Raw genomic sequence first — 72089 nt, 5'->3', positions numbered from 1 at the left:
ATAGACATATCTGCATAAACATTATTTGGAAGAACATACAATAAATGTTAACAATGACTATCTCTGGTTGGTAGGACAATGGATTAAAAAATTTTTTCATATTTCTTTTATTTACTCCTACTTTTCCATATTTTCATATATTTTTAATATTAATGTTATTACTCTTATAATCAGAAAAAAGATTATTTGGAAAAAGAAATAAAGCAAAGGAGAAGACATCAACCAACTAATCAACCAAATAATACCATTTTCATAAATCATGAAATGTAAATGATATTTATTTCCTAAAATAATAAGAAATGCTTTGATTCTTCAATTTTTACCACATAATTTTCTGATAAAAATAAATGTTTATTGAAGAAAATTTGGAAAATATAATAAAGGGTAAAAAACTTCCTAAAAATAAACATTTTGGTGTGTTTATTTTTTACATAAAATTGGAAGCATTTTACAGTTTGTGTCTTTTTTCCTAATATTTAGACAAGACAATCTATCATATCTATATTCTTTGAAAATATTATTAATGAATACCTAACAGTGAGAAGCTACCGTAATTTATTTATTTTTATGTTATTAGAAATATAGCTTATTTTTATTTTGCTCTTATAAATAACACTTTGAAAACACAAATTTGCATACAAATCATCTCTGCCATGGAATGGTTTTCTAGGAGTGCGTTTTGAGGGCATGGACATTTTTCAGTGACTCCTGACACATGCTACTAAATTGCTTTCCAGAGAGCCTCTTCTACTTGTCCCAGGCATCTCAATTCACCTCATACTTAGGGTTTTATAATTTTTGAAAATAACAACAATTGTCTAGAATGTTTTAATTTCTGTTTGAAAACTAGTTACATTACGTTATTTTTGTATGTTTATTTCCCATGTAAATGACATTTTGATGGCAAGTGCTACTATCATAGCACTATACTGATGACAGCTATCCAATAAATAAATTGTGGGCCAGAATTTTTATTGGAAGGTTTAAAAAAATTTTTTTAGTAATAGCATTTTTTTTTACAGGTGTTATTTATTTTTGAAATATATTTTTATTGAAGTATAGTCAGTTTACAATGTTGGGTCACTTTCTGGTCATATAGGAACATACATATATTCATCTTCATATTCTTTTTAGCTGTAAGTTACTGTAAGATATTGACTATAGTTCCCTAGCAATAGCTTTTTAAAGAAGAACTTTATCTATGACTCTTTTTTCTGTATATATTATATTTTTTCCCAAAAAAGTAATGGCCTTCTATTAATCCACAAGATGAAAGTATTCTGATCTTACCAGTACATTTTAATTTCAGTTGTTAAAGTAGTATAGAGTTTTTAGTGTTCATATTAAGCCTAGATCATAAACATCCTAATAAATCATTAAGGAAAAAATAGAACTGTATTCAATTTATAGCTCATGGTATTTGCCATTGACATATATGTTTGCAAATTAACATTCAAAAGGACTTTTTATTTCTGTGGAACATTTTTCATGCAGTTAGTATGTGGTAGCATCAGGTAAGTGCAATTATCTGTTTACTTTAAAAAAAAAAACCTGTAACTTTTAATGTTTAGGCTTAGATGCTTTAATAGTGACTTAGAAATATCAAGGGGAACAAGCTTTTGAAAGAAACACACATAACTAAACCTTACTCACCAAACCCTAACTGCTACCAATCACCACTTAATACAACCCTGATATCATCTCCAGTCTTAGTTATAATGTTCCTTTCCACATTTCTGGGAATCTTAGAATCACATAGTTGTTTGGTCAGCTTTTTATCTCTGCTTCACATGGGCTACTATTCCTAATTAAAACTCTTTCATGTAATGGAATCAATGGCTTTGGTTGTCTTTTTTAGCAAGCCCCGATCAGTTAGGAATAGGGCAACTTACACTGGCTATTTCATTTTCTCATTTGACAAAAGCAAAAACCAGGAGAGAGAGGCACATGGAGCTCACCATACACGGCAACCATAGAATTTTCCAACACCCTCATCAGGACTTTTTCAAGTAACTTCCTAGTTAGTGGCATCATCCAAGGGTCACTGAACCCAGTCACTCTGATTCATTCCCCATAGCACTGCCCAGCAATTTCTAATTTTACAAATAAGTGGAAAGAGAATGCATCAGAAATAGCTTTTAGGAAGAAACTTTTTATTCATATAGAGAACATTTTAAGACATATTCAAACATTTTCATGAACAAGGATGTAATGGGTTCCATCACAATGGTCACATGAAGATCATTCCAGTACACTAAGGTGTATGTTAAATGAATGTTAAATAATTTCCCAGAAGAGATGTCCATCCATATAAGGAAATCTAGATTTCAATACCAGTTTAGGACAACAAAAACGACTTAAGATTTTTTGTGTGTATTGAAAATTATAAATTACTTGCTTCTGACTCTCCATATATACTGTATCGGAAAAGTTGGTTGGTACTGACAGGTAATTCATAGCAAGTTCCTAAACATAGCCTTGGGCCTCTTTGACATGCCTTGAGCAGAAACTACTATGAGTCATTTAAAAAGTCTTGCACCTAAAAGGGAAAAAAGGTTTAATTGCACCTAGCTTTCCTTGGTAAGAATGGGCACAGCACAGGAACTACTGGTTACCTCCTGGCAAGAACAACTGAGAAATTGGCTGGGGGTTGGGTGTGTGTGTTCTTTTTTTAAATGTTTGGGCATTCACCCAGTCCTGTGGCTATGACATTCCTGGGCAGAGCATGCTGGGAGTGGAAATAGTGAAGGTTATTCAAACCACTGAATTCTGCACTCTACAATATGGAAACTGGCAGAATTACCTCAAGTGTAAGTTCTCCACCCTCTCCCTCACCACCTCCACCCCACACCTAAAACATTAGGCTCAGAATATAAATTACTTTAGGTCTCTGTTCTAGTAGGCACTCAAAAGAGAAGCTTAAAAAACCTAACTGTTCTGCTTATGAGGGTTGTATAATGTTTATAATTATCAACTTATAAATTTTTACAAACTACAAATATATAAACACAGAAACAAGCATCCTCTATTAGAAGTGGCGAGAATGAGGAGGATACAGTTAGGGAATTTTGTTCATAAAATGGCTTGCTCCATCATGAAAAATTACATCTAGGATTAAAGATAAGTTGGGGTTTTTCTACTGCCAATATCCAAACGAGCAATTGGCAACACTTTGAGACTTGGGGGAGGCTTTCTAATCAGAAGTGTGAGGTCATGGATCTCTCACCTTAAAGTAGGGCAAGAAGAGTGGTCTCACCTAGGATGTGAACCCCAGTGGGTTAGGAGTGGCTGCCCGCAGTGGGGAGGATTCTAAGGCTGTGTTGGTGATCAGTGAGAAATGCTATTTTTAGCTGTTAGCTCAGTCTACCTCAAGTGTGGGCGTACAGGATGGTGGCACACTTACCTTGAATTTGCCAGTCCTGGCTCAAACTGAGACATTAATTGGCACACCCAGATTTGAGTCAGTCTGTCAGTAGCTATGACCCCATGGGCAAGTTATTTAATCTCTTTAAGTCTCAGCTTCCCCATTTGTAAAATTGGAATAATAAAAATGCTTAATCTTATAGGGTTCTTTTTTTTAAGGATTAATGGATTAATGTTAGAAAATACTTAAAAGCAGAATCTGGCACTCTGGAAACAAAAACGACTATTACTATTATTATTATACATAAATGTTCTTAAATTAAGTCTGTGTTTAATTTTTTTTTTTAAGTACTGGGCCCTGAAAGCATAACAAATAAGACAAAAGTGAAGCTGTTGTAGAGGTTTGGCCAAGGCCCAGGCCCCACCTACTCTGTGCCAGCTAACCCCACACCCAGAGAGGCATCTTCAAAGACTCCTAGGATCACAGAGCACAGTTTGAAAATCCCTGAAGAAGGTTATTTAGAAGTGAAAACAATGCTTCTCTTTTGAGGTTTGCTCTGCATTTGTTAGCCAGTTAGGCTTAAATAAGAAAGGTCATAGTTAGGGCAAAATGGCCAAATTTAAGGCAGAGAGAAAGACACGAGGCAGAAACTGTTCCTGGAACTAAGGTATTCAAAATCAAGTAGTAAATGTACCTGGTTACTATTAAAATTTTTTAATTGATTTTTTTGGCAAATAAAATAGGATTAAAATTCATTTTAAGTTAGTTTGAGGATAAATTGGATCTTTAGCTTTGTATTTATATCTAAAACATGGCTGGTGGGGAGGGTATAGCTTGAGTGGTAGAGTGCATGCTTAGCATGCACAAGGTCCTGGGTTCAATCCCCAGTACCTCCTCTAAAAATAAATAAGCCTAATTACTTCCCCACTGCCAAAATAAAAAAATAATAATGAATAAATTTTTTAAAAACAACAAAAAACATGGCTAATTTGGCTAGATCTAGTTAAACGAATTTAGCTAGATAAAAATGAAGCCCCAGAGTCAGCCAAAGAAGGTTAGCAAGGGGCAAAAAGTAGGAACTCTAAAGAGTGAAGGTGGAGAGAGTGTGGAATCCCTGTCAAGCACAAATGTGAACAGGGAAAGAAATGTTCAAACAAGACGCTCACTATTATAATTCATATTATAAATAAGTTAATTAGATTATTTATTAAAAATGAATATTGTTTCTAGCAATTATCCTCTAAAGTATATTTTCTCTTTAAGGATGGAATGGATTTTAAAATAAAAATGCCTTGAAGTGTTTGAATAGCTTGCACTATTTAGTCACTGTAGAAAACACAGCATATATAGTAATTTGGATCAGTGCTTACTGAAGAAGGAACAAAGCATCTCTAATAAGAGCTAAAGAAATATACATGATCTGAATGATGGTAATTATCTAATACACCAAATGGACTGGACGTATTAAAGGAAATCATTAATTATCCACCAAGTTTACCTGCTCAAACAAGTGAAGTTCATATGAAATTCTGTAGTTTATTCTGAAACCTTTCTAAATCACACCTACAGATCATGAAAACTTTTGCTTGAGGAATCCTCTTTTCAATGTATTTTGCCTCATAAGACTTACATAAGTCCCTTCTCCAATGTCCATAAATGAGAGAGCTGCATAGATGAGTTATAACTTTACTTTTTTAGAAGCTTTGGAAAGCTTTCAACTCTAAAATTAAAATATTAAAGGCCTTAAATATATACCAGATTCTAATACTAATCCCACAATGAAAATATTTTGAACACACTTAAATTATTACAATGAGACTCAATTACACAGTACATTAATCTTTAGTTTCAATTGCTTACAGTTTCTCTTTAATGGCTTAATGAAGGTTTGCTTTCTGTGTGTACACGTGGCTAAAAAATAAACCTGACAGTGTTTTCCAGGATGTTCAAAATGCCAGATTTTGCCTATGCAGTTGCCTCAATCATCTCTTAATGATGAATTATGTTAATAAAGGTGGGAATATAAGAAAAAAATTCTATTAAAAAGCAGAACATTAATGGCAGTATGATATACTGGAAACATTCTCAAATCTAATTTTTCAAGTCACTTCACTTCCACTATATATGCAGAAGATGGACTTTCACAGTGGCAAACCAGCTAATGCAAATTTATTCACTTTTTTGCTTGCAAAAAATATTACATCTGTATCATTTAAGCTTAGTTTCCAAAATAAAAAAAAAAAAAAAAAGACTATTCTGAGGTCTAGATTAGTCACAATACTATAAAGAGATTGCTCACATAACACATAAAACTATAACCAACCGGCGTGATGCAATAAATGTGTGAAGAGTAACGACATCCCTCTCTTTTCTTCTCATATCCATAAGTGGCTGAAAATGGCAATGAAATTCATCACCTACACAGGCAAAATGTCCTGGGATTCTCAGCTCGCAAATTCTCGGATTTTGTGCTGAGACAAGATGAAGGATATGCTGGTAACATTCAAATAGCATGCAATCAATGTTACAAAATGCGTTCGGGGTAACTATTCTTATGGAATTTCCCGACATATTTTGAAAGCTCAAATATCAAGACTTATTATGCCAATGAGCAGTCCATAATTTTTAGGACTTAAACTGGCTACCTAATGAAGACAGTATGTTCGTTCTTCTCTCTTAGAGACATAAATGCACTAGGACTGTACTCAAGAATCTTTGCAAACAAAGTATGGAAATAACAAAGCAGGCATAATTGTAAATCTATCCTGCTGCTTAAGGAGAGGAATGGTTTGAGCCTGAGGGACCTGAAATTTTATAAGAATTTAATAAAGATGAAATATTTCACTTCTTTTACAGTATGATCTAAAATGCAATTAAAGGAAAAAATAACTCACATCTTCCTTGTAATACATTTTCTAAAGGGAGGTGAATCATTAAATTTATACATGTTAAAATTATACTGCATTAAGAAATCAATTAATTATGAAATTCTTGAAAGCCTAGGATTAAGCAAATTTAAATTTTTATATCAAGCTGCAAACTTAATCTAATCTTGGAGAAGCAAATTTAATCTTATGTTAAGTATTATATAGCAGTGCCAGCAAATTAATATTCTACTTTAAAAAAAGTATTTCTAGGTGATTTCTATGTTTTGGGCATCAGTTTTTCATATTAAATATTTGATTCTCAGACTTAAAATGAAGAGTGAAACATTAAACTGGAAAAGGGTGAACAGTATGGATTTCTGATATTATACTTGCAGGAATGAAAACATAGAATACTCTTTTCTAGAAATAGAAAAAATTTAAGGCCCTAAGTACTCCTCAAATACAGTGTACCCCCCTTTCCAATTCCCACAGTTCCGTGGACCATTATGTGGGAGGATGCGAATCTGTGTGACACTTGAGAGATGGAATAAGCAGATTTCAACTCAACTCAGTTTAGCAGAAGGATTTCAAGTGAATACAGCTGCCATATGAGCTGGAGATGAACACTGATGGGATGAGTTCAAGCAGAAATTGGATAAACACATGTAGTTGTCCTTCAGTTTCCTTTAGTTCGAAGATTTTATTAATCTGTACAGTGAACAGAGATACAGACATGCTGACAGGACACAGTAAAGCCAGCTAGACACCACTTCATCCAGTAGTGGTGGCACGCATTAGATAGCTGATAAAAATCAAGACTGATTTTTGTGAAGGTAACTTTGCTATGCAATATCAGCTCACAGTGAGGCTCCATACACTAAAATGTAAATCCAAAGACCCTTGAGGTCGTCCATGAGGAATTAAAGAACAAGGACTCCAATTAGGATGTGATCATAAATCGTTTGTGCGTCAAACAATGCGTGGTGCCATTACAACAAATATTTGTAAGCTCTGGAGAGGTCAGGGATGATATTCACCAAGGGTTAAGTCACTGTGATCATTTGGGACTGACTAAGGACACCAAGGGAAAGAACACCGGGAGAGTGCCCAGTAAAGAACTGAAAGAAAACCGATGTTTACAGGGTCAAGTAAGAGGAGGGTTGTGTGAAGGAAGTGAGTCACTAACAGTATCAAATGCTAGAGGTGAGGATTTGGCAACTAGTCATTAGTGACCTTAAAAGGGTAGTTTCATTCAAATATTGAAGTGGCAATTCTAGGGGGCAATGGGTTGAAGAATGAATGGGGTGTGCAGAGGAACCTTGCTGTATTCTCAAGTGACTGTCTTCTCAGAGTTCCATCACACGTCCTTTCTGAATATATATGACACTCCTGATGGAACAGTACCACCTTAGAGACAAAAGCAACAAAACTTTTTCTAAGTCCCTTAGAATCAGACCATCTGCTTTGATTAGTTTTAACCTTAATTATAAGGAACAACTCTTGGAAGTATTTTAGATCAATGTTGAAATTGTGTTTTAATAGAAACTTTGTGAAGAATCGTGCTCAGTATTTTGTTCATTTGACATGTACTTGAGTCCACTACTGTGAGAGACTGAGCAACCCAAAGACCACAAGATTGTCGTCAGTGGGGCTTACAATGAGGAATCAAGTGTGTTTGAAACAATGACGTAGGCTTCTGATTCAGTTTGGGGAATTTTCTTCAGGGGCTTGACAGAAAGTCTCTTTCAGGTCAGAGACCTGAAATTTACCTCAAATTACTCACAAGTTTAGCATTTTCAAGCTGTGTCCAAGATGACCGACAGGTCTCATTTACTGACACCTTTTATAAATGTTGATATTAATGAAAGACTCCCAGATAGTTTACATTCTAAAGGTTGTGGAAAGAAAATGTCATAGCGTTCAATTAAGGTTGAGGTCTGATATAAAATATTTTTATCATAGGATAGATAGGAGGAAGTGGCAAAGAAGGGTCTAAAATTAGAAAGGCACATCTTTTTCATCAGCAAGTTGAAGTCTTCCCTTAAAGTTCTGAATGTATTTCTGAATTGGTTGTATTCTTTATTTCCCTCATTTAGGAACTGGGGAACGGGGGAGGGAACACTGTGTACTGGAATACGGTATTTAGTTGAATTCCTCCTGTTAAGTTCTTATTGTTAAATCACAGCCAAGATGGTATCCTTCTCAGCTAAAATGGCGCCACCAAAGTGTCATATCTTGTTGCTACTCAAGATTTGTCGTCCTGGAAAGGAAGTACTTCATTGTTGGTAAGAAGGCACATCATACTTCAATGTATGTATTGGAAAAACGAAAGTCGTGCGCACGCATAAATTGGGGGTGGGCGGTGGGAGGGACAGAGTGAGAACTTACAGATCTGGAGTTCACCAGCTACAGCCTGCTGCTTCATTTTTTGAGCTTTACCATAACACAGCCACACTGTTTACATTTTGTGTATGGCTGTTTTAGTGTTCAAACAGCAAACCTGACTAATTGTGATGGAGACCTTACGTGGCCCACAAAGCCAAAATCATTTACTATTTGTCCTATTCAGAAAAAGTTTGCTGACTTTTATTATAATTAGAATCCTGACTGAAAAGCAAATTGTAAAAAACATGTAAAATACATATGTATGTGGAGCATGAATGAGATGATTGGAATTTTGAACGCTGACTATATATTTGATATTGAGATTTTTAGTGAGATGTAAATGCACTATGTTAAAAAATGCACATCAAAATTGAGCAAAGATCTTAGGCTATCATTTCCCTTCAGAATAACTGGGGATAGGGGTTACATTACAGAAAGATGTTGACTTCATCCTTTGAGGTGTTTTTCTTTCCCTATTCAAAAAATATGTGAATGAACATTAGCTCATGTTCCTGCAAGTCTACTGAACTGCTTTACTGGCTAGGTAGGCCCCTCTAGGTCAATGTCCCTTCATTACCTAGGCCCCCCAAACAGGAGGTAGACGCTATTAAGGTGTCAGCTTCCGTGAGTACACAAGAGTCTAAGAAGGGCTCCTCTAACCCTAAGACCTGCCTGATACAGCTGACAGAGAACTGAGAGGCATCTAGGAGGCAATACGTTTTCAAGGTGAAAGTATTCCTTCTCCTTTTATTACATTGAAGAGGGACAATGTAAAGTGCTGTGTATGCATTATTCTAACTTAATCTGTGCCATTTTATATATTTTAAAATATTTTTAGCCATCCTACCCCTCTACCTCTCTTGCTTTTTAAAACTGCTGAAATGGAAGGACTTTTCTGATAAAGCTCCCTGATTGTCTAACTCTGCATCTTTTCCCATCCCAAATGGATTGTAGTCGAGTAAGAAAGAATAGAACATACAGCATGATCCCACCATCCATCACAGACTGGTATTCAACATACCAGTTTATCACATGTATGACCAAAGAGGAAAAAGAGGCTGTGGACTGAAACAGGAGCTCACATTTTGAGTGTGGGGTAAGTCACGGTGGTAACAAAGAAGGAAACAGACTAGGGTGCCAGAGTCAGCAACCTTCAGAAGGCACAATCAGAGTGTAAGTTTAGGATGATTAATGGCTAGTCAACCTGAAGTCCAATGTAGGATTCTAACAAAAATCTTTAAACCTATGAAATAAAATCTTACAAGGAGGCAAATTTAAGACTACTAATCAAAGAAAAACTATACCTACATATAAAAAACTCTAGTTGCTTACTTACTACAATAGTTCATAAAATAATTTCTTCGTATTTCCTTTGCCGCAGATGAGAAGTGTAAGGCTCTGGCTTAGTACTCTTGGAGGCTGATCCAATTATAATTGCTGTTCTTTGGAAGGAGCTAATTATTTTAATGGTTTAGGTAACAATTACTTGAAAAATTAGTGTGCTAAAACCTGCTCTGGAGAATTACCCATGTCTCTATGTAAACGCCACCATCTCAGTTTAGGAATCCAGGTGCTCACAAAATCCAAGTGTGTAACACGAGAACACGGGCTGTACTTAATCTCGTCACTTAAGTATTCTGAGCTACAGAGATGATATAGGTAAAAAAAAAAAAATTAAACACAGAAGCCCACTTGCACTGGGATCTCTATGGTAGTAATTGCCAACGGTTGGGTTTGATCACGTCCTCCTGGTTGGTGGGGGAAAGGGTCCCAAAGGCTCAGTGTTACCCCAATTTTACCCTAAGCACTGCACAACACAAATTACTTCTAAACAAAATTAGCTTGATAGCTACATGCCATTAGATACTAGCAAAGTCTTAAAAATGTTGATGTTTTAAAATAATCGTTTATTCAAGTAATTTTGAGCTCAGGCTATGTGCCAGTTTCATCTGAGTATACTTTGTAGTCTCTACTTTCCAAGTTTTCCCAAATGTTAAATATATTTTTTGTTGCAGGGAAAACACTGACATGAAAGTTGAGGAGCCCTGGAATCTAAAAGTGACTGTAGTCATTGTACTACCCTCTCTGGGAATCAGTTCTGTATTAGTTCTCTCTTAAAACCATTAAAAAAAAAAAATTCTACAATTATCTTGAGACCATTTTATGTATCACCCTCTCACTAACTGCTGGGACACAAGCCAAGAAGTAAGACTGTCTTTGGCCTGTCTTTCACTAAGACTCTAAAACACACCTAATTATGCTTGGAAGATGAGTGTTTTCTTAATGCCAAACTGATTCTGCTGGAAGACAGTTCAGAAAGTTGTATCAATAGCGTGTAAAAGTGCCATGCAACTGTGGGGCTTGTTTATTATTTTTTATTCATTTTAACTGAATAGATTTCCTTTAGCCCATTTCAAAATTTCATTTAGTTCAAAATTCAGATAGTTGTGATACAGACCTTTAGATGCAAAGGACATTTAATTTTCTTATCTAACTATAGATCCAGTAATTTCCTACACCAGCTTCCAAACATTGGTCTATGATTTGTAGTGAAAAAGAGCTCAGTTAGCCATTTTTCCATAAAGCTAAACATGATTCCTAAACTTCAACTTCATGAGATAATTTGAAATATTTCAACCAACTTGAAATATAAATTTTTAGTCAACACTGCCTTAGCCAAAATGCTTACTGGGTAATCTTTCCACTTTATTTAGGGTGTCTCCAGTGGTGAGGTGATTTGGTTTCTTCCTTTAGCAACCTCATTTCATCTTCAGACATTTATTAAAAACTGCCTTTTAGTCTTGAGTTGAGTAGTCCCAATCGTAATCCCTTGGAATCATAGAGAATGCATCTATATAAATCACCTAACTCTGCCACATGACAGTTCTTTTACAAGCCTAAAAACACTAGGAATTATATGCAATTTGAGCATCTGTTCCTTTAAGTCACGCTTTTCCAAACTAAGTGAAAACTCTCATTTCTTTAATAATAAAGTCTGGCAACCTGGTCATTCCATGATTTCTTTTGTTCTATTGCTAATACCACCGCCACAAAACCCTTCAAAGTATGTTTTTTCTTTCTGTATTACTGAAGTTTCAAAACCTGGAGCTTTACATTTACTTGTAATCTGTGAACCCTCTGGTATGCAGCCAATAGGGAAGTCGTTCACCTTTGCTCTTCAGCCCATTGCCAAAATTATGCACATTTCAGGGGAGTATTTCAATGTTTTCTACAACCTGTAGAGAATTCCAAAAGCGGTAAAGATGAAAGACAAGTGATGTGCTGATTACAATTCACTGCTATTAAAGCGGCTCTCCAAGCATGACTAGGAAGTAGTCCTTTATGCTCTTCATATCGAAAGATACAAACCAAAAAAACCCTTCATGTTCTACAATTCAAACTTGTAAACCTTAAGTACAAAGGTATCTGAATTATGTAAGCCAAAGTTTACAAAGGCATCCCCCTACCCCCATTAGTCAGAGTCAACAAAAGTCACAAAGCCAGGAGTTCAGTGCTCACAAGTTTATATTTTTAGGTTTGATAAAGAATCTTGTGTATTTTCTAAATACACAGACAAAACAGTTTTGGAAGGTTACATACATGTCTTAGGACACTTATACTAGGTAGGTAAATTACATTAAAAAATTGGTCTTCGTAAAAGATCTTCCCAAAGAGCTTTTACAAACAGCAGGCAGAAGATAGTGTTCTTTCATGTTTACAGTGTTTAAAATGCTGATTCTCCCATTTCATCATGGCCTCAACCATCCCTCTCCTCAACCCCAAATTTTGTTCTCAATAGCTGGCATACTCCAAATTTTAAGTACCCAACATCAAAAAATTCAGGGCTAGAAAACATCTGTTAAAGTGTGCTTATCCCTAAAGCATTTTAAACTAGAACAGGTTCAACTTCACTTGAAAGTAGGGATACAGCAGGAAAAAACTTTCCATTTTAAACCCTAAAGTGACTACAAAAGAACACCAGTTAGTTCTAAGCATGTATATTATGTACCATAGTTAAGTTTAAGGATCTGGGTGACTGAACGGCACAAAAACTGGGGTTCACATCTAATTCTTCAGTTAAAAACCATCCTTTTAAAAATGAAAATGCCACAGCCAATTAATAGCATGTGCGACACTGAGGTTGGTATCTTGTTAATAGTCATGTGATACAACTGCTGTATTTAGGAGGAAAGAGTAGTAAGGATATTTGGGGGAGGAAGAATTAAGACACTCAAATTCCTAACAGATGTTTTATAGGGAAAAGATGTCTCCATAGACAGACCCCTTTAAAGAGCTGACATCCGACAAAGTTGTTTAATGGGGCAATAGAGCCCCCTAAAAAAAAGAGCACGGGCTTCAGGATCAGACCTAGTCAAAACCCAGCTCTACCGCTCAGTAACTGTGTTACGTTCGCAAATTCAATTAGGCAAATTTCCTGGAGCCTTTCCTTGTCTGTAAGATGGAGACTATAGCACCTCCCTTACAGGGGATTTGATAATATAAAGCGCAATGGCATGTGCAGGTACCAAAAAAAAAAAAAAAAAAATGACAGCTTTTTGGAATTATTCAGAATGTTTTCATCCTATGTTGACAACATCCTAAAAGTATAATAAAGCTTATCGGTTTTAAATTTCATGATTTTTAAAACCCATCTCCCATAACATTTTCCCCTGTTAATTATGCAGCTCCAGTCATCTTCAGGCCCTTTACAACGTATCATGTTAATATAAATTTCAACGTCCCAATCTTTTCATTCCCTATTTTCTCCCACTTCCCCCACCCCTTTCCTCATGGTTCCCATCTATCATTAAACAACTAAGATGTATCATGGCCCAGACAGTGTTCTAAGCACTTTACAGGAATTAACTCATCTCATTCTTCTCCATCAGGATGGCTCTACCAAACCAGCTGGTTTCCCCCCCAAATTTCAAAGCTAATCATTACTGTTCAGTTTCCCCTTCCTATAATGTTTCTTTTCTTTTTTGGCTTTTAATTGCCAGAGTGGTAAAATTTAGGAAAACATCTAGTGAATATGAAAAAATGAGGGCCAATAACAATGAAAAGGCAGGGACCACGTGGAAGTAACTGTCTCTGAGAAGCCCAAGAATTAATACATGATCTTGATTTACATGAGAGGGTCTGCTACTACAGAATGAATAGGAAATAAACAGTTTATACTCTTCCCCTTCATTAAATAAAAGCTCTAAAATAGTTTTCATTTAAAATATAAGTTACAAGAAATTCAGCAAATGTGTAACACATAATTCTGCCAGGGCTCCAGACAAAATTATGAGTATTCCATTGTTACCTCTCTGAGACCAATCATAAGTTCTTAGTATCTATCAACTTCCTGAAATTTGTACTGTAAGTCAGAAAAAGAATATACTAAAAAAATAGAAACATCCAGTAGTATACCATAGTACTAAAAACTATTTTTAAAAAAGATCTAGAAGGGAAAAGGTAGTCCCCTCAAGATCATGAAACAAAATAAGTTAGGCAGTCAGCAAGTAGAAAAATCTGTCAATTCTGTTTCTGGTAAAATGTTTAAAGAAGAAATTTTTATATAGGCTGAGGCTAATATATTCAAGAGTATAAACATTTTTCCTTTGGATTACCTTTCTAAAAACAAACTCTTAAAAGTATATTTCAGTTGACTAAAAATATAGCCAAATCTGTCACAACACAACATAAAAGGTAATGGACAATAATTATAGAATATTTTAAATTAACAGTAACAAGCCATCTACATCAAACCTTGTTTCCAACTAAAACCAAAACAAAAGCACAACAATCCCGTAGTGTACCAAGTATATATTTCAATTTACTATATGCAATCTAACAAAAATTTGGTCATAATTTACCAGATATACATAAAGATTTTAGTAGTAAAGAAAATTCAGAGTAAGTTCTTACCTTAAGGAAAAGTAAAAGTACATTAAGAATGTAAAGCCAAGTCCAGTTTCTATGCAATAAGTGAACTGTAGTCTAATAAAGCAGATTTAGGTGATTTTCAGATATATATCTTTTCTCTTTAATATATATTTATATATAGACAGATCTACCAATTGTAAACTATGGTTTATTTTAAAGGAGAGGGATAAATGGGATGAAAGAAATCTTTATACTATACTTACATATTCACAAAGCAGAACATTTTACGTTTAAAATACTTTTCCATTCATAGTATCTCTGCCCAACTAACGTCTACTTTGGACCCCACCAGAATTACATTTTACTCATTTGTCTAAAACATTGAGAATAAGATGTACTCTTTAGCCTTAAAAATCAAACCAAAACTATTCATGTCAGTTTTTCAATTTTGTAGAAACTACAATAAAGTTTAGATGACAAATGATGCATCTAACCATGTAACTATACTTTATCTTTGATTTAACCACGCAGAAGCATCAGTCTAACATTAAACCATTATTTTACTGAAATCAGAGACAATGAGAAAGCTCATCTCTTAAATAACGTATCAACTTTTCAACCTTGATCAGATGGAGCACCAAAAGGATGTCTGTCTGTCAGAGTGTACTTTTGCAGTTTTTTCCACACGATTAGCGTAATTTAGTTACCTGATATAAAATAGGAAAATATACTCACAATTTCTATTTAAAAGAAAGCTGAAAATATGATATCCCTCAATCTTATATAATATACAACATGTTCCTGATAAATGTCGTGAGTGTTGTGTGAAATGTTGCTTGAGTTAATCAGCTAATTCATCATCAGGCTAAGTAAATCTGGCAATTTCAACTCAATACATCACCCCTTGTACCCCAAAGAATTTAGCTAACGGAATAAACTGTAAAGCCTCTCAATATTTTGTCAGATTTCTGCAGATAGTTGAATCATGGCAACTACTAGAAAGACTACATATCTATCAAGGTGTAGTGACTTCAACGAATTGAAAAAAATAAATTAACTTAATTATCTATCATAATTTCAAAACACTGAATATCCAGATAAGTATGAAACAAAGGAGAATGCACTTTTTGTGTTAATTTTAATGATAAAAAGGGCACAGGAGTAAAAACCTGATATTTCACTTATATTGCATAACAAGCTAACCAAACTGGACATGGAGGATACATTATAAAACAAATCATTTTACTTATTGTTTCTATGACTTTTCTTTCAATTAGATTTGTCTTTTCAAATAGGACTGAGGTATAGTACACTGGCAAAAAATAAAAAAGAAGCAAACAAGAGTAGTGCCAAAGTAACAGATACCCAAAACCAAATGCCTTGTCAGAAAATGTCATATAGTAACCATTTATCAGATTAGAGCAGCAGGAGAAAGTTACTTCTAAATCATAATCATTTTAGTGGTATTTATCAACCTCGCCACGGTACTTTGCAACATCATTCTTCATTTGTAAAATAGTAAATAAAATTCATGTCAAAGGAAAGGGGAATGGAGGAAGTCAGTTAGTTCATTCCAATAAATTACCTCTCCAGTTCTTATAAACATGCCCATCAGCACAAAATTGAGAAATAATACCTAAGACTAGAATAGACCTGGTTTAAGTTATGAAGCAAATTAAAATGGAAAATACAGAAAAGTAGAACCAATGGGGTTGAAAGGGCCCCCTCACTGAAAATCTGTATTAAAAAAAATAAAATTAATACAAATAAAAATAGAAACAAAACTCTACTAGTACAAACTAGCCTGAGTGGTTTGATGGACAGAGTAATTAGGTCAGCTGTCACTGTACTCTAATAAATGGATTTTCTTCATTCATGTTGAAGTGGCACATGAATGTAAGCTTTTTAAGAACAGGTACTATATTTTCATAGGACCCAAATAGTTACTGCATACCCTATAAATAAAAAATATTTTTTACTTTGATAACTGACTGAAGATGTGTGGACTCCATGTAATCCAACCACAAGGTTGTCTGCTGTACAGTCCTGTGCAAATATAAAAAAAAAAAATTTTGCTCTAAGGCTTTGACCCTACAGTTTTCACAGCAACGTAACTACCATCCAGCATGTACCATATTTTGCAAGCCTTCAAGTTCAACAATTCAAATTGTTGATTCATATTATGTCCAAATGCAGCATCCTTGAGGGGTATAGTCGGTCCATTAATCATCTAGAGACATACAAACATCTCCTGATTCATCCCATCGAGATGCATCGTTCTGATCTTCTCCATCATCAACCAGCTCTTCATCAGCTTCTCCTCCGTTCTCCTCAAATTCTTCATCCCGAGGGAAATCTGTATCCTGTCCCTGATCTACACTTTCTTGCCCTCCTTGTTGTGATTTATCTGTACACTCCGTACAAACACCATAGCGTCGAGATCCATGTCTTATTCCAACACTGGCTGCTAACATGAAGATCTTCTTACACACCATACATTTGTATTTTTTATCCTTCTTATGCACCTAATTGAAGGGGGGAAAAATCCAATGTAAAGATAGTACAGACAATATAATGCATTTGAACCACTCAAACCTCCCACTTGGTATTGGCTCACATTGTTTAAAGCAATTTATTTTTTTATTACATCTACCTTCCTTAAATTTGCAAGTAGTAGTGTTTAAAATACCTCAAATTTCACTGACATAAACATAGTTTATCTCAAAGATCAGTCACATGTAAAGTTACTTACCAGGGCATGTCTTTTTACGTGTTCTCTGCGAGTAAACAGCTTTCCACAAGTATCACAGCTAAACGATCTGATTCCCGTATGAATGAGCAAATGCCTTTTTAGTGTTCGTCTGTATTTGGCTACATAGCTACAATGAGGGCATTTTAACTTGTTCATGATTAGAGATGATTCACCTTTGAGAATTTAAAAAAAAACAAAACAGCACTTATTATATACTGAACAGAAAATCGCTATCAGGAGCTTGCCTCTTCCTCAGAACAGGGATTATTATAGGGCTACTAACATCTGAGTTTTTAAAACCCAGATGGAACCTTTTAAAATTGATAAAAAGTATTAAGAATTCTGTAAATGTGTGACTAATACTTGCCATTTTCCCAAGTTTCTTGTTTTGGCCAAGATTCAGGCAATAATCCATACTTGAAATCGTTAGAAGCACCTGGTATCAATCCATACTTGAAATCATTTGAAGTACCTGGTAGCAATCCATACTTGAAATCACTTGAAGGGCCAGGCATGAGGCCATACTTGAAATCATGTGAAGGACCTAATACAACTGAAAATGATTTTGATATAAGGATGGTAATAAAGATCTGTCTCTTATTAGAATTAAAAAAAACCCAGAAACTAAATTTTTATTTTATGAACATTATGATAGAACAGCTTAATATAAAATATTCAAATAAAAACTCTACAGTTTGATCTAAAACTGAGATGGCCTCACATTTTATTATCCTAATTATAATATCCTGGTTGGCAGGCATCTTAAATAGAAAACTAATTTCAAATACAATTCAACTATAGGAAAAAAATTCAATAAAATAAATCTGAACACTATTTAATGGTATGTGGAGGTCATATGAAACTACTCTTTTAATAGTTGCCGTTTCTAACTATTCTGTCACTTTTATCTATTCTAACACTGTTATCCTGAAGCCTAGCTCTGGAATGGAGTAGTCTCCTATTGTCAATCACATATTCTTGTTTTCAGACTATGCAGTACAGAAAAATGGGATAAGGATGCAGACTACAGGGTAAATTACAGGGTAATAAATACAGGGTAATTACAGTAAAGTGTTTCAGACACAGTGGGGCAAGCTAACAATGAATTTGGGGATTTGTCAAACCCTCTCTAACTTCATCCTTATATAAATGAAAATCTGGGAGGTAGAGTCAGTGTCCCTTAGGGAATTTGTGCCTGGGAATCTTCAGACTAGCTAAAATAGGAATCATCTCCTCTGCATTTAATTCCATCTTAAACATGTATGTAATTCCTTGGATCCAGAAATCCTCAGGCAATGTTAACACATGCAGAATCCCCCATAACTACTGCTACTCTATCCCATCAGCTGTTGGGGAGAGCGTACTACAATTCAGTGGTAGAGTGCAAGCTCAGCATGCACGAGGTCCTGGGTTCAAACCCCAGTACCTCTGTTTAAATGAGTAAGTAAAATCCAACAAAAAATTAAAAAAAAAACAAAACAAAAACCATCAACTGTTGTCTCTGGATTATTTTCAGTAGCCGTCAGCTTATCCCACAGCTTGCAGTGTGTCGCCTTCCTAGAGTTTATTCTCAACACAGCAATCTGACTCTTCTAAAACTTTAAATCAGAGCCAGGCCCTACTCCACTCAAAAGCCTGCGAGAACCAAGCATCTTATAGTAAAAGCCGAAGACTTCCAATACGCTCCAAAGCCTCACACAATCCAGCCCTTGCTTCCAAACCACTCCCCCTTGGCCACTATTTCCAACCAAGAGGAAAGCAATGTTTTTGAAGTCAAAATCATAACACAGAGCGAACTCAGTTGTAAATACTAATTAATGGATTAGAATGTCCCCTAAAGAGAAACGACTCTAAATTAAGGGTTTGCTTCTTTGAAAATGAGATTATATGGCCTATTCTCCACTGAAAATGCCTATGTGCACAAATTTTAAATTTTACATATGAATTCACACAACCCAACTAAACCTATTCTTGAACCAGATTTCTAAACCATGAAAGCAAGTGCAATAAAGTACTCCTGGCACTATCAGTGATTTTCTGTACAAGAGACAAGTCTTCAAAATTCAACTCAAAACCTTTTTTGTAAATTCTTTTCTACAGTTAGGAGAAATCACCTTAACAAAGTTTCTTCAGAATTATGGCTAAATTTTGGTCAATGCATACTTGTAGCCCAAAGCCCCTGAAACCTTTCTGGAAAGAGTACCCACAGTTGTCCCCGTCCCCATCAATTTTTAAAAAGATTTTCAAAGCTACAGAAGTTGAATCAATGAACATCCATATCCCTTTATCTATCTCCCACAAACGTTAATTTTGCCATAGGCACTTTCTATATATTCCCTTCCACGTATAGTACACCTTTCACGTACTATTTGAAAACTTGCATGCTTCATCACTTCATCCTAAATGCAGCATGCTATCTTTTAGAACTTTCTCATACATAAACCATAGTGCCTTCATCACATCCAATAACTGTGAGACTATCATTTAACAATACTACATATTCACATTTCCAAGGATTCCTAAAATGCCTCTTCACCTTTTTTGGATCGATGATATAATCAAGATTGACACAATGCTAAATGCTTTTAGTTGGTCTCACTGGTCTTCTTCAACCTCATGGTTGCTCTGCTTGTCTTTCCTAGCATTTTAGAACCTGGACTCGCTGGATTTGTATACATTTGTCTGGATTTCTCTACCTCACGATGAATTCAAGTTAAACATTCTGGCAAGTATACTACATAGGTGATGTGAGCCAACTAGTCTATCATATCAGGAGGCACGTTGTTTCAGTTCTTTTATTACTAGTGCTAAGGTTAATCACTTGGTTATCATAATGTTCATCAGATCTCTTTATTGTAAAGATATCTTATCCCCTTTGTAAGTAAAAGTAAGCTGCGGTATGATACTGAGACCATGTCGGTATGCTACTACAACCGCCTTTCCCCCAACCATGGGATGCGTCCACCAACAGCGGCTTGCTATCCAATGATGATTACTTCCCATGGAGGTTGCAAAATAGACATTTTTCCAATTCTATCATTTTTCTGTATTTATTAGGTTGGCATTTTTCTATAAAGAAAGCTTTCTCCCTTTTCAATTTACTTATACTCATGTTATTCTTTGGAATACTCATGGATTCTTTCACCTTCATATGCAGGACACCTCCCCCAAAGCAGCTGTTGTTAAGTATTACTACTTCGAACATTTTTCTATAGCTTTCAACAACCATACTGTTATTTTACATCAAAGCTAATTAAAGTGGTCAACCATTCTGATAATTACCATTCTCATTTAATCTACACACTAGCAGGAAGCCACAAGCTCTATTAACTTAATTACTTTTTGATATGTGAAAGTTTTAACAACTCTAAATAAATGACTCCCTCAAACAAACAAGAAATTATCTGTCCATTTGTATTTACCAGGATTCTAAATTCTATAATCAACATAGCTGCCAAATATTTAAAGTGTTTATACATAATACTTTCCTTTAAGGAAAAGAAACTGTAGTAAGTCCTTAATAAACACATACACATTTTCCAATCTTCAAATCCTCTTAAAGGTACTCCTGCTATAAAATTCTACTGTACCTACCAGCATCACCACCATCTTGACCGGAGCCTGCTTCAGCCAATAAATTTGCATTCACATTCCTATCACAATCTGGCCCTGAGAGTAGAGCACCATCCAGATCTGAAAAGGAGATATAGAATAGTCTGTTATTTACAACGACACCACAGCAGTCGCCCAAAACATCACTCTTTCTCAGAACTGTTTCGTATGCAGACTAAATAGAATATCTGCAAGTACTAAATATCTACTATGTGCTTAACGCTACAAGACACAAAAGCATATAAGACATGGTTTTCAATCACAGGAGCAAGTGCACATTCAACATAAGTACAGTGTACTAGATAGGAATGAACTTAAGAGCCAAGGTGAATTAGGTACCCTGGCTCCACCTGTATGAGCATGTGTCGGTTTCCTCATATGCATCCACCTGTATCATAGATTTGATACAGAAATTTAATTAGGTGATGCAAGCCAAATGTTATAATAATGGTGTCTGGTACCCAAAAGATAGTTGCTAATGCTAATATTAAGCACTAATGTATAAAACATTATTGTTTCTGTATTGTTCAGAAGTGGAAAAGACCAATTAATACTGAACTGGTAAAGGAAGACTTCAGAGAAGAGGTAATTCCTAAGAGTTAATCTTGAAATATGGAAAGGCAGCATAAAAGGGCATACTGATGAGATGAGTACTGTTAGTTCCAATCTGTTAATTTCCCTTGAATCTGTTCCATTTCTTCCTTTTCTCTGCCACTGTCTTAATTCAGGCAGCCTTCATTATTCTAGATTAGTTAGTAAATTACTGAAATGGTCTCTTTGCTACCAAAATAACAGTTCTCCCACTTCACTTCCCACAACACTGCCAGAGGTCTCCCCAAAACACAGAACTTCATGTTGCTACTTTACTTCAACAGTTCACCAATTTTTTTGGATATTCTTCAAACTCCTTAATTTAGAATACAAGGTCCTAATATTCAGGTTCCTACTTAGGAATCTAGCATCATCCCACAGGTACTATCTACTCTCTCAGATGAATTAAGCCTCAGAAGACATTTTTCAAATGCCATTTATAACGGACAACCTCTCCTCTACCTTCAATTCAAGACTCGTCTTTGGTATCACCATCCTGTACTGCCAAGAATTCACGGTGACGACTAAAGCATGCATTACTTTCATTTCATTCAATAAATACTGAGCACCTTGGAGGTCACCTGATGATCTTAAGAGTGATACTGGTGGATCAGCTGGCAGGTAAAGATTGAGAATGGCCTGTGTTTTGAATAGAAGATGAATTAGAGATATAATACAGTTTGAGAAATTTGGCTGCAAAGGGGACGAGTGAGAAATAGGTCACGAGTTTTGGGTTTATGGTGAAATAAACACTTAAATGCTGAATGGAAGAAGTCACTATGAAAAGATACTGAAGAATACTGCAAAGAGAAGAAATGATCACTTTCAAGATTCCTAGGGAGTCTGGGATCCCAAAGCATAAGACAATCAGTATATTTAGAGAGAAGTTTGAAGACAGGAACTTAAAGATATTCTAAATGCTCACTGGCTTTTATCTTCTCTGTAATATAAAACAGTAGAATGTGAGGTTACTGCCTAGAGTAAAGGGGTTGAAAGTCCAGAGAATGAACAAGTAGTTCACGTGGAAAGCAAGAACAGTAAATTAGACACAGACTCCTTTCCTGTCCTTGAGAGTAAGAAAACTGCTTAGATTTTTTTTCCCCAGTATTTATCATAGTGCACGACAAATAAAAGGCTTTTCAACAAATGTCATTATATGTTGGCTCGGGTAGCCTGCCCTTTGCAACTTGTGTTACTAACTTAGTTTTAACTTAGAATAATTTCTCAGCTTTCTGGTATATAATACCAAAACATCCACAAACTGAAAATAACTAACTGAAATGTACTGACTTTTCTTTCCTATGAAAAATTAAATGTATTTTAATAATAAAAAATTTTAAATCATTATCAAAACAATTTTACTTTTCCCAGTATCTTTTGTAAAAAATCATTATTCTAAAGTGTACATTACGTTCAGAGGGCACGTCTTAAAATTCTGCCAGGTAGGTTTGTAAATACAGGATGTTTCTATTTATGTAACATTCTATAGTCATTTGTTGAAGGCTTCCTCAGCTAGTTCTTAAAATAGACATTTCCTGTCTCCTACCTTACCTCTAAAGTATGAGAATTTAATTTGTGATCTTTAATCTAGATGGACACTAAGTAGAGAACACCTCAACCTAAAAGCTTAATAGATGGCAAATGTCTTCTGTGTACAGTAACAAAATCATTCCCATGCTACAGATATAAACTCTTTTGAAAGGTACCAACTACTTGGTTCTTGACACCAAAAACAAATCTCAAAATAGGTGAGTTCTTCCAGGTTGACAATAAACTTTCATGAAAGCATGCTTAACTCAAGAATCAATACATCATTCCACCGCTGTACCTTATCTGAATCCAGGCAAACTGCCTAACAGCGTATGTTTAATCAATTATGTTGATGTGAGTAATACAGAAGCCAGGCAACTAACCATTCACAATACCAGAATGAATTCTGCTTCACTAGGAACTCTTGGTCATCATCTTTTTATCAAAAAAATACAGGATTAAATAACAAACTCTAATATACTTTGCTTTTGTGATATTCATGACTTTCCTATGGAAATCTTTCTCTTAGTTTTTTAATAGCAGATGTATGTACGCTATGTAATAACATTCAAATGATCAGAGTTAAACCATAAGCCACATACAATTTCTTCAGTTTATGAATGTCTTTTCTCCAGTTAACAGGTAATAGTAGATCCCCTCCTCAAAAGAACACAAAAACAGAAAACCAGATTTTATACATAAACCAATAAGACCTGTATATGCTATCTCATTTAAATTTCACTACATATTTACATAGTATAGTAGAAATACTCTTATCCTCAACCTTGTAAGGAAACGAAAGCCCAGTGCAGCAAAGTGCTGCATTGTTTAACTGTATTACACTGCCTCCTGATAACGTAAGTACCAAACCTGACATAAGGCAGGTAGGCAAAAAAAAAAAAAAAAGGTACAATTTGCAATGCTGGAAATGAGAATACTGAAGCAAAGTAAACCCATCTTAAACTTACTTTCTTGGTGATACTCGACATATTTTGCTAAATAAAGAAAGAAAAAAACCTACCTATACTCTGTATGAAACTACCATTCATTTTACTAATTTAATAAAAACATCTCCCAAATCTTAAGTGTACCTAGTTATTAGCTGTCACTGTTCTTTACAGTAATACATTTGTCTATTTTCAAAGCAACTTCCTCCTTAGAATTCACTTTTTAATAATTCTGATTAACCATGTATTGTAAAACCATGCATTTTAAAAATGGGTACTTTTTTTTTAAACATGATTATCAAGCAATGGAAACAGAATGAGATTTAAAAGATTATAAATTTCAGTCTCTATCTCTTCCCAAATTTATAACAATTATAACTTTATTTTCTTCACAAAGGAGAGCAGCAATATTTACCCACTTCACAAAGTTACTATGAAAAGTAACATTAATAAATAAAAAATACTGCATAAATTGTAAAGTGTGATACAAATCACACTGTTGTTAAATAAGGTTCATCTTGGTGCCTGTGGTTACAGGTTTCTCCTGGACGACAGTGGACTAGCATTAGCATCCCTTCCAAATCATCTGGTTAGTGGTACAGCACCTGCCTATAAATGCTAAATAAACAAAACTATGTTGGGTAGGAGGTCTTCCTGACTGTTTGCTTTTTGGTTCTCAAAATTTCAAACATGAGGCAGGTGCAGGCTAATTCACATTTTCTTAAAACATAAATATTCTTGAAAAGGCTGAAATTATGAGAGAAGACATCAGAAATCAAAGGTATAGAAATAAACTATTCTACAAAAACTCTTAAGAGACTCAGTAAGGTCTACTCAACTTTTTGTTTTCATTTCAATATATCCTAGCATCAAAGTTCTCTTCTCTGAAGACAGTTACAGAGAACTAAGTTTTTAATTTTTGTCATAAACAAGTAAAGATTACTTTTCATTCATTGCAATCAGGTTTTTCCCCCTTTCAGTGGAGCGGAAATTCAGTTACAAATGTATTATGCACCACTGACAGTTCTACAGCAACTTAGAGACTCAAAAGAGCAGTTTCCCTTCACCCCCAAACTCCATGACTCAAATGAGAGCCCGTCTTAGACTAGGCTCTGTTTCTTCTTTGCTCTGCTCAAGCAAAGCTGTTATTTCTCCCATGACTGGGCCTTAACAGGTGTCCTCAGGACACTCCCCACTCCAATCCTGAACATTCCCCAAGTATTTTTATGTTAAAGGCAAATATAAACAGATTGAATCTCTAATTTAAAACCTCACACTACCTCAGGGTCTATAAAATAAAATTCACAATTACCATGCCAAACAGAGAATCACAATCGGGCCCCACCTAACCTATAGACACAAACTCATCTCCCTACTACTCTTTTATGCACTTACTCCAATTTCTTACCACCTTGCAGTCAGTGAATGCCCTTCTCCCTCTCCTGGCAAACTCCTACACAATACAAGATCCACTCTAGGAAGCTTTCTCCAACTTAACATTACGTGACAAGAAGACAACATTAGTTTGAGCTGTGGTTTAAAAACATTTACGAAGAATCTGGGGAAGTCAAAGTTCCTATAAGAGAGCCACAAACCCAAAGCATTGAATAATTCACCATGACTTTTCAGATGTTAGGTATAGAAATTTAAATTCCCTTCAAAGCATTTATTTCACTAACAATTTTCACTATTTTCTCAATAAATAAAAATGAAAGTATAACCAATAGTGTAGGTTCATTGAAATGTTAGAAGTTTTAAATGGGCCTCATTTTTTAAAAGACTGGATCTACTAGTTTATTAATTGCCAAGGCTTTAATGTCAGTCCTAAACATGGAACCTGCCTCTATATTTACTAGCTGAATGACCTTGAGAAAGGCCTTAACCTTGGTAAAATACAGACCCACTACATTCTTTACTGATCTGAATTTACCTGGAGAGTTCTAGTCAATTCTGTGCACCAAAATTTCAGGGCGAAACACACTGTCTTTGACTATCAAGACATAATAGGGTTTGGAATTCACAAGGTGGGAGGTACAGCACTTAGCCTAGAAGAAGGGGACTTCTTGGGAATTTTTTAAACTTAGTATCTGAAGGGTTATCAGGCAGATTAGAGGTTAGGTTCAGATTATACTACTCAAAATGGCACAATTAGGAAGTTAAAGAGAAGCAAATTTTAGTTCAATATAAAGTAACTTCCTAATAGTCATATTCATCCCACACTGGAACAGGCTGCTTAAAAAAAGCATTCTAACTACTGAAGCGAAAGACCAAGCTGAGGCTGTAAGACCACCTACCCAGGATGTGGGAGAAAGTACACCGCTCTGGAAAACTGATTTTAAATACTCTTAACATTTTTTAAGGGGGCTAAGATGACCATAACAGTTATGTTTTTATGTTTGTCATTTTTCATAATAATCCCGTAAGTAGCGTATTTTAAAGAAAAGAAAACTGAGGGCAAGTGTTTAGCTTAATTTGATTATGGTAACACAGTGGGTAAGTGGCAGAACTCATGTTCAAATCCTGACTCAATTTCGGCTCTTTCCTCTTTATCAGTGGATCTTAACCTTGGCTTACAGCACAATCACCTGTAGAGTTTATAAAAATTTCAACAAACAGGCCACATCCCAGACCAATTCAACCAGAATCCCTAGCGGAGAGATCCAAGCATCATGATGGAATGTAAAGTCCCCAAGTAATGCCAACATGCAGCCATAATTAAGACCCACTGCTCTATTCCAAGGGTTGGCAATAAAGCTTTATTGGAAGATATCCATGTTCATTTCTTTACATACTGTCTGTGACTGCTTTCATGCTATAATGACAGAGTTAAGTAACTGACCTTATGACCAGCAAATCCAAAATATTTACTGCTTGGCTCTTTCAGTAAAAATATACTAGCCTTTGGCTCTGTATCATATTATGTCCTAGCTCTTATAAGACCCATTTTGTCTCACTGATGAAACTGGATTCAGAGGCACAAAAAAGTTATAAAAAGTTGGAATGCAGCACATCAATAATACAACCAAAGTTGTGACTTAAGCAAAGTTCAGATACCAAAGTGATATCAAAGACGTAATAGAGGTATATATTAAGATATGAGCTAAATTAAAAGCGTATTAGACTACCAAAAATTAATTTATGATACAGCTAGTGCAACCTCAGCTAGAGGTGCTTGCTAAGATAACCACTAGTACTGCTACTTTTGAAAGGATGCACTGTGGTTCAAATCACTGCTTTTCTTCTCTTTGAATGACTCCAATTTTAGAACAGGGTTGACTCTGATTAGTTTTGTCAAACTACTACCCCCTCCAGAAACTCCTTGTTTTTCAATTTGTTTGTGTATCTGTATGTATTTTTAAAAAATACTGCAGGGTTTGCACCGTACTATTAATTAATCCATGCAGCAGAAAGACAATGTAACTTGAGAACTGCTTCAAGGTCTTCTATATTAAAAATTAAGCCAAAATATAAAGTGCTCCTAAAAAAGTCTACTTACCCTTTATACTTTAAAGAAACTACCTCTGGGGTTTTATTGCTAAAGGCTTAATAAGTAGGAGGGAAAAGATCAGCCAATAGTATCCGTTATACGTGCATACTAATTTTCACATGATTAAAATTTCTACCAATGAAAACTAAACCCAAGCCGGAGGAACCATTTCATAGGATTATTGTAATAATAATCACATTTTGCCCTTTGGGAACTAAAAACAATGATTCTTTTTTAACAGAAAGTACTCCATCCCCAGATGATCACAATGATATAAACCAGACACTGAACAGTTAAGAGCTTTGAGGCAAAAGAAGCACTAAGTCATGTATGACAGTGGTGGACAGGTCTGGGGTCTGCATAGGAAAACCTCAAACCCACTGGGGCTGCTTCTTCAAATAAAAGTAAACACAGACAATTAAAGAAAATTTTTGAATCTGTTTTCATTCTTCAACAATGGTCCCCTACAACTCTGCTTTTCTAAAGACCCACACTACAAGTGATGTGCTAAGGTTCTTGTATACATTTCTTTGGGAACATACTGAAGAGAGAGGTCTCAGGCCTCTTTTTTGAGAACAGAAAAGGAGTTTATTAGGATATGCTGCTATAGACCACCTGTGTGAGCCCAGAGGCCTCTCTCTTAACTAATGCAAATGAGAAAATGAGGTAATAATAGGACAAACTTAAAATATTCCAGCTTCTGAAAGATTTATAGGAAGAACAGAATAGTAGCTCTAAACAAATCAGAACTCCACTATCATTTGCAAAATCAAATGGTTACACCCCCTCCTCCAAAAAAGTGAAGAATGCTAACTAGATCTCAAAAATGTTCTGAAATGACAAACTGATCACATACTTCAAAGACTATCTTTTCCAGAACTGGGTGCAAAAAGAGAGCACAGAGGCTAAAGATCATGAAAGTCAAAGAACTATACATAGAGTCCACATGCCATAAAACAGGCAAAATGCCTGATTTAACACAACCTTTGGGAAATCCACATATACATGCCTAGAGAAAAAAACTAAGATATACCAAAATTATGTACTTGTTTGAGTGATATCCCCTCTTCTGTAATAAACACTTTAATTTAGTATTACTTATGTGTATTACTTTTTTAAAAAAATTGTTTAATGGAGGTACTAGTGCATGCCACTGAACTAGTACCCTCCCCCGTATTACTTCTTTACTTAAAAAATACTTTAAAAATATACTTCCAGATTATATGCAACCAGAATTAGAATGAAAACTGAGATACCTTTGTATACACAATATTTACCTGGTTCTTCCTTGATGAATGACAAATCTTCTTCTGGGTAGGTAACAGGCGGCTGCATCACTGAGCAATCTTCTAAATTTGTTTCATTATTAGGTGGTATATTATAAATAAATCTCTTTGTAGCTTGAGTTTTCCTCCTTGTTTTGCCAGTCTCTTGAATTCCCTGGGAGCCCATATTATTCCAAATAAACACTTTTGTTTGACCTTGAGTTTCATTTTCAGCCAATTCAGGTGAACCATCCTGGACCCAACTACTGTCATTCATTTGATAGTTTTCCATTTGGCCCTCATCGACGTTACAACCATCATTTTCAATTTTTACATTACTCGCCAAATTGGTAAGATTCCGTGTTGCCCAAAAACTGGCAGTTTTTTGATCCCGTGATGAAGACAGGCCATCTCTGTTAACTGGTTTTCTATTATTATAGTCCACGACTACAGACTCTGGAGCTTCTGATTTAATGCTGATATTTAAGGCATCTTTAATGAAATTTCGGCAAGTTTGAACAACTTCACTCATTTGAAGATAGCTGGCCACTGTCATCACTTCAATGGCATTTTGGCTTGTGAGCACCAGGTTACCAGAATACAAGAAGTCCAAGATGACTGAAAAACCTTGAACTGCAGCAATGTCTAAATGGGTAGTATTGTTTTGGTTAGGGCTTTCTTTGTTTGAAAAGCAATATAAAGTCTTAAAGAAACGGCTGCCTGCAACCAGGATGTTCTTATGAGCCTTAAAGATTTTTCCGCTCACCACAATGCTGACGTCACAAAGAATACCTTTCTTTCTCTGTTCATTTAGTTGTCGAAGAAGTTGATAGCAGTACGAGTTCTCATTCGGCCTGCTATTAAAGTCACAGTATCCCTCCTCTGATGGCATTTCTGGCTCCTGTAATTGGATGGAAAATATTAATATTACATTTTATTTAAAGCCTCCAAACCAAATATTATCAATATAACTTTTTAAAAAGCATTAATCAAGTACACTAGTTTGTTAGTAATGGTTATGTATTGAGATGGAAGTGTTCACAATTCCAAATACTGAGAGGGAAGGAGTGAACAGCTTGCTGCAAGCCATTGCTACCATAAGAAAAAAAAATCAAACCCATCCTGAGGATCAGCAGAATTTCATTTAAAGAATAATATATATCATGTATCATGTTATTCTTTTCAAATAGCTATGGGCATGGACTAAGGTTTAAAATTTTAAAAGAGCAATTCTTTTCTCATGTAAATAAGCTTTCATTTACAGCAATCAAATTAATTTGTCAAATTCTTTTACTAATAGGAATTCAGCCACTTTCTCACTGACCTTAAAATATTCAAGTTAGAATATGCTGGGCATCTCATTATGTTTAACACTATTAAAGACAAAAAAGAAATCTCAGGAAACACTGAGTCAAATAGTTACAAAGTTGTCTTTACCTTTAGATTAGATTTTCAAAATAGCTTATCTCTTTAAGGTCATAAATATTCTCCATCAGGTAAATTTTCTGAACTCAAAATTCTTAATGTTTATCATTTTCCTTCTTATCAATCGTACAAGTATTCATTATAGTTCAGTTTAGCATCACTAAAGTTATGGTATTTCCTATAAGGGCCATATGATGATAAATCAGCAAGAAAAAGGAGCGTGATCTCAGTTTTGGAACACTGTCTATACTAGTCATTAACTGTGCCTTTGGGCAAGTCACCATCCCTGGGCCTACAAAGCAGCACTCCGAATGTTTCTAATTAGGAACTTCAGGACTTCCCTCACCCAGTGACTAGGCGGGTAAGCTCCCTAGACTAGGCAGAGGTGTCTATCCTCTCAGCACCTGAATAGCACATGGTGTACTGTCCAATCACTTTGTAATCATTTTTTCCAACAGACAAACTGCTCAAACATTTCTGAAAATGCTGACCTTACTTTAAGTGTTAAAAATCCACATTTTCTTCGGCACAAAATATTAATTCAAATACAAGTCATTTCTATAAAATAATGAAACATACATAAGTACAGATCTTTAAGTGTATGAGCCTGGGAAAAACATGGAGAAGATACATACTGGATTGTAAAACATGCTGGGAGAACCGGTATGCTTGAAGGGGAGAAGGGAGGAGGAAGAATCAGGGGAAAAAGGGTTTAGGGAACAGAGGTGTTGTTAGGACTGCAAAGAGTTCTCCTGGAAATAATATTCTACATGGTGGCGAGACTCCTTAACAGTCTCAAGTCTCCATTTAACCCCATCATGGTTATGGCTAAAGTACAAAAACACTAGGTTTCATTCTGAGTCCTAAACACAGGGGGTCATGCATATAATAATCCCAATTCTCTGAAAGTACACCAGGTCACATGATCCATCTAAGAATTTCTGTGCTGCTTCCAGGTATGAGAAGTCAACCGAAGGAACCACAATACCAGAATTTCAGGACACTTCAGTATTTCAGAGGAACAATGAAACATTATAGGTAACCCTCAAATCTGGAATATACAATCACTATAGAATGAAGCACAAAAAGCAGAGAATTTCTTTTGCATTTCCAACTGACCCTCGGCTTGGCAGCCTATTACTTCCCATTGTCTCAAGTGCATACTTACACTTTATACTTGTATGATAATCCCATCCCCACATTCTTGCTCTGTCATACTGAATTGTCTCATGTTCTAAATCAGTTACTTTCTCCTCCTACCAAAACACCCAATCCTAAGCAAAAACTGCTAACAGCCACAGTTGGGGGAAAGTAATCAAAACAATTCATGGCTAAGTCCCAAATTTTTGCTTTTGGGGGCTGGAGGAAAGAAAGTGAGGTAAAGACATCAAACTATTTAGCAAAGGGGAATGAAAATGTTTAGGACTTATACGAATATATAAATAACTAAACCAATACTAAAAACAACTATAATAATTACTGCTATACTCTAAATTTTCTATAAAAGCATCATACAGTTTACTTGAGCTCCCTTTTATGAAACTGCTTGAGTAAGACTTTTCACTAATTTGCTTACGCTCTTCTCTATTCACTACAGAAAATTTCCAAACTGCATCTTTCTTTGATGCAAGCCTGAAACTAAGTTTTGCTATGCATGCCATACCTGCCGAGCAGTGCTCTTTTGGTCCAAAGTTCTAACAGATATTATAGTAACAGTAGGAATACTTGGAAGAATCAAAAATTTTAAGCACTGATCGAAGTTTGGCAGCACATCATGAAGTGTTTATGGAAGCAGTGAATTAGCATTTACAAGTCAAGAACTGCCTGAAGTTTATACACCAAGTAGTTCAAAACACTTTAAGGAGGTGGCTGTGTCTAACTGTAGCAGTCATTTTAGGCTATGGTCACTGTGTTCTGAATTTTCTGAGCCAGTCCCAATTTCTGCAATTCTCTGCCATTATCAGATCAAATGTCCTAATTTTTAAAAAGAACTTAAACAAAAGCCTACCCACCAAAACATTTGCCCATTCTATTTCTGACATAAACTATATAAATCAAACACTATTCAACCACTAGTTTTTCTTATTACTACTGTGTAAGAACAGCAATGGTCCCTGCTTTTACAAGCACCACTAGTAATTTCTCCTTCACTACTGATCACAGCACTATGCCATGTTGTTGTAACACCTATTAAATACGCCCTTCACAATAAAGGGTTTACAAGTTGAGGGAGTATATGTACTCTCCAAGGGGAGTATTATTTGAGGATTTGGGTAAAACAGAGCTAAATAAGCACTAAAATTGCCATTATTTGCTGATCCAAATAAATGGTCCCTAAGAACTCATTCAAGTCATCAGTCTCTCTAGTTCCTTCTTTAACAGTCTATGCCCATCCTTAGTATATTGATAAAAATGAGCTATCACAGGTAAATAAAAAATATACTGATGAAAAAATCAAACATTTTGTTATACCAGAGATTCTATAAACATTAACAAGTTTTCATTTTTTTATTTGTGAAGATGCTCATAATTACAATTTTAGATCTAGAAGAGATCTTAATTAACCCCCCCAAATCAAGAAAATATAGATGTGTACATTTAGTTAAAACCCTCATACCTTATTATCTTCAACTTTATTCCCAGAGAGGCCAAAAATTAGTAAATATTTTGCTCAGAGAAAAAAACTGATAAAAGCTTGAAAAATTCTGACTTTATTCACATTGAATGAGCACTAAGGGAATGCCTAGTTTAGACAGGTTCTACACTGGAGAGCCAAAATGAATTAGTTCCCAACTTAAAGTTATCACTGATGGGCAAGATTCTCAAGGTTTAACAAGGGTGTTATGAGAATAGAGGAAGTGTATCTAATCCCATTTTGAGGGGTGAGGGGGCGATGCTTTTTGGAAGAAAACCCTGAGCAGAGCCTTAAGAGATGCAAGGATGGGATAGGAGGATGAGCATTCTAAGCAAATGAGAAAACATGAGAAAAAGAACCAGGATGGTCTACAGCATCCTCACAATTCTAATTTATAAAAGAACTTCAAGGTGATTCCCCCCCAAACCCAAGATTTGCAAATATGCACTTATGAATATTTTTGGAGGTAAGTGTCTACAACTTGCATCAGATTATTAAGATGTTTGAATCTGGTACAAGATAAAGAACCACTGCCTATTGGTGCCTACAGAGCTTTAGAAGTAGAGTGATCTGATTGGATTAGTAGATCAAGAGGACTGTGGCAGCAGAAGTGGAGGATAAGTACCAGGGGATGAAGACTGAAGACACTGGGGACCAGGGAAAGCTACTGTTAACAGTGTAACACACATACTAGCAGGAAACAAGGATCCCAACCAAGTAAGACAGATGCTATTAATGGGGGAAGGGTAGTGAGACAGAGCCTAGAAAAAAATTTGGAAGAAAAAAAGATTTGGAAATCAGACCTTGAGTGATTAACTAGATTTCAAGGTAGGGAGGGAGAATCACAGGGTCTTCATAGCATTCTAGCTGAAGAAGCTAGATAATGCCACCAACCTGCAGAGAACTGCCCTACCCAGGAGGAGAGTGGGAGATAACTCCAGTTGCAGTGAGTTCATCTGTAGTCAATCCATAAATGATAAGAAAAAGCTATTTGGCTAAAAATCAAGTAATTAGTATTTACTTCCCTATCCAGAATTACAGTCCTCTTTTGATAAATGGATTGAGAAAAAAAGACATTTCCAACAAACATGAAAGTGTAAACTGAAAGCATTAAAAACAAAAATCTTTACTACTTTTGTTGCAGCAACCCACTGGAACAGTACCTTGAAAAAATAAAAACCTAATGTCCACCTACAACTCCTAATTTTAAGAAACCAAATTCAATTTCTAGCATGAGGACAAAGGACGGCACAGCAAATGTATGTCAAATAGATGCCTTCTGGTGGTAATGACAAATTATAATAGTCAATAGACAAAGAAAGGAAGGTCTCATTTGCAACCTTCTATCGCTTCTCTGATCTGCTTGAGTGATGGCTTCTCTTGCAGTTTCAGAAATTCTAAATCTATAGGTCTGGGGTAGAAGTCTTCAGGTGATTATAACATCCAGCCAATTTTAGATGCCAAAAATATGCTTTATTACCAGCTTTCCTCAAAACCTACCTACATCCACACTACATAGGTACTTCTATACATATTTCATCATGGAGAGTTCACCTGTGCTTAAAAACTGCTAAATTACCCATTTGTTAAACAGAATAAAATACAATCATTTCAGCATGACAGGAGATGGTCCATATCCTGGATTCTATCTGCCTATTCAAACCTGATTTTTCATGCTGCTCAACAACCAAATCATCCACTTCTTAGACACATCAAAGCATCAATTTCCATTATGCTTCAAACTGCAATGCCTGGAATGCCTTCTCCCCTTTTCAACAACTATTCATTTAATATAATTAAGTTCAGGAGCCAATTCTACAAGCTTTTCCCAACTTTCACAAATTGATGACTTCTTTCCTTTAGTGTCTAACTGTAACCCGAACATACTTCTAACATGGTAGCTATCAGTTTGCCATGCCTGTCTCCCCTTATTAGAATACAGGTTCCTTGAGGGCAGAGAAATATCTGTCTCCAGTGCCTTGAATCTACCCAATACATATAAGTAAATTTAACGGGAAAGAGGTCAATCCTAGATACGCTAAGTTATAGTTGAAATCATAAGGGAAATGAACCAGTTTTTTTTACCAAATCAAATACAATGAATTAATGTTAGAACCTATATAAATATTAAACAAATTAGTTATTTAATGGGCATAGGCTCTGTGCTCATTTGTACTATCTATTTCTCTTTCCTAGTGAAAGGTTTTTCAGGCTTTCTTACAAAGTAATCATTAAAAACAAAACAAACATTTGAGCCTTATTTCTGCCAAATGCAAAGAAGGCCGGTAGATCTGTCCCACCTTTGCTTTCGTTACTCACCAACATATTCCAATTAGTAATTTCAATCAGACCACTGATCGTAATTAAGTATTTACTTTATGGAAAGGTTAACTAAATTTGTAACAGTAACACATTTTTGAGTGCATGTTTTAGGCTTACTAAACTGGAAGAGTTGACAGAATGTGACTTAGGCTATGAAAATTTCACAACTAGGTAGAAAGTGATCTGAACCAAGATACAGTGGTAATCACTGTTACTAAAGCAATTATAAAGTCCTCAAGCCAAATGATCAAATCCTGAATGAGCTAATCATCATCGAACTTGACTCTGAAGATACAGTTGTTACTCAAAGTAGAAACTGTATACTGTCCTTTACATCCTTATATTCACATCCTTATAAACACAGGGATCTTTCTGAAACAGAAGGCTGTGAATGATTCTGAAAGCATATTTACAGATTGTCCCATGAGCAATCCTTAACAATCAACATCCAAGTAACAGAGTATCAAAATTTTTAAGAACGTGCCACAATCTTTTGGTCACCACTATGGAATTAGTGGAAAATGACTTTTCTCTCTTACAGAGGCACAAGAAAAAGTAAAGTAGCCCTTACTGATAGATTTGGCCAAACTGCTCTCAAAAAAACAGGCCTCCTTAAAATTAACAAAAAGGGCACAGGGGATAAAGGGCATGAACTACCCACCAGACACAAACTCTTGCCTGAGGAGCTCCAAAACTCTGATTTCACTATTTTTAAGACAGGAGAAAGCTAATGCAAAACATTCTTTATGAAAGTGAGGAAAACGGCAGTATGGTAGGTCTCCAAATGTTCAAAGAACTGAATGGCCAAAGTCTCTAGAAGTATGAAGAGGGAGAAATGGTTTGCCCTCTAGACTCAAGAGTGACTTCATGAGATAAAGTGGCTTCCAAACTGACTAAACTGGTAACACTGGGACGCGAGGTACCAGGCCACAAAAAAAAATCTTGTTATAATTATCGGCACTGGAAATAAGTCATGATGATAATTAATAACAATTATCATTTACTAAATGATTTTGTGCTGGCATAAATACTTTGCCTACAGGGGGAAACTAGAAGTTAACTCCTCTGCCTGCCAAGAAAAAGGATTAGGACTCAGGTCCCCCTACTTAAACTCAAGAAAGCTCATATAGACTGTGTTATACTGCCTCCTACAGGTAATCAAAGGCTACAGGGCAATGAAAAAAATGATTAACTGCCCATAGGAGGAAAGGTCAGTTCTTGAACCTGTCACTCATATTAACAAGACAAAGAGATTCTGTAGGTGGTACCTGGGGTCAGTCTCAAGGTAATACCCTAAACTAAGGTTATTTAGAATGAAAGTAAGAGAAATAATTAGGATCAATTCAGAGTAGAAACATCCAAAATCCAATCAAGGGAGCCAATAAATAGCCTTAGACTAACATAACTTACTAAGTCATATTATTCTCAATCGAATGAGAGAATGTCCTAAGAGAAAGAAGATGGTTTGCAAGAAGGGAGCTTCAGGGGGGCAAAGCGTAAGGGAGAGATTACCCTCAAGTGCAGAAAAGGTTTTACCTAGGAATGAATTCCCTAGTCCAGATATATGCCTAGGGGAGAAGATACACCATACTAAGTCTATCATAAGGTTATCCAACTAGTTCCCCTTCCTCTAATTTCAGGTTCACTAAGCAGCTAATTATAATTTGCACTCCCATTCAGATTTGCCTACATGGAGAGACTGCACTGAGACGAGCAACTGGTCCACGGCGTATGAAGAAAATCCATTCTGACTTTCTTCTTAAAATTTTTAAAATAACCAACTTACCAATATTTAGAAAAGCACATTTTCATCTCACAAGCCTTCCACCTCTATCACCTAAGTAACTTCGAGAATACATAACCCTTTAAAGCCTCTAGACTCCTCTTCGGCAAAATGGGAACAAATTCATTACTTGCCAGTGTGAGGGAAATGTGCGTTTGGCATACAGAAGACAAGTCTGACACTCCAATGCCCAAGCTCACAAAGCTAGTAATTGCAGAAAGCTGAGATCTGAACCTAGATTTACTCTAAAACCCATCTTTTTTTCCATTGCAACACTCCTTATAGACGCTAGTCTCATTTATCACCGAGAACTGTTAAGATTTGGGACAATTTACTCAACCTTCCTGGGCCTTTTATCTTTAAGTGACCTTCCTTCTAGGGCTTAGGCAACTAAAAGTTGTGCAAAAACTGTTGCCATTGCCCCCTGAGAAAAATAACCCTATGGTTTAAAGTTAAAGCCTCAACTTCTGAGACACGTCTGTGCCATCGGGTTATTAGATAGTACCTATTTAGCTGCAGTCGAAGTGTTCTAAACAGCAAGATCACTCCAATAAACACACAAAAGGACTAATATCTGAAAGGTGACTTTCTAAAATCAATGACTAGCTACCAGTACAAAAGCATGAATTCCACCCACCACCACAGGTTGTCTAAAAGTCTTAGAAGGGCCTATCAACATCTGCTTGGCTTGAAAAGGGATTACCAAAATGGTAAGGCTACTATCTTTAGACTAGAAATATTAAAATAAGAGCTAAGAAGAACTAAAGTACAGCTTGCTTGTTTTATAACTAAGAACTTGTGATTTCGAGGAGTTTGGTAAATATATTATCTAACAGTCCGAATCAAACTACTTGATACAAACAACTTTACATTAAACATTTCTAATGTGCTAAATTTAAAGTAAACTACTTGTATAAGGAACTTTTTGAAAGGGTGGGACTACAGAAAATTTCAGCACAGAAATCTGAGTAGAAGGAAACATGTAAAAATCACCATAATTTACCCAAAGAATGCCTTTGGTAAGAAAAGTTAGTTTAACGGAGATGAATTTAATAAAATTATTCATGAAAAAGGAGTGATATCCAAATAGCTTCCTCTGTAATTACATCCTGCTCTCATATTTCACATTATTCTGGCCTAATACAAAGAAATTTCTCGTTTGGATGTTCTCCTAAAAGGGGTAGCGTCAAGGGTTAAGGAAATTGTTTAATTCATTCTTCAAAGAGTTACCAGATTTGACTTCCACCAGCAACACTACAAACAAGCAGCTTTTCTAAAATCACAGCTAATAACATTTTGACCACAAAGTCAACCTTAAAGGGTTTTAAACCTTCAACCTCGCTTTCTTAAACTTTCCTTTTGATTCAACCTGATGGGCAAAGAAATCTGAGTCAGGAAAAAAAAAAAAAACAAAACAAAACTCAGCGCTACGATTAGAAAATTGTCATTCCATCCATCTCCCCTCAACCCCCACAGACAACTTTTTGAAAACTTGTTCTCAGGCTTTCTAAACCCCCACACATAAGCTTCCTACACCTCTTCCCCAACAGGAAAGATGCCTGCACCCAGGAAAGTGGTTTTAACTGATAAACCTTTCCCTAAAAGATCTCAAAAAGTAGAAGCAGTATCTACTCTACCTGGGCGTTGGCTTCGTGGAGTTTGTGCTCGGTAGAGACGTGGTGCCTCAGAAGGAGGGTTTTCTTGTAGTTGCGAGTCCCTCGCGAAAGCTCGTCGTGCCCTACTTGAGGCAGGTCCCCGCTTCCCCCATCCTCGGGGGTCTTTTGGCACCAGCCGCAAGACATTAGGCCAGTATCCTTGGAATACCGCAGCCAGGGAAAATCTTTGAGCCAAGAGGTCTGGAAGGAGCACTGTAGCTTCTGCATTAGGGACTTGGGCCGCGCGAGCGGGAATTGCTGGACAGTCTCTCCTTCGCCAACTCCCACTCCGCTGCCCTCCGCTTCGTCCCCGCCATCGCCGCCAGACCGCCTACTGCTGCTGCAGCTGCCACCTTCCGCCCCGCTGCCGTCGCCCAGGCTCGCCCCCTCTTCTTCGTCCTCGGTGCTGTCGCTCAGGGACGCGCCGTCCGGCATCAACTCCTTCCCCTCCAGCGCGTCCAGCTCCAGCTCCACGGCCGCGGGCCCTCGGCCATTGAAATGCCTTAGGGGCCACGCCGAGGTCTCGGGGCGGCCGCGGCTCCTGCCATTGTTGCCGAGCCCCCCGCCGCCGCCGCCGCCGCGGAAGGCCAGAGTCCGACGGTTCCTTTCCGCTAGCAGAGGGCCCCCCGCGCCACCGCCGCCCAGCGAGGTGGGGCCGCCCGCGTCCTGGGGGAGCAGCAACTCCTTGGCTTCCTCGGCGGCGGTGGCCGCCCCGGCGGAGGCCTCCAGGTCTTGGGGCTCCAGGCCCTCCAATTCCACTTCCTCGTCGGCCCCCCGCCCATTGAGCTGCTGCGGCGCTGGCGGCTGGGGCTGTCTCGGCTGGGGCTGCTGGGGCCAAGCCGAGGCCTCCCCGCCAACGTTATTGTTCGCGGAGCCGCCGCCGCCGCCGGCGCTGGCGGTGACCAACCCGCCTCCTCGGAACGCCAGCGTCCTGCGGTTCATTTCACTGAACGACATGGCGCGCGCCGCCGCCGCCGCCCGGTGCCCCGGCTCGCGCCCGGCCTCGGGCCGCGTCCCGCGCGCTCCCCGCCGCGTCGCCCCCGCCCCCACCCCGGGCGTTCCGGTCTCGCGGGGCTCGGCCTCGCCCTCCCGCCCGGCCGCCGGGCTCGCGCTCGCTCCCGGGGCTGCCTCACGCGTCCGCCGCCGCCACCCGCCGGGCCGCCGCCTCCGGCCGCCTCCTCGTCCTCCACCCCCGCCCCGCTGCGCTCCGGGCAGCGTCCCGCGCGGAGAAGGGGGCGGGCGGCGGAGAGGTGAGCAGCGAGCCGGGGCGCGTGGGGCCTTCGAAGTTGAGAGGCGGAGTGCGGGGGGACCCTCCGCTGCTCCCTCTTTGAAGCCGCGCGCACACACCGACCCTCCAAACAGATATCCTTCCTCCGGCGCGCCGAGGAGTCCCGACGCCGCCGCCGGCTTCCGAGGCGCTGAGGGCGAGAGGCACGTTAAACTGCCGGGCTCCGCCACATAACGAACCGACAATAAAGCCGGCGGAGCGTTTCCGTCCGACCAGGCCCTGGCGGAGGTCGAATGGCAAATGAACAACGGACCGTGCGCCCACAATGCACCGGGGTAGCAGTAACCGCTGGAGGGGGAAAGGGTGGGGGCCGGGCTGGGGGAGGGGGGCTGGGCTTGGGGCTAGGGTGGGGTGGGGTGGGGGCGCTGGGGGACCGGGAAAGGGGCCGGGCCGCGCCTCCGGCCTGGGGGCGGGGGTGCGGCCGCGGGGAAGGAAGTCGGCCGAGGGGCGGGGGACAAAAGGCCGGGCGGCGGGCTGGGGGTCTCGGGGAGGGAAGGGCGTGTGCGGCCGGGGCCGGGCTCCGCGGAGGACAAACAGCTGGCGAGTGTCAGGGTCTGGCCACCTCCCCGCTTCCCGCACGCACCTACCCGCGCCCGGGACGCACATTTTCCTGCTCTGGCCAGGAGTTCACCTGGGACTTTGGAAATAACTGTGCGGTGGGAGCTGCGCTCCAGCCTTGTCATTTGCTGGGGGTGGGCGGCGGTGCCCAAGGAAGTGAACTTATTTTGTTCCTTCACAAAGACTGGACCAGGCGGTGCCTTTCACGCGAGGAGGTTACAGCCACGGACATCTCGTCCGATGCATTGTGTGTGCGAGGCTGCACCTCAGGCCCAGGGCAATAATCATTTCACAGAAAATGCACCGCCCCGAGTGTCTTATTGCTGTGATGAAATGGAAATTTAAATAAAAGGTCGAACACGTGCGTTCACTGGGAAGTATTGACATGGGTGTTACATCACCAGCAGCCAATCAGATAACCCCAGTCGTGTTTATACTTCTACAACCACCTTGTGAGTATTACAGTATGTCATAACGTTATAAATATTAGGCAGGGTTTTCCCCAGGAGTGGGGAGGAGTCTGCTTATACAGACGCTGCGTGCGACTCCGACGATCGTGTGTATAAAGACAAGAACTGATCTTTAGGACTTGTTTTTTAACTGTTCACACTGTATCTAGGATTTAGAATGATTAGAACAGATTGAGCCAGAAATGAAACTCTTATAATAATCGTACTCAAGTATTTCAGAAAAAGATTTCCCAACTTAGAGCCCTTACTTTAAAAAAAAAATTTAGTATGCCACAATGAGCAGATTTTAAAGTATTTACACTCATTTTACTATTTTGAAATGTGAAATCTTAAACTTTTTTAAACCTATTTCAGGTTAAAAAAAGGATATTCTCAAACTATGGGGGAGCTTTTTACTCTTAAGAAATACATTAAAACTTTAATCACAAACTAATATAAAATATGTTCAAGATAGTTATTGAGTGGGAAAAATGATATTTTATTTTTTACATTAATATATATTAGCATGTACATAGGAAAAAATGAAACAGAAACTCCAGTTATAGGTTATCTAGTGTTAGAGGTTTTAACTTACATTATATATTAATGAAAAGTTATATATGTTTAATAAAGAGCATGTTACAATTTTCAGGCTCTCTAGTCATGATTCTGTTCAGAAATTTCTACTTTTAATGTAAATAATATTTGAAGCTTTGAATATATCATATGGAATATGGTATTTTTCCAAGATCAACTTTAAAAAAACAGATTTTCCCAACCATATTATAAAATATCATTTGTCTTGATATATTTAAACTGACTGAACACATGCATGCATTTCCAGACTCATATTATTGATTGTATAGATTTATTCAAAGCAATTTTCACTGTAATTTTATTATCTGTCTAAATGAGCAGTGTTGTATATCAAGCAAAAAATATTAGTTCCACCTTAGAGATGAAATGCAATTTTTAACATAAAGAATGATGGTACCAACCTACTACAAAAAGATTTTGGCTTTGGGTTATTTTTCCAGTAATAATCATATTGCCACCTATCCATATTGTCACCCGGCCACCGGTGATCAACAGCGTGAAATTCCAATAGAGGTCCTCAGATTGGTACAGTTTGTGAGGTTTTTAAACATTTTGTCTTGCTTTTAGTTGTTGAAAAGTGTAGGACAGGAGAATATTAGAATTTGTACCTTGGAAGAGTGGGAGGATTCTGCCTGCTTGGCTGTATGTATTATGTGCTTCCATGTGATATATGAAAGAATGTTTTAATAATACTGTTCTTTGTCCTTAATGCATTTTTCAAAATTCCAAACACTTTGCAAATAAATATATTATTAATTCAGTGTTAACTGCCACTGCCATCTGCATGAAAAGAGGAAAGAGTTCCTGAAGTTAATTGCTTATCTGGGATTAAGGTGATGGGAAGTAAAATGTACTAAAGAATTTTTCTTTCAACTTTAAAGGTTGTTTCCATTCCCAAACTGTTAAATTCATATCTTTGCTTCTTTTCATCTTTATATGCCTTGTACGTAATAGGCATCATGTAAGTTTATGCTAGTATTATTTTGCTGATATTTTGCTGATTCTGGCGGTACCAGAAGCTGTTAATTGTGTCAGAACTGTAATTTTCTCAGACATATATCTTACTTTATATTTTGTAAAATCCACATCGTCTTCTGTCTGGAATTATGTTTCAGCATGGACTAATTAGGAATGAACGACACTCGATTCAAGTGGTACAAATAAATGGCTTAAATTCTGGGGCCACTGACTTACCAGCCAAACAGCGCGAGTGTGTGTGTGTGTGTGTATTCATATTTTTTATCATTTTATATTTATAAATATATATTCAGTTGTCTTATCCTAAACCCCGAAGGAAGATTGAGTCAGAAACAGGGTTCAAGAGGCTAGTAATCACAAATGTCTCAGAATACCCTGTGCAAGGGAACTATGAGTAACAGAAGGGGATCTCCTGTTCTGTAAATGGAGTTTTTAAGAATTCCCCCACCCCTTCCAGTCTCCTACTGGCAGGCAGGGATCTGTTCTCCCCTCCAGCCCCTATATTTACTGTTGGGGTTCTACCATATTTAAGGGGATTCCCCCTTATGCTTACCAGGGGAACCCCTCAAGTGTGGGGCATCCCCAACCAATCTGTCCCCTAATTTCACTTTAGGCTCTGCAAAGCTGCTGCAGGTTACCTTGATGCCGCTTCCACTGTAACTCTGTGATGAGGCCAAGCTCCTATATACCTGGTTCAGCTGATCTCTGATGGTCAAACTTGACAGTCCTTTATTGCCGTGGTAGAGGCACTTAGCCTCTTCAGGATCTAGGGTCAATGGCCTGTGATTCTGTCTGGGCATTGACATGTGTCATCCACCAGAATAAAGTACCTGAGAATAGAGACTGTGTATTATTCACTCTTATTCTCCCCTACCCCAGCCCCAACCCTAACCCCAGGCTTGGCACAAAGTAGGCAATCAGTAAATGTTTGTTGAATAATTATCTTCCCTCGAAATCTGTTTTGGTAGGCCACTTTTTCTCTTGTTTATTCTTGTTTCCCTTAGATAAGGAAAAAATACTCCTTAAAGATTTTGAGCTATTGTTTCCATTGCATTTACATTAAAAGCAACAAGAATCATATATACACACGATGGAATATTATTCAGGCCTTAGAAAGAAGGAAATCCTGCCATTTGCAACAACATGGATGGACCTTGAGGACACTATGCTACATGAAACAAGCCAGACACAGAGGGAAAAATACTACCTACATGAGGAATCTAGTCAAGCTCTTAGAAGCAGAAAGTGGAATAGTGGTTGCCAGGGGCTGGAAGGAGAGGGAAACGAGAGGTATTAATCAAAGGGTACCGTTTCGATTATACGAGATGGAAAGTCTTAGAGATCTACGTACAGCACAGTGCCTGTAGTTAACTGTCCTGTATTGTACACTTAAAATTTTGTGAAGAGGATAGATCTTAAGTGTCCTTATCACAAAAAAAACAGTAAGTAGAATGGGTTACAGGAAACTTTAGGAGGTGATGGATATGTTTATGTCATAGATTGTGGTAATGGTTTCACAGGTGGATACTTACCTCCAAACTCAAGTTGTATACATTAAATATGTACAGCTTTTTGTATGTCAGCAATACCTCAGTAAAGAGGTCTAAGCAAAAACAATGATAATCGTGTAGTTGAATATGAACAATATCAGCACCTTATTCTATGTTGCTTACAGTGAATGATAAACAATTTATACAATTTCCTTGTGAGTTAAGTCAAGGTAGGTACCATTATCCTCATTTAACAGATGAGGAAACCCAGGTATGTAAAGTTTAATTGACTTGCTTAAAGCTATTGGATGAGGCAAAATTTATGTTTTTAAGTTGAACAGGGGTATTACCCTCTAGTCTAAGACACCTTTAGCTACTAAAACACAAATGATACACTTAACAATGTTGTATCTGCATAATTATAGGCTACACTAAATTTTAAATGTTTTTATTTTTCAAACTGTTCTCATAGAAGAAAAAAAAAAAAAGGAAAAAGATCACTCAGGTCGGGAGGGTAAAGCTCGGTGGTAGAGTGCAGGCTTAGCATGCACAAGGAAGGTCCTGGGTTCAATCCCCAGTCCCTCCATCAAAAAAAAAATTTAATAAATAAACCTAATTACCTTCCCCCCTAACCCCCCCAAAATAAAAATCACCCATTTTTACCAGTGCCCAGAGCTAACCACTATTGTATAAATACAGTCTTCCTTTTTGTACCTAGCCAAAAATTTGTTTTGGTATTTGTGAATTGGACTTAGCATATTTGGGCTTTAAGTTTTTAATATGTTTCAATATGATTAAATATTTTTTGTATTTTAGAGACTATGGATATACCATAATTGATTTAAGCAGTCTTCCATTATTGAACATTGTGTTGTTTACAGTTTTGGGGTTTTTTGCCATTATAAACAACTCTAGTGAATACCTTTGAAACTAAAACTTTGTATCTATTATTTCTTTAGGATAAATTCTAAAAAGGGAACTTCTAGTGGGGGAGGGTATAGCTCAGTGGTAGAATGCATGCCTAGCATGCACAAGGTCTCTGTGTTCAATCCCCAGTACCTCCATTAAAGTAAACTTTTAAAAAACCTAATTACCTCCCCTGCCAAAAAGAATTTTAATAAATTAAAAAATAAAAGGGAAACTTTTGGCAAAGGGAATGAACATTTTAATAAAGTCTTATTAGTGTCACCTGATTGCCCTCTAGAAATGCTCTCAAAAGTTTAAAAAATACCAAGAGGAAATGTTATTAGGGAGCTATTTTTATAATATTGGGGAGTGAAGGACCTAGTTCTAAGCAGAACACAAAGGCCAGATACCTTAAAGGAAAAGATTGTTAGAAATGACTATATAGATTATAAAACTGTTTTTACAAAAGTATAATAAAGATTTTTTTCAGTTCCTTTTTTTTGGGGGGGGGGTGTAATTAGGTTTATTCACTTATTTTTTAGAGGAGGTACTGGGGATTGAACCCAGGACCTCATGCATGCTAAACATGTACTCTATTATTTGAGCTATACCCTTCCCCCAACAAAGATTTTTTAAAGTGAACTAGAAAAAAGAAATCCGGGGTATGTATGACAGACAAAGGCTTAATATCACTAATATCCAAAGGCTCTTATAAATCAATAAGACAAACACTGATCTAGTGAAAGAAAAAATGTGCAAAGGACATGTATTAGAAAATCACATAAGAAATTCGAGGGACTAGTAAACTTATGAAAAGATGTGTAACACTTGGCCAGTAATCAGGGAAATGTGCATAAAAAAACACCAGGGGATAAATAAGTTTTTAAGTCATCAGAGATACAGGAAAATGAATATAATTGAGAATAGAAATAGAAATAACTTCTGGTAGGCTGTTTGGCTATACGTATCAAAATATGAAATATGTATATATCTTTTTACCCAGCAATTTCAGTTCTAGGAATTTATCCTAGACAAATGTTAAGATGTGTCTGCAGGATGTTCATTGACTTACTGTTTATAAGACTAAAACACTTGAGTTCCCATCAGTGTGGGGTTATTTACGTACATGATAGCATATACCTATAAGGAATTATTGAACAGCCATTAAAAATTTGATATGGTATATAAGTCCAGGGCTTATTATTGAATGAAAAAAAAGCAATACATATATTAACATATGTAACAGGAATAATTAACTAATAGTTATTGAGCACCTACTTTGTTAAGCACTGGGCATACATTATGCTGCTGAACAAAACAGCCATCCTCCCGAGGGCATATACCTAAGTTCGTGTGTGACTACAATCATGGAAAGAAGTTTAAAAGGATGTTCACCTGAATGGGGATAGTAATTATCTCAGTAGTTAAATTTCAGTTTCTAAAAAACTTTTTATTTTATTTACTGGGGATTAAACCCAGGACCTCATGCATGCCAAGCACATGCTCTACCACTGAGCTATGTCCCCCACCCTGTAAAAACCTTTTTAATATACGTTCTGTACTATCTTATACTGTGATTATAATTTATATTGAGAGGGACGGTATACTCAGTGGTAGACTGTGCATTTAGCATGCATGAGGTCCTGGGTTCAATCCCAAGTACTTCCATTTAACTAAATAAACCTAATCACCCCCCATAAATAAATAAATATGTTTAAAATTTTATATTGAGTATATAATCCAAAATTAAAACTATTTTCAGTTTGGGGGAAAAAGTTAACTTTTATACTCAATGACATGTTTTTTCCCCAGGATTTCTGGAGAGTACTGTTTGTTCTTCTTTTTCTCCATTTATCATGAACCAGTTTTACCTGGCTCCCCCAAAAAATAAACAAAAAAGATTTAAAAGATAAAAACTAGTGATTATTTTCTTAGAAAATTCTAAGTCCTTTTAAAACATGATTTCTTTTTCCAAGCTTTGTGTTTACATGCATACATGCAGGGAAGCCTCTATCTCCCTAAACCAAGCATTCTGGCCCTGCCCTCCAGTCCATTCCTACCGTGAAGCCAGTAATCCTTTTAAAATGTCAATCTGATCTCATCACCCCACCCACATTAAAACCCTACAAAGGTTTTAATTATTTTCTATTGGTCTCCTTATCAAAACACTTTAAATGCCTGGAGAGCTCAGCAAGCTCTGGCTGCCTTCCACCTCTCCAGCCTCACCTCCTCTAAGCCTCCTTTCCTCCAGAAGCTCGCCTCCTTCCCTCCTTCATGTTCGCTTTGATCTCTGTCTGGCCTTTGCACTGTTCCCAGTCTCTAACTTCTCCTAATTAATCCACATTCATTCTTACGTCACTTCCTCAAGGCAGCTTTCCCTGACCACCCACACTCCCCAACATTCAAATAGCCTGTTGCAGAATCTTCCAGCATTTTTTTTCTCTTTCCTAGCACTTGTCGCAATTGCAGTTTTTAAACATGTTGTCAAAATTGCAGTTTTTTCAATGTGTATAATTATCTGATTATGGCATGCTCCTCCAATAAATGGATAGCTCCGTGAGGGTAGGGACCATTTCTGGTTTTGCTCAATATTATATTTCCAGCATCTAGAAATAATGACTATGACATAGCAGACAATCAGTAAGGATTTTTTGAATGAATCAGTATATGAATGTGCAGAATGGTAAGCACTAGGTACGCACAGCCTTGAACTTTCAACAGAAGCCTAAAACACAGGCTTTTTACTGAATAAACTAGTAGAACAGAAATATATCATGGTAGGTTTTAAGTGTTGATAACATTTGCATGTTATACAACGTAAGGCATTTCCAAGAAGTATATAGTTATAGGATGGTTGTTTTGAAATTTCTTTAAAAAATTAAAGCTAGTGAATGAGAATTCCAATTTAAACTACTAGATTATTAGAAATAGACACAAATAGAACTACTTTATCTGTGAAGTTACGCTTCTAGATTCTAAATTTAATGACAGCTAACCCTTTTGTGATTGCAGTCTCTTATATTCTAGTTAATCACAGATAGGAGTTAGTTCACTGTATTCTCAGAGAGATGAAGTAAGTAAAATGCCTCCCTTGTACATGTGAATTGTACAAAAAAGATTCTTTTTAAAATAAAAAATTTTTAGTTTAAGCTGCATAGAATGAGTACAATGGAGTGGCGGAGGGGTTGATATTTATTTTTACTGAAAACTGAACTATTAAAATCACATTTAGATTACTGATTTTTTTTGTAGGAGATTCATCCCAAATATTTAGTTTACAGACACTGTTTGGTTCACAGATTATATTCCTGGTAGGTTGGTTAACTAGGCTCTGGTTAGTAGCCATAGATTTCATGCTAATTCACCTCTTTCATAAATTTACAAAAGCAAACCAATCACCTTCAGAAGGACCAGGTAAGAAAACTTGGCAGAAATATGCCAAGGTCATAAAGGTGCAGTGCCATGGAGAAATATCCTAAAGCAGGACTTTACACGATTTCATGCAGTAATTTCATAGGAGGCTTAAATTCCAAATAAGGAGTAAATTATCCCAGAATTTGGAGGTAGTGTCAAGGTGAGAAAATATGACACTTTGAAACTAAAGCCAAGAGAGTCAACATCAATCATGAGATCAGTCTTTACACACCATCCCAAAGCTGTGAGTAGGGTACCTCCCATGTGTTCCAGATTGAGGGGACATCCCGGGATTGGAATGTAGCTGCTTCAGCCACAACACTAATCCTTTCAGTGCTCTTCAAACTGGGGTGTGCTCAGCCCTGGAGGTGTACACAGAATTTCCAAGGGATATGTGAACACATCGATGGTTTTTTAAGATAATTAGTTGTCAGGATTTCAACTTACACAGACATTCGTTTTCCAAAACTGAACTGCTGGAGAATGCTCTTCTCAAGCTGGTTTTCCTTTTCCACCTCCCTTTTCACAATCATCCTGCTTCCACTTCACCAAAAGAGGCAGCCCATCCCTGATCTTCCTGAGTTACATTGCCCCAGGATGGGAAAGGAGCAGCACCAGAGACAAATTGAGCAAGTAAATATCCCTAATTATTTGGTAGCTACACTTTTGGAGGTTTAATAGTTTCCAGCTTTTGCTTTCAACAAAACTGAAGGCCCTAATTGAAGTGTCAGTTGATCATTAAAAATAAATTTCAAAGATAGATCACTAAGGGTTTTTTGCACGCATCTTGGAAGGAGTTTAAAGAATTATGTGATGTAATTAAAACAAAACCCCGTCTATTCCCATCATTCATAATTTTTTGTGAACAAATGTTCTTAGCATGTATTCAAAAGAAGAAAAAAGAAACAAAATGTGTGACAGACACTTTCTCACTCTAGAAAACAAATTCTTGGCAGATTACTTGAAAAAACTCAGTTAATTAAGAAATGTATTCCCAGTAAGTGTTTATGTCATGTTTAACGTCAATATGTTTATGTTCCTTTGACCAAATGTGCACTAGTAATTATAATGGTAACTCATTTCAGGATATTTTATAACATTCTAGGGTCATAGAAATTGTTTAAATTAATTTAAATTGATAATAGATGTCTCAGTATAAATATTATACTATAAAACTCTGTGGGGAAGTGGAATGGAAGTAAATGTAGATTTGCCAGATGTTTGTTCATGTATTTTTTTTATGACTTTCTTTTTTCCTTCATTAGTTTTATTTAATAGAAGTATAGTTGACTTACATTGTATAAGTTTCAGGTGTACCATATAGTGATTTACAATTTTTAAAGATCATGCTTCATTTATAGTTATTATAAAATATTGGCTATATTCCCTATGCTACATGTTCATATATTTTTAGATGAATGAAGGGTGTCAAATAAATATGGTATAAAAATTCCATTGATTAAGTTTTCTAAGAAGATATAATTTTATTTTGTAGTGTCAGTATTTACAACATGCCAGAAATGACATGCATTACAACACTTTGAACTTTCAAGGGAAATAACTCAGATGCTACCTTATGAATGTGTAAAAGGGTACATAATTTTTCACAGTTATTTTGGGGAGGACTAATCTCTTATGAATGTGTAAAAGGGTACATAATTTTTCACAGTTATTTTGGGGAGGACTAATCTAGTTCAGTGTTTTCCAAATGCTATTTTTCACCAGTTAGTGGTGAAATGAAAAATGAAAACAATCTAGAGAATTTTTCATAAAGTTAAATTTGTTCAGTTTAAGACTACTTATTATTCTGAAAGTGTATCTTTTCTGATGTTTTAGACTCAAAATATATATTTTGAAATTAAGATGGTAATGGATGGTAGCTTTGTTTAGGTTCTTTTCTTTATTGCTTCCCAAAATATTTTTTAAAAATGTTTTACTAACTCACAAAATTCAAAACCCTGAGAGAACCTCTGGTCTTAACAGAATGTAAAGGAGAGGGTCTCATTAAGTAGAATATTCTGGAATTATTGAGGAATGGATACAGCCAGTTTACCACCTAGTTTAATGGACACAGCCAGCAAGCATTTAAGGGCAATAAAAATTTTTCTACTGTACGACAAACACTAGACTTTAATAAGATTGTCCCAACTTCCAAGAAACTGACATTTCAGTGAGGGAGATTAATATGTAAATTAGCAATTATAACAGTTAAGTATTGATTGAGATATGTACAAATTGCTATGGAAACACGGAGAGTAGAATGACCATTGGCTGGTTTGAAAAATTGAACTGCTAGGGAATACAGACCCTTGAGCAGGGTTTTAAGATTTAGATATGAATGTTGCCAAAATAAAGCAAAATTTATCCTAAAAGTAAGGAAACTTTAAGTAGCTCAGCATGTGTGGACTATAAAAATGCTTGAAGCGAGATTTGAAAAGAAAGGAAGGAGAGAGATCAATGAAGAGTTTGGATTTTACCCTGAAAGCAATGGGGAGAATGAAAGATTTTTAAGCAAGGGAATGACGGAATCAGATACTTCTTAATAATATCGAATTGCTAATTACATGCTCATTCAACAATCTCATCTTTAACTGGGCCTCCTAAGTAGTCACCCACGAGAAAGAAATTCTCTTAGTAAGTGAGGTAGGTTATCCTGCCAGATAAACGTTCTGTTGAAAAATGATCAATTGGCAGTCTTCTAAATTTAATTGGTTTGAGGTAGTGGCCAAAATCTAACAGATTTTGTTTTTCTTCTTTTTTTAATCTTTAATAGATTTTAAATATAGTGATCAAGCGCCGTTTGGGGATGCCCATACCTGAGCTGCAGATCTGAGGTAGTATTATTGAGATCAATTGAGAAGCTAAAAGGACTTCTAATGACTTTCTATATAGTACCCTGAAGACTGCATATCCATCAGCCTCCCATCTCTGTTATACTGAGAATTCCACAGTCACAATGACAGTAATTTTGTAAAAGATGATATGATCCTTTAAAAATCCTTAACACAACTTCCAGAAATGAAGATGAAGCTCTTCCAACATTTGCGACCAACCAACAGAAAATGTGTCTCAAACTCTGAGTTATTACTCTTGCAACAAGAGCCATTAAGAATAGCTGTGCTGTGATGCCTCTGTTTTCAAAAGGACTGGACCAGACAGTGTGGGTGGACAGGGAAAAATTCCTAAGTACCTTTGGATTAACTGCTCAAAGTAGTTGCACTGCTTCCAGTAGCTCAGTGGTGTCATCTGCATGGACAAAGACAATCAGCGTAAGTGAGGTATGTTGTTTTCCTGGTGGTGCAAGGTGAATCAAGTCCTTGACTGTGGCCTGATCCTTTTTTTGACTGCAGAGATGTATTTCCCCAGACCAGTCACAGTCAGTGTTGTACTGTGAAAGTTATTATGCCTCACTGGCCAGCAGAACAATTAAGCTCATTGAACAAGTACAATTCAGGTACAGCCTACTTTTTCTGTTTAAGTAACCTGACCTAACAGCCGTGGGATTCTGCTGTTGACTCTTAAATATTTCAGGATTTTCAGGTTTGCTCAAGAGACATAAATGATCAATTCGTGATTCAGAGATTTCTTCTTTCTCATACACTCAGTGTTTTTTTAGTTAATATGTTTACATCTACAAAGATAGCCACATACGATGGGCAACTGTCCCACATGTAGCTTTACTGCAGAGGACTTAAGTGTTCATATTGCGAGACTTGGGAAAATCACCTAATATCTCTAGATCCTGTTTTACTCATTTGTAAAATGGAGCTAAAAGTAGAATGGTAGTAACCTCATGAGTCTGTTGCAAAAATAATGAGTTGATATGTGTAAAGCACTTAGCTCAGTGTGGGGCAAATACAAACCAACACATTAATTCATTCCACTTTTCAAATACTTGCTACATGCCAGGGACTGTAATAAGTACTGGAGGCAAAGCACTGAGCCCAAATAGATCCATTTCTTGCTCTTATGAAGCTTACAATCTAATGGAGGAGGTTGGCAATCAACTCATCACAAAAACAAATGTAAAAAGAAGAGGGGGACAAGAAGAACATTGTGCCTTGGCGCTTATAGCAGAGAAATTTGACTCGACTTCCTAGGGTGATCAGAGAAGATTTTTCTGGGAAAGGGACTCTTGAGCTGCTATCCGCAGGATGATGAAGAGCTGACTCAGTGAAATGGGGAAGAAAGACGGCTTTCTAGCCTGTTCTGCGACCTGCAGAGAAGTGGGTTATTGCATGTTAGAAAGATGGAAAGTGAGTCTGCGTGGCTGGAGCAGCTGAGGGGGGAGTAGGATATGAGATAAGCGAGTGGGCTCCATTGTATAGCAGTTGTAAGTTTGTCTTTTATGATAAGAACAATGAGAAGCTCTTCCAGCTGTAACATGGGCGTACTAATCCTGCTTCATAGGAATATATGATGAACAGAAAGTGCCTAACCATATGCGGGTGACTGTACTAGGCTAAGAGAGAGTAAGGAAACGATACTAGGTCCCGCAGTGGAAGAGTAATAAGGAAATGCCTGAGAAGATGCTCCAGGGGGTATCAGACAAACAGCAGCCTGTATCCAGTGTGATAAGAATAGTCTGGAGCACACCACCTCTGAAGGCTGATCATGAGATTCTGTTAGGGATCTTCTTCACTCAGATGTCTTCTAAATGAGCAGCTATAGGATCTGAAGCCTGAAAGTCTCTTATTTATACTAACTACAGCATTAAAGTATTCAAAGGATGTTTTCATGAAAATTCATGAACATTTATTGAGGGTCATTTGTTCAATGTGATAAGATCAGAGAAAGATTCCTGGAACTGATGAGTAGAACTTGACCACAGGAAGAATTGGGGAGGTGTGTTCTAGGAGGAGTGAAGTGTACAGAGACTTAAAAAAGCACAAATACATAAAAGCACAGGAGGATGGAGAGAGTGAAACTGTCTTGGAATTAATAGCATTTGGAGAGTGGCAGGAGATGATATTGGCTAGGTTAAGGGACCAGATGATGGAAATCAAGTAAGTTATGGAACCCATTAGATTTTTTTTTAAATTTTGTTGGAGGGAAGGTAATTAGGTTTACTTATTTATCTAGTTTTAGAGGAGGTACTGGGGATTGAACACAGGACTTTACGTATGCTAAGCATGCGCTCTACCACTTGAACTATACCCTCCTCCCCCATTAGAAGATCATAAGCAAAGAAATGACATATTAGACTTGCTTTTGCATAGAAATGTTCAGATCATCAGATAACCAGAGAATGAAATTGGAGATACAGAGGTATCAGTTATGATGCTGTTGCACTGGAACAAGTAAAAGATAAAAGCCTGATGTCCAGGGAGCATTTGGACAGTAGTCTGGACTGGAGATATATATATATATATATTTGGTAATTACCAGCTTATAACGGGTAATTAAAATCAGAGTAAATGAAATAAACTAAGGAGAACATGTAAAGTGAGAAGAGAATTTAAAAAGAACCCAGTGAAACAGCATCACTTAAGGAACAGGTGCAAGAAGAGAATCCTGAGAAGGTCTCTCATCCAATAATCCTCATTCTCAAAAGTTCTTTTTTATATCTAACTTAGATCTGTCATGCTGTAATCAAAGTCTATTTCTTCTGTCCACTCTCCGGTTGAGATAGAAAGCAGCTCTTCATCATCTTGCATGTAACAACCCTTCCTTTGCTTGAATACTGTTATTAAGAAACCTGGTAGTCTTCTCTAACTTAGGCTAAATAATTTCTAGCTCCTATTTATCTAACCCTTTAATCATCTCTGTGTTGAATCCCTTCCACTTTCTCCACATCCCTCTTTAACTTGTGGAGTCCACGGCTGGACGTTGTACTTTCGAGATCCTCTTTGAGGATTGTGGAAGAACTTTCTTAAATTTCTGATATGGAAACTTTATGTATCCTGGTGTTATGCTTGGATCTGCTCCCTGTTAAATAGATAATTTCTAGTAAACCAGTTTATTTTGACTATTTATGTCTAACTGGCTAAGTTTTTGTGTTTATTACTAACATTAAGTCCCTGTTGATGATGACATTTGAAAGAGATACTTCTCAATACCCTTATATGATGGAATGAAATCAGTTTCCTGTCCCTGGTCTCTTGGATATCAGTTTGGGTGGGAGGTAAAAGCTTTGTGCCCCCATGTACTTGCATAGGAAGACATAGATTAAGAGCATGCTCTTTTTTCATCTCCTCTTTCTTGTTTCAACTGTGAAATCAGATTAAACTCTAAATGTGAAGGAACCTCCCTGTTTCTCTTATGTCACATGTCTGTCTCCCTTACTCCACTGTGAGCTCCTTGAAGGAGGAGCACAATTCTGGTTATATTTTATTCTCAGTACACATTTTTTTTAGTCTCAAGGAAAATCACATTGGGTGCCTACCTAACATCCAGTGTAGAAAGGGAAGATCTTGACCAGCAGTGGAACTTGGGTTCCATCTTCCTTGTCAGCTCCAACTGATTGGGAATAACTTAGTTATTGCTGAGCAATGTGATTAGAAGGACTCTGAAGCAGAGACCTGGGGCACCAAAAAATGCTGCGGCAAATTGGAATTGCTGGGGATTAGCACTGTGAATTGCTACAGCAAACTGCTTACCATGGACATGGGTCATAGGAGGGAGGGCATGGGTAGCCCATATTTGCCATTAAAAGCAATAACAGGACTGTGTCTTCATTCCTATATGATGTCTTGGTCCCAGACTGGTCATGGACTACTCCCATAAGAAAACAGCGCATTGTTCAGGTTATGGATCAGAGCAAAGATAACAAAGTCTCAGACATCTTGGCCTTACTTAAAAAAAAAAAAAATCTATCCAGCCCCTCATTTTGCCCAATTGCACAGGTATTTTTAGTAGCTCTTGAAAATTGTATTATTGCTAATCTGCATGGTCGCCATACACGGTCTTGAAACGTCATCATAAGAATTTTGTTCATGGTTCTTTCCTTGAAGCTGCTTAGAAAATAGTTTTGATTTAGTTTAAAAGTCAATGAAAATAATAGGGTTTTTAAAAATTAATCAAAGAATTTAGCTGCCACTTTAAAAGTTCCACAAGAAATCTTACAGTTTCATTGCTAATTGTTATCTTGACAGTGTATTGTCAAAAGATGTAGGAATAGACCAAAAACTCTATCACTACACTGTTAGTGATGTCTTTGCCAGACAGGTAGGATTTGGTACAAAAGCTGAACTGAGGGGTAAAACAAACTGAAGAATTAGTATATTGGAAATATCGTCCAGCCCCTGGAATGTAAGAAGTAGTCCTGCAGAGCTGTCAATACATTCAATCTTAGATACTTGTGTTTGTTTACTTGTTTGTTTTGTTGTTATTGTTCTGTGAGTCTTCACTTAACATGAGCCTCCATGTCTAGGCTTTGGAGAATAAACCCAAAGAAACATAAATTAATAATAAATCAAGTAAGTTGATCCATTCATGATAGGTACCTCATCCAAAGTCCAGTTAATGGTGAAGGTAAGCGCTCTAAAAGTATAACTTCAGGATGAGTTGAGAGAGAAACATTCTGTCACTCTGCATTCTTTCTGAGTTACTTGAAACATTGACGTGATTTTAGGTATCGCTGGGAAATGACACCAAGTCGACAGCTACCCCTCCAGAGCTGCTGACTGTCCTCCGCTACATGAGCGCTCCAGGTACACCTCCAACTCAACGAGTCTGAAATGATTTAGGTCATCGCTTCCTGCGTCAAACCCTTTCCTGGTAATCTCTGCTGTACTTGGTGTTGAGGCTACGTCCCACAACTGTCTTCAACTCTTCCCCTTTCAGTATTTCCCACGTTTAATCCGTCACCAGGTCTCTCCGATTGTACCTCCTGGTTAGTTCTTGAATGTGCTTCCCCCTCTCCACCTGTGCTCCCACTGTCCTAGTCTGCTCCCATCCTGAACACTGCCTCTTAACTGGCCTTCTGCTCTCGGGGCCAGCCCCGCCCATATCTTACCCCTTTTACTCTCCTATTTTAAAAATTCATCAATTCTCACTGCTTGTAAGATTAAGATCCTTAATTATGTGCTGACTCCCACCGAACTTTCTGTTTTAATTCCTCATCACCTCCTGACACATCTTGTCTTTCACTTTTCTCTCCTGCAACAGTGCTGTTTCTTCTCTCTCTTTATATGGAACCCCTTCCCCCTTTCTACTCTCTTCCTTGTCATGGTGTTAATTCCTAATTATTCTTTAATAAAGCCTACCTCAGTCACCATCTCTTCCTAGAAAGTCTTTTTCTACCTACTACCTACCTACACACACACACACACACACACACACACACCATTGTACCTTTATAATACCCAGTGCCCACATGCCTGTGTGTGGGTATGTCTGCACCACCATGCTATGAACTCTCTAAAGGGACCTCATGCCATGTTTACCTTTGTATCCATAGTGTCTTATGCTGGTAATCTTTCTATAGATGTCGACTGAAAAAAAGTGACAGAGTGTATCATTATGAGTGCATGCAACAGAACACAAGCAGAAGCAATATTATCAATTTCAATTTGCAGCAGATTAACTGAAATGAATAATACAAAATATAGTGACTAAGCAAAGACAATAACTCTTGTTTGTATTTCTAAGTCCCCTAGAAATCACTGAAGCCAATAATGCTAAAATAAATATAGCAAATATGAATAAATATAATTGTTTATCTTTAGTGTCAAACTCTCATAAATGACCAAGTAATATATCTAAAGGTTTCAAACCAAATCAGGATTGTTAAGTAACACACTTCTAAATGAAAATATTTCCACAAAGAAACACATTTTTTTTTTGAGAAGTTTGAGCCCCGCTTAGAAGGAAAATCTGCAAAACTGTACTACTATTGTTCAGAGCACAAGACGACTAGAAATATCAGTATTACAAGAATATAAAGAATGGCTAGTTATGCCCCATTCTTTCTTTCAATAAAATAGATCATTTGAGTTTGAATCCTTTATTGGCATTTTTGTCTTTAAAAAGAAAAATCATGGGAATACTTCTTTGCTTATTTTGGAGTCCCTGATGAATCTTAACAATTCATTCTTTGAATATTTTGGTTATTGTTCATTCTATTTTTACTAGCAGACAGGTTCTTCATATTTTGCTTCACATTTTGCTGAAAATTATGCAAACATACGAGCATGACTTAAATATGGATCTGCCACTCTTTAGTCAATTAGTGGGAATGTTGGATCGACGTTAGCGCTCTGAGATTTCAATGAGAGGATACTAAGTCAGAGGGACCACAGTTAGAACTCTCTGTTGTTCCATTTAATTTTTACCTTAGATGAATTTAAAATAAGATTGTTTAAACTACTTCTGTGTATCTTGCAAATATCCCATAATAAAAAGTTAATGAATGTGGGTTCTGTCAATAGAATGCTTGGATTTGAATCCTGGCTCTGCCATTTTAACCATATGACCCTGCACAAGTTACTGTGCCTCAGTTTCCTCACCTATAAATGGAAATAACAGTGTATCAACTTCTTAGGGTATGAAAATTAAATTAATTAATGTAAAAGAAAGGAAGGAAGTAGATGTGTAAGGGAACAGAGACTTGAGACTGTGGGACTGATGTGATTCAAGTTCTTGGATCCAGTTCCCCAAGACTCATATTGCTCTCTGTAGATCCTATAAAACACTCCAGAATCCTTTAATCAATTCTCCTTTTTGCTTAAGTAGGTTCAAATTGTGGCTCTGTCACTTGCAACTTAAAACAAGATAAGTAGATACTTTCAATCTAACATCCTATGAGATTTGAAGTCTTATGCATGTGCTGAAACAGCCAGTCTTTGACTGGGTACTTTTCTGGAGTTGTCACTTGTACTCCAAGATGGTCAGCCTCTCAGTCTGAGTAAAGCATGTGATGTTTAGCTTAGAATTTAGGAGACTTCTTGCGGGAGGGTATAGCTCAGTGGTAGAGCACATGCTTAGCATGTATAAGGTCCTGGGTTCAATCCTAGTATCTCCATTAAAAAAAAAACAAAACAAAACCCTTATTACCCTACTACCTCTTCCCACCAAATATACATTTTAAAAAATTGAATTTAGAAGCCTTCCTTGTATTATTGTTTGCTTGATGATTGATTGATTGTAAACTTTAAAAAAGTTAACTTGACTGTTTTACTATTTCATTTAAATTAAAAGATTTAAAGTTGACTTTTGTACTTTTAATAGTTGCATGTCTGAAATAATGGTACTTTGGTACTTTGTTTTTCAAAATTCTCTAGACCAGTTATCTCCAAAATACCGTGATCTATTGGGATACATGAAGAAATGGATACCATTTTTATTTCTATTTATTTGCATCTATACAATAAAACAATTACCAATATTTAATGTAGAGATTGACAATATTTTATGATTTATAAATAAATACAATTTACAGCACTGCTTACTAAAATATTATTTTTCTCATAGGCATGAGAAGTCAAAAAGTTTATACCAGGGATCTGTACCCAGGAGCAATCTAGCCCGCACACTTCTCTCCCCAGGAGGGACAGGGATCCTGCCATAGCTCCAGGTTTCCCTCTTCTAAAAAAGGAAAAAAAAGAAAAATTTTAGGATCACCATCCTTAGCCAGTGAGTTTCAAATCCTCCTTTATCACAATGGCTGATACAGCCCAGCCCAAGCCTCACTTTTCTAACCGCTTACTTCTTCAAATTGAATTTAGGTGGGGGAGGGGAGAGTATTGTTCAATGGTAGAGGGCATGCCTAGCATGCACAAGGTCCTGGGTTCAATCCCCAGTACCTCCATCAAAAAAATAATAATAATAAAAATTTTAAAATAAAACTAATTACCTCCCTCTGCAAAAAAATTAAAAAATAAAAAGTTGAATTTAGGACATTCACTCTCCACACTCTTCTGGTTCATCTGGGGGTCCCAATGCCATTAATTAACACCACCTTCTTACTTACTTTAGAAATATGGCCAGCCATTCCAGAAACATGCCCATGTCTCATATTCTAATAAAATCAAACACCAAATCCTATCTATTCCACATCTTATATATTTCTTAAATCCATCCAGTTCTCTCTATCCAATGAGAGGTACTATCAAGTCTTACTTGCACTGTTGCAATAACCCTCCTAATTAGGTTTTCTGCATTCAAGTTGATTTTTTTCCAATTTATTCTCCACCAAGCAGACATAGTGATTTCTTTAAAACACAAAACTGGTCTTGCCCCTCTCTAGTTTAAAATCCTTTAATGCCTTAGGATAAAGCCCCAAATCTCTAAGTCCCCATATGATCTCCCTCACTCCACCTCCCTACTCTCTTTACCAAGCTCCACCCAAACTGGTTCCCTTCCAATCTTCAAACACCATGCTGCTTTCTGCCTTGAGATGTAATGGTACAACATTGCACATAATGTTCACGCTGCTTTGAATGCTCACACCTGCTCACTTGCCTGACAAACTCCTATGTATCTTTTAGTTTCCAACTTAAGCATCAGTTGCTAAGGACCCTCCAGAGTAGCTCAGATCCTCCGCTCTCAAATTACCTTGTGCTTTTCATTCAAAGCATGTCTATATTACTGTCTTCCTGCCCCATTAAAACAAGCTCCTTGAGAGCAGGAACAATATCCCTAACGCCAAGCACAGCATCTGACACAAAGTACTCATGACTATTTGTTGCATAAATGAATGAATGACTAGCTTTAACTGTGGTCAGTTCCTTCCTCTGCTCATTTTCCTAAATGACTACTTTAGGTATAAATTTTCCTATTTATTCTCATTTGTTTATTCTACAAATAATTTATTATTTACAAATTTATTATTTATTTATTTATTTATTCTACAATAATTATTCTACAAATAATTGTTCTAGGTACCACTCACTTTCCACTGACTTGTGGTTCTTGTTTATGTTTCTCAGAATATCATTTATAACCAATTTATAAAATTTACGGTTTCTTAAAAAAAGAAATTTACGGTTTCTACCCAAACTTGAGTCCTAGTCATTGCACTACCGCTCACTAATTGTAGGGCTTGGAAGCAAGTTAATTAATTATATCTATCATAGAGGGTAATTATGAGGTCTCAGTGGTAGAAAGTGAATTAAGCACTCAATACAGTTCATAGCACCCAGTTGGAGCTCGGTGAACGTTCTCTTCTGGGTGGCCTTAGTGGAAGGACTCGGTCCCTGCTCCCTCCAGGGAGTAGCTCTGACTCCCTTCTCCCTGAACACTAATCAGAAAGGTCTCTGAGCTGAAATTCAAGGAGATCTCTCCAGTTTGACTCTCTTATTAACTTCATGAGTAATTAAGTTTTCTGTCTGGTGAGTAAAACTTGGATCTGATTTCCGTAATTTAGGCTGTTATCTGTGTGCTTAACAAAGGAGAAAATTACAATTTTCCACGGATCTTATCCTCTCTTTCCACAACAATCAAACAGAAGATCAGTGTAAAGGCAGGATATGGAGTTGGTTCTGAAATCAAGAAGGCCGTCCATTAAGCTGTTAGAATAAGGCAGGCACGAGGTGATGAGGGCCTGTTGGCAAGAGGACCAAAAAGGAGGAGAGAGGGAGGAGAAGCATCCTAAAGGGAGGTCTTTTCTGATGAGCAATCTGAAGCAGCTACTCTCTACCTATCATTTGGTTCTAATTCTCCATGAAGCACTTACCGTCACCTGACATTTTTCTTCTGTGTTTGTTGCATGTCTCCCTCCACTAGAATGTCAGTTCCAAAAGAGAAGGAACCTTGTCTGTGCTATTTACTATTACTATATACCTAGCACAGAGAACAACAGTGCACCACTTGGTGTTGAGTTGTGGAATGAATAAATTGCTACTGGAAATGGGAAGCAACCACATAGAATCGAAATAATTTCAAAGTTTAAAGCTTGACCGAGAAAATAAGGTACCAATGACAACATAGAGGGAGCAGAAAGGTTTTGTTTTATTTCGTTTGTTTTCTTGTAGGAAGAGATAGGAGTTTAAATAGTTTTAGATATGTTGAGTTGAAATGATGATAAATCTCTAAAGGTAAGAATTTCTGATGGATGGTTATGTATACTACAGGATTCACTTTGAATATGAAATTTAAACAAAACAAAACTGCACTTTGGTTCCAGACCCTGTCCTAGGCCCTAAGAACACGAAGATAAACAGCAGCCTTTGCCCTTAGGGAGCCCTTAATTAACAGGAGAAAACAGACAACTAATTATGATATAAAATAAAAGTTAGGATAACAGAATGATAAACATAGTGTAACGGGAACACAGAGGAGGGAATAATTTAAAAAAAAGAGATGGAAGGGAGCTGTGTAAGAATGTTAATCATAATTGTCTCAGGATGGTGGGATTATGTGTGATTTTTATTTCCTTCTTGATAGTTTTCTGAACTTCCAAGGTTCCTATAAAGAACCATAAATACTGGGGGAGGGTATAGCTCAGTGGTAGAGTGCATGTTTATAGCAAGCAGGAGGTCATAAGTTCCATCCCTAGTACTTCAGTTAAGTAAAAAAAAAAAAAAAAAAAAAAGTAAATAAGTATACCTAATTACCTCCCCCCCAAAACAAACAAAGAACCATAAATATTAAAATGTGAAAAGTGTATCATATAGTCATAGATTTTATTTGCTTATTTATTAATTTGTTTAACAAATAAGTATTTGTTTAGTGCCTACTACGTACTTAAAGCTTTCCTCAGTGCTAGAATTAGAAGCTTAGAGGTTCACAAGCCATTTATTTGAGTGGTTAGACCTTAGGTAGTTAGTGATGACCTCAGGTAGTTAGTGCAGGACTAGAGCAGGGGTCACTTGCTTTTGGTTCTGGACTCTCCTCATTTTATCATTTTAAAACCATGCACAAGAAGGACATGGTTTGACTAACCACATAATCAAATAGCAGTAACTTCCTGAGTGGATATCCCTTCCATTTCCCTTTGATACACTATCCTCACACTCTTCATTCAAAAGCTCCATTTTGTAAATGTCTCTAGTCTGAAAGCTTCAAAGGCTTCTCATTACCTCCCAAATGAAGGACAGTCAAGGCCTTCCTCAGTCTGATGTTTCCCCACTTCTCAGATATTATATTTGGTCTGCTCATTCATTCAGCCAAAAAATGAGAAGGAACTAACTTGGCTAATGGTAGGGAACGAGTTTCTTAAGTAGAACAGCACGTGCAGAGACCCTAAGATGGGAAAGGCTTTCTGATATTGGAGGAATTGGAAGAAGATTCTTGCCAAGAGGGAAGTGAATGAGAGAGGAGGGTAGGTGAGATTATGTGGGAGGTAGGCAGGGGCCAGATCCGGAGGGCCTCATAGGCCGTAATAGGACATCATGATATTATTCTAAGGACATACTTAAGACATATTTTGGAGGTAAAAGTTATGAAGACCTTATAAAATAAAAAATTGAACAAACTTAGTAAAGTACGAGATACTGTGTATGCTTTGGGTTTTACCAGCAGCGCTCTGAGCCTTGTTGATCTGAGAGGATGGCCCTGAGCTGCTCTGCTGCCCGTGGGGCTTCACTGGGTCTGCTCTTTGCATCACCCGTTTTATCCAACTAAATCTGCTCTTTTTGAAAAATTTACCCTGTTCTTAAATTCTCCATATAAAATCCATGTATTCAAGAAATATTCATTACACAAAAAATACTGTGCTCCCATAAATCTGTATAGTTAGCAGATTTCAATATAAATTGATCCAAAATGTAGATTATATGTTATTTTCATTCAAAGATACAGTCATCCTATACATACCTGCAGGGGAGATACCATGATCCCAAAGATGCAGTCATCCCCTCAGGGTCTCCCTGCGATTGGTTCTAGGACAACCCCCGCCCCAACCCTACCATCTATACCAGAACCCACAAATGCTCAAGTCCTTTATATAAAATGGCATAGTATTTGCATTGTATAACCTACTCACATCCTCCTGTATACTTTAAATCACCTCTAGATCGCTTATAATACCTAATACAACATAAATGCTATGTAAGTAGTTGTGAATACAATGTAAGAGCTGTGTAAATGGTTGCTGGTGCATGGCAAAGTCAAGTTTTGCTTTTCGGGAACTTTCTGGAATTATTTTTTTTCCCCAAATAATTTCAATCGGTGGTTGGTGGAATCTGTGAATGCAGAACCAGAGAAAATGGAGGGCTGACTGTATAATTGCTCTGTAAACGGCTCTTTAACTACAAAAGAAGCTCCTTTATCAAACTATGAGAATTATGTGCTGGCATAAGCAAAGTATGTTGATAGAAAATAACAGAACAGAATTATAATTTGCACTGGAATTTAAGGTTATGTCTAAATAAATAATGACAAATTAACTGAGTAAAGAATATTAAGAATAACCATCACATTGAAATACACCTTTGATTTTAGAACCCTTCTTTTATTTAAAAAATGTACTCCAGTAAATTAATCTTAGTGAATTTTCCTATACCTTGGTAAACCCACACATGCTTCTATACAAATACGAAGTCCCCACACCTGCCAAAACAAAATTAAAAATGCTTCTTTTGCTCTAAATTAACCTTAACATTCTTTGAGGAGGTTCAAATAAATAAATCCAATCACTCCCAAATAATGACAAGCTCTAGCCTGTCTGTCTACCTCAAGTCCTAGCTTTTGTCTAAAGCAAGTGGATCAACATCTTCATTGCTGGGGTTTTCTCCAACCTAAATTTGATAGGTTATCAACAGTTAAAAAAAAAAAAAAAACATCATCACAGCCTTCCTTAGCTTTTTCCTCCCCACTCCCCAAAACCCCTTTCTTTCCCACAAAAGATCATATGACTCATTTTTTCAAAATGCCATCGTCTATTACCTTCCTTTTATCACACAGTTGCACAGGTTTTTCCTTCTTGAGAAACTTCTGATAAATATTTGCCTAATATTATTTTTAAGTTTAGTTGTCTGTGAATGTTTTAATAAGGAAAGAGTTAATGATTTGAGTCTTCTCTTTCCCTATTGCTTTTTCAGTGCACCTCAAGTACTAGGCAGACTAAAGCGAGAATTTTCAAGGGCTTATGGTTCTAAGCACCCCAAGGGGAGCCTCGGTTGGTCCCCTTGGTTCTTCATGCCCAAAAGCTGACTGGGACTTCTGAGCATCTGTGTTTTCCTGTGTAGTCTTTGTCACTGCTGATTAACTGGATGGGCCCCCAAAGAAAAGGTTCATCTTAACAGATCCATGTATGTTATTTAGGAACAAGAAGAGAGTTTCCCTGCCATGGTCAGAACTTGCCATCAAGACATTTTCCTTCTTCCAAATGTACAGACTCTTTTTGAATTTTATTTTGACAGGCTTCAATTTAACTCTAATTACAACTAAGAATAGTATGGCTTCTTGATTGCACCTCTTTGTATTTATTTATTTATTTTCATTTATTCATGATCTGGTCAAGTGTGTGTTCTCTGTCTCTGAATGTTTCCTAAACAGTGACATTTATAGGCTACATAGTTTGTCTCGTCAATGGTAAATTGAGAAACAATATGGTAGATAGAAAGGCTTCAAGATGGTGGAATAGAAGGACGCAGAGTTCATCTTCTCCCACAACAACAACATGGTAGAAAGTGGTTTGTGTTTTCTTATAGGCAATGTAAAGTCATTATTACATATACATACATATACAAACATATACATAGTGTATAAATATATCCCCTGAATGTGTGAAGTTTCCATTTCTTCCTGACTCCCTTCCTCCATCCCTTCTGACCAGATCTCAAGTTTATATCAGCTATTAGCAGAACAACTATTTCTTACAACAAGAGAAACATCTAAATGGTTTTCTAGGGATGGCAGTCCTGAACTAAATTCCTGGTTTTTCCATGACCTTCCTCTCATCAGCAGTGCCAGAACCTTCACTGTCAGCATGGAGATGTTGGAAACTTTGGAAACTGGAAAGGCAATTGAACGAAGACAACTTTCCCAGGAGCTCGGTCTCTGGAACTGGGACCTTTCCAGCCTGAGCTGGACATTCTAAGCAAGACGCTTAACTTTTCTGAGCCTCACTTTTCCTTTCTGTTAAATAGGAATAATACTTTACAGTTTCAAATGTATATCAAAGTGTATTGTAAGGTGATATACTAATGCTAATTGTTGCTATCTTTAAAAGTAAAGGTGGAAATTGTAAATAAACACATAAATAAAGTAGGAACTTAAAGAATCAAATTTTGGAGCCTCTGGTACAAAAATACCTTGTCTTAACCTGAATTTCCCCCTATTAAATTGAATTACATTCTCCCTCTCCATAATATAAATGTTTGAAGTAATATATGTTCACTTATATGTCTTTTTTAGAAAGAGCTCTGCAAATATTCAGAATCCATTAGTCATTCACATATGGTGTTCAAATAGAATGCTTTAATGGTAAGTTAAGAAAAGTACATTGAGGACACAGGAGTTTTATTAGGGAAGAAAGAAGCAATCGTTAGGAATTGAGACATTTATAAGGAGTTGGAACAGGTCCAAATGGAAGGAAGCAGTGAGGACCTGGGACAGCATGGAGGCCTAGAGAAATACCAGGAGAGAGAGAGAATGAAGAGAAAGGAGGTGATAACAAGACACACTTTACCTTTTCTAGAATTTTCCTCCTGATAGAGAAAAGCATTCCACTCTTCTCAGTAATACCTCCAGGACCCAGAATTCAAGCAAGCAGTAAACATCCTAGGTTGACCAGGTTTTTGTGCACTTGCCTGGGAACTCAACCATCATCATGTTTCTGAAAGAAAAAAAAAATGTATTCCAACTTTCAAAGAGCCAATCCTCAAATGCATTTTTGGAATGCAATCTGTTTGAAAGTGAAGTAACCGGGTGGCTTGTATAAACTTATCTTTCAAAAAACAGTTGGAGTTAGAAACATATCAACGTCTATGAAAAAACTGGTTTCTAATGGATCTTTCGGAGCTATCTTTTGTCCTTTTTGGAAGGAGATGGGCTATAAATATATAAACGAGGTGTATAGATAAAAACATTTAGGTAGATTTTGAGATTATTTTTAACATTTTTTATTGATTTATAATCATTTTACAGTGTTGTGTGAAATTCCAATGTAGAGCACAATTTTTCAGTTATACATGAACATATATATATTCATTGTCACATTTTTTTCTCTGTGAGCTACCATAACATCTTGTGTGTATTTCCCTGTGCTATACAGTATAATCTTCTTTACCTATTCTACAGTTTTGAAATCTCATCTATCCCTTCCCACCCTCTGCCCCCTTGGCAACCACAAGTTTGTATTCTATGTCTGTGAGTCTATTTCTATTTTGTATTTATGCTTTGTTTTTGGTTTTTTTTTTTAGATTCCATATATGAACCATCTTATATTGTATTTTTCTTTCTCTTTCTGGCTTACTTTACTTAGAATGACATTCTCCAGGAGCATCCATGTTGCTGCAAATGGCATTATGTTGTTGGTTTTTATGGCTGAGTAGTATTCCACTGTATAAATATACCACCTCTTCTTTATCCAGTCATCTGTTGATGGACATTTAGGCTGTTTCCATGTCTTGGCTATTGTAAATATGAGATTTTTTTTTTTGTAAAAAAACAGAGCTCTGAAATAGTTTCACCATGTTCAGACATCCTGGATATCTTTATTTCCCCAAAGCCCCAAAATCAACCCTTCACTTTAGGATATGATGGTGCTTCCTATCCTAACAATAATCTCATCTACCCAAAATAACACTTATGAGAACAAAAATTTTGCAAAACATTTATAATACTGTAGCCATGTCCGTGGTTTATTTAAACCCCTTTGGAGAATTTAGAATGACTTAAGCTCACAACTTAAAAAATAAAATGGCAGATTGAGGTGAAATAACAAAGCTTGTCAAGTACTCGAACTTTTTTCAGTCAGGCTAGATATAACTTAGAATTTCTTACTCAGATAAATGACATGAATAATGAAAGTTATTCTTTACTAAATTATTCCAGCCAACTCATTCCTTTTACATACTGGCGTATGGCTACAAACCCAGTAAAATTTTTGTTCGAGAGAAGAACGAACCTATTTTTCCTTCTAAGGGCAGTTACCCGTAAATAGGGTAACTATAATTGATGATCCAAACCAGGACACTCTTCTCCAGAAAACTGCTAGGCCAGATGAGCTCTCAGACAATAGGCATAAAACAAGACTATCCTAGGAAATCACAACTCTGGTACTCGATTCATAGCCGCGTTTTGGCTACCCAAATTTCCCTCTGAACCCAGCGTGCTCTGGACAGAGAGGCAGACAGCATGGCTTAGTGCAAAGAACACTGACCCAGTTGATTGGCTTTCCTCCTAGAGAATAAACTCATCATCCACCAGCTCTTTAAACCAGAAAACTAGGGAAACGCAGGCCTCCTTTTCCTCCACCTCCTTCTTCCAACCAATATTATCAAGTCTCACTATTTTTACTTCCTAACTCCATCCACTTTTACCCCCTCCGCTAGCACTACCTTAGTGCAGGTCATCATTATCTACTGTCTGCATCATTGCAACAACTTCCTATTGGCTTCCCGATTTACCCACAGATCCCTTTAATCCATTCTTTACACTGATGCCAAGTTGATCTTTCTCATTTGAACATTCTCCTTCTAAAAATCTGTCTGGGGTCCCCATTGTCCCTGGATCAATCTTTAGCTTGTCCTGGAAGGCCCTTCATAATTGGATATGTATCTCCAGCCTCCTCCCTTAGTAACTCCTCGCCCGTTCCACTTACACACTCTGCGTCAGCGTATCGAATTACGTTCAGTTCCTGGAATGCACCTCCCATTTAACTATATTTTGCATAAATGCTTCCTCCTCCATGCTCCACATTCTAGTCCACCCCATCCCATTACTGTGCCTGAAATTCCATTTTTATTATTTAGATCTCAGCTTAGAAAGGACTTCTTCCAGAAGGCCTACCTCCCCACAGACCGCACATCCTTCCTGGGTCCTACCATCCCAGTAATCTCTACTTCCCTCATCAGAGCACTGAATCAAACTATAGGTCACTTCTGGACCTGAAATCCACTGGAATGTCATCTCAGTGAGGACCTGTGCTTCAAACTTGCCTATTTTGCAAACAAATCAAGAAAATCTACATGAATGTCAACCTGACTTTGTACACCTTCCTGATCCTCTGCTTCCAGTCCCCATTTTTTGTATTCTTTTGCAGATCACAGTAAATAGCTAATCATACCATCCTGTCTCATTCACTTTTCCCCTCATGCTCTAAGGCTTCTCCTTCAGTGGAAATGAATCCCATGTACCTTATGAGTGCCCCAGGGCAAGCAACATATGGAAAGGAAAATTGGCTTACTGCCATCAGAAACACAAACTCAGCAGATTTTTCTTTCCTCCTAAATTTAACACGATGAAGAAAAGTGCTTACATCACCAAAGCTCCAGAGACCCCCAGGGAAATCACTGACAGCTGATTTCTCAATCTCCTCAGAGCACTGTAGAGGGCAAATGCTCCCAGTTACATGATCCACGCAGTCACAAACGGGTGAAAATGGTTAAAAATTATAAAATACTTTGTAGATATTCATTAAGGTATGTTTATGATGACTATATTCTTATGTTAAATTTGAGACTGTTCTTCAAACACAAAAGGATGTGGAAACATAACCTCTTCCTCCTCCTCATTTGGGAGAATCCTTCGGAGGCACAAAAATTCAGCTTATGTGAGAATAAACAATGAGAGCAAACTTAGAGCAAACGGCATAGTGATCCTCTGGAATTCAAGAATGAAGGCAGCAGCATCCAATCCCTGGCTAACTGCATCTGCGTCCTCCCTTAGTTTTATCTCCAGGCACAACCCTTGTGAAATTTCATGACCAGGATAAGAACCAACTGGACAATATGTTGCCATTTGGAACCAGCATGCTGAGAGTTAAAGAAAAAAAAAATGCCCTTTGGATCCTAAGTTCAACAGCCCTTTTTCCCTCTAGAGATATCCGTTTAAGGTTGGTTGAGAAGGGTGTTGTGAAGGTCCAAGCTTCTACCAATACACAATTGACTAGATCTGCTAGAAGAAATTATTCATATTTTGGGAGAATGTTTGGTATGCCAGTATTTTTTCTGTATTCTGAAAGATAAATACTTTCAGAAATATTACTTGGGTATCTGGGAAGCACAATTAAGCACTTTTTACATGCAGCACAGTTAGCCCTGTGATGCGTAATTTAGATAGTGAGTAGTCTCCTCTCCCCACTTCTTTCTGTGATTAGAAGGAAATTGCACACTTACAGTGCTCCATCCTGAATGACCTGGTGTTGCCTGCTTCTCCAGCTCCACCTCACTGCTTGCCCAGCCTGCTGTATCCACACTGGCTTTATTTCAATTTCTCAAAGCATCTGAGGTTCTTTCTTGGCTGGGCCTTTGCACATGCTGACCCTTCTATCTGGAAAGCTATTCCTTCCCCTCTTTCCCTTCATAGTCTTTGGATTTCAATTCAAAAGCCACCTTCAGGGTAAGGGTATAGCTCAAATGGTAAAGCGCATGCTTAGCGTGCATGAGGTCCTGGGTTCAATCCCCAGTACCTGCATAAAATAAGTAAATAAGTTAACCTAATTACCCCCTCTCCCCTGCAAAACAAACTAAAAAAAAATAAAAATCACTTTCCTGGAAAAGCTTTCTTTGAGTATCTCTTTTCTTCTCTCTTACTATTTTCTAACATAGCTCCCAGTTTTTTCTTTCATAGGGCTCATTATTATCTGTTTTTTGACTCTTTTCTACTAGACTGTAAACACCCTGAGGACAGAACTCACATCTAACTTGTTTATTGTTGAATCCCCAGTACTTGCACAGGGCCTGGCACATCCTAGGCTCTCAATATGTATATTATTTGTCAAATGAATATCTGAAAACAAGGAATGAGAAAATATATAAGGACATTGGTTCTGTGAATGAAGTATTGCTTTAAATGGTTTTATTTTATTAATCTCAAATGTCGACATACATGTTAAAATATTCATATAGCATCATTATTATATATACATAGATACTCAGAGTACAGTAGTAGATTTAAGATCATTTTAAGTAGTTTCGAGGAGCCTCAGTTCTCCAATGATTGGCGGCCACTGAAATAATGTAGAAGTTTGGGAAGTTTGTGTTAAATCTTGCTTATGCTATAACATACCCTAGAAATTGTCTTTTTATCCTTTCACTCATTTTTAAGAGATCTTTGGCAATAACATTTTTTTCCTGAGATTTATTTTTTTAAAGCATAATGTAAATCTTCTGTCTTCAAAAATTCCAGTAAATTCAGGCAGGTAGCTGGTTCTAATTAATTGAGGATTTCTTGCACCTAGCAATCACTGAAGTCTAATTGTTGCTTTTCTGTAATTCAATTTTTGTATGCAGATGCCTTATTTATTCATGCATCTTTTATTTAACTCCTACCCAATGCTGTGGAGACAAAGAGGAGCCCTCTTTAAAGTAGTCCTTGTCCCAACGGGAAACATACATCAATAGCTAGTTGTAATTCAGTGTAGTTCAGGGAGGGAGTTATGCTCCCAAGAACTCCCTCACCCAAGCTGAGGGCATCAGAGATGGTCTTCTGCAGGAAGTGGCACCCGAGCTGGAACTTAAAGGTGCACAGAACAAAGCTGGGAGACTGAAGAGGAAGAGCACAGCCTGTACAAAGGCACTGAAACAAGCAGCATTCCACCGTGTTCCAGGAATTACAAGCAGTTCAGTGTTCCCAGAGCACAAACTTTGGAGGAGTGGAAACTGTTGGAGCCAGAGAGGTAGGCAGGACCAGATGCAGCAAAAGGAGCTTGTACTTTATTAGGGAGCTTGGACTTTACACTCTAGGCCGTGGGGATCCTCCAAAGGGTTTTGAGGGAATTGTTAATAGTTAATCTCAAAAAAAAAAAAAAAAGAAAGAAAAGAAAAGAAAAAGTTAATCTCCAAGAACATGTGAATTGAAAAATTTTATGTAAATTACCTTCCATTTTTACACTACTAGCAGTTGGAAGAGACATATCATAAACAAAAACTTCAAAGGATTCACAATCTGGCACTCTTTTAATTGTGTTTATGCCAAACAATTGCCACATCAAAATGGATGTTTAAAATGAATAAATTTGATATTGTGAAGGAGTCCATCTTTAGTCCTGATGTTTATTAAATAGAAAGATTCAAAAATCATCCAATTATTCTTGGAAAATGTGCATGAATGTGTGGTATTTGGAACTCTATTTTAGAACCCAAATGTCATAGACATCTGGACACAAAAATTATGCAAGAGAGACCTTTAGAAATGTGTTACTAATTATTGACTCTTCCCTGCAACAGCACAACTGAGCCTTTGTTAGATGCACTGTGTGTGGTGCTGCTGTGGACTGGGGCTTTTTTTTTTTACATGTTACAGTTTATTTTCATGAGCTATTCTTCATAACTAGCATCACAAAGTGCTTCATAGAGTTAATAATAAAGCTAGTAAACCTCCACAATAAAGGAATTATGTTAGCAGTGATGACTGGACAAGACAATAGCTTAGAAAACATTGTATTAAGAAGGGAGAGGAGAAATATGATCCAGCTAGCTCAAGAATTAGGGAGAATTCAGGGCAGCTAGCTATAATGGAGAGGCCATGTGAAGTCATGGAGTCAGGAGACCTGGATTTCGGTATTGGTCCTGTAACTTACCATCTACGTCTTTTAATCTCTCTGTGCACTAATTTTTATCATCCAGAACATGAAAAGGTTATACTTCATAGTACTTAAAGTCTCATTCTATTCTAAAATATAGGTTCTAAAAGTTTAAAGTATCACGAGCTTAGTATATGCTCCAGGACAATTCTCAGTGACAGTGTCAAAGAACAAGGCAAGACCCCTGTTCTCACAGAGCTTAAATTCTAGGAGGGAGGAAAGACAGAGCGAGAGCTCTAAATAAAATAATTGTAGTTACTAGCAAGTGTGATGAATAAGGCAGGATCATACTCTAGAGAGGAACTGGGTGGCCTGGAGGCCGCACTGCAGAGATGAGCACGGA

The 72089-nt window shown here is 37.2% G+C and overlaps 1 protein-coding gene across 2 annotated transcripts; it reads right to left on the bottom strand.

The window, feature by feature from the left end:
* Positions 1-12123: 12123 nt before the first annotated feature.
* Positions 12124-40551, bottom strand: ZBTB10 (zinc finger and BTB domain containing 10). Of its 2 annotated transcripts, none has more exons than XM_031441428.2 (7): positions 40363-40551; positions 38474-39909; positions 28684-29572; positions 20834-20932; positions 17712-17792; positions 17240-17412; positions 12124-17012 (listed from the first exon to the last, which is right to left on the bottom strand). In XM_031441428.2, exons 1-7 carry the CDS (start codon positions 40460-40462, stop codon positions 16710-16712), a joined length of 3081 nt encoding a protein of 1026 aa, XP_031297288.2. In that variant the 5' UTR covers positions 40463-40551; the 3' UTR covers positions 12124-16709. The 2 variants fall into 2 exon arrangements, with proteins under 2 accessions (XP_031297288.2, XP_010977695.3); XM_010979393.3 differs by having other exon boundaries at positions 17607-17792; positions 40363-40549.
* Positions 40552-72089: the final 31538 nt, after the last annotated feature.

Source organism: Camelus dromedarius, chromosome 30, assembly GCF_036321535.1.
Source record: "Camelus dromedarius isolate mCamDro1 chromosome 30, mCamDro1.pat, whole genome shotgun sequence".
Lineage (NCBI taxonomy): Eukaryota > Metazoa > Chordata > Mammalia > Artiodactyla > Camelidae > Camelus > Camelus dromedarius.
Note: the sequence above shows the minus strand (reverse complement) of the source record. Positions and strands in the feature narration are given on the sequence as shown.

What these genes read in the sequence shown, in the direction of transcription:
- ZBTB10 (XM_010979393.3), bottom strand. Translation starts at nt 40,462, where the DNA reads ATGACAAGGCTGGAGCGCAGCTCCCACCGCACAGTTATTTCCAAAGTC. An exon ending in TCCACGAAGCCAACGCCCAG is followed by an intron (nt 29,573 to 38,473) that starts GTAGAGTAGATA and finishes ATCCAATTACAG; the next exon opens with GAGCCAGAAATGCCATCAGA. An exon ending in ATTCATCAAGGAAGAACCAG is followed by an intron (nt 20,933 to 28,683) that starts GTAAATATTGTG and finishes TCTCCTTTTCAG; the next exon opens with ATCTGGATGGTGCTCTACTC.